This window comes from Mustela putorius, unplaced genomic scaffold (assembly GCF_011764305.1).
Source record: "Mustela putorius furo isolate JIRA1106 unplaced genomic scaffold, ASM1176430v1.1 tig00003988_pilon_pilon_pilon, whole genome shotgun sequence".
NCBI classification, from domain to species: domain Eukaryota; kingdom Metazoa; phylum Chordata; class Mammalia; order Carnivora; family Mustelidae; genus Mustela; species Mustela putorius.
In genome coordinates this window covers 12,207,182-12,278,801 of record NW_025422127.1, presented here as the reverse complement: position 1 = coordinate 12,278,801, position 71,620 = coordinate 12,207,182, and the positions used below count along the sequence as shown (strand labels likewise).

The 71,620-nt window shown below is 45.8% G+C and overlaps 1 protein-coding gene across 4 annotated transcripts; it reads left to right on the top strand.

The window, feature by feature from the left end:
- The first annotated feature begins 12,752 nt into the window (after nucleotides 1-12,752).
- On the top strand, nucleotides 12,753-55,447 carry KCNA6 (potassium voltage-gated channel subfamily A member 6). Of its 4 annotated transcripts, none has more exons than XM_004781510.3 (3): nucleotides 12,753-17,564; nucleotides 51,784-51,907; nucleotides 55,074-55,447. In XM_004781510.3, the coding sequence occupies exon 1, from the start codon at nucleotides 12,762-12,764 to the stop codon at nucleotides 14,346-14,348; it is 1,587 nt and encodes a 528-aa protein (XP_004781567.1). In that variant the 5' UTR covers nucleotides 12,753-12,761; the 3' UTR covers nucleotides 14,349-17,564; nucleotides 51,784-51,907; nucleotides 55,074-55,447. The 4 variants fall into 4 exon arrangements, with proteins under 4 accessions (XP_004781567.1, XP_004781568.1, XP_012905949.1 ...); XM_004781511.3 differs by lacking the exon at nucleotides 51,784-51,907 and adding an exon at nucleotides 38,780-38,848; XM_013050495.2 differs by lacking the exon at nucleotides 51,784-51,907 and adding an exon at nucleotides 34,129-34,700.
- Nucleotides 55,448-71,620: the final 16,173 nt, after the last annotated feature.

Below are 71,620 nucleotides of genomic sequence, written 5' to 3'. Positions count from 1 at the left end.
GAAATACTGTCCAATTCACATTAAAATAAGTGGAGAATTATATTTATTTTGTGGTTAATACAGCTTGGGGAGTTCAGGGATCCAGATTCTTACCTACACTATTGCCTGGGATAATAGAAAATGCCTGCATTAATTAATTTGGATTTTTCAGATTAAAAGTTTCCGGAACTAGATGGGAGACACGGAGTACTTTGAGATTTTTAGATGACAAATCTGTTAGAAATGTCCTTTACTGTAATTTTCACCTCTCTGTATTTCGGCTGTTAGTATAATATCCTTCAGCTTCTGCCATTCATCTTTCCCTTAGATGAACACTTCCCAATATAGAATGGTACAGGATTACTTGTGAATCTGAGGGAAAATGGCACCTGGAGGGGTGAGTGTCTGCAACCTCTCCCCCCCACCTAAGTCTGTGGCTGTAGATTCTGCAGCTGTAACACATGTCCTGACCTGTATCGCCTCTAAAAATCAAATCCTGGGCCTGCTGAGAGGGGTGCATAAAGCCCCCTGCTCCCCCAGTGAGAAGGGCCTGGTTGGTGATGTCTGGGGTCCCAGCGGAAGACCAGAACTGGGAGAGCACACGTCAAGGTGTTGTTGCTATTTGTTGTTCTTGAAGAGAATGTCGTTCTTTCTACCAGTCAGTGGGCAGAGACCCTCTGAAACAGTATAGACCTAGAATTGGGAGCACATTTTCAGAATCTGAGAGTTACAGAATTAAGATTATAATTTACCTTAGAATCCAGTCTTCCCGTGCAAGAGGGGAAACTGAGGCCCAGGAAAGTGTTAGGACATAGTCTGAATGGTGAGCGTGTGGACCCGGAAGTCAGAAGTCAGACTCTCTGACTTCAGCCTTAGGGTTCAAGGGTCTAGATGTGACTGTCCTTGGAAGAGGGTGAATCGCCATGAAAAAGTAAGGTCATTGTTAATGTTATGGTCACATGTCCTGTGGTTATCTGAAGGGAAGCATGAATGGAGTGGAGACAGAGTTCTCTCCAGAACAGTGATCACTTCCCCCATCTCTCTCTCTCGTACCCCTCCCACTCCATCCTCCACATGGTGGTCTTCCCGTTCTCTAGTCTCTGGTCCCCTGCTGTTGTCCTGGCCCCAGGCCTGGGTGGAAATAAGACGAATTTCAGGAAAAAAGGTGCAGAGAAGGAAAGGTGTGTGGGGGGGTGTGTGGTTGGAGGTGGGAGAGGCTTCAACCTGCTCAGGAGGCACGGATGGGGTGTGAGGGTTTCCCTGCCCTGCCCTCTCCTTATAGCCTCTCTGGCCCCTCATTCCGGGGGTCCTGACAGTCCAGATCTCTGGGAGAAGAATGCCGGAATCCTCTCTCAGCCCCATCAGGCACCTTCATACGCTGTGCTCAGAGCCTGGCTGGCCTCTGTAACTTGTGTCTGGGAGGAAATGAGATCCTCCTTATACTGGGCCATTTCCAGGCTTCTTGACCCACCAAACACTGTGAGGGAGAATGAATATTTTATAAAAGGCCATAAAACATAATCTGTTACTTTGAGTGAATTAGAGTCTGTAGTTAAAAAAAGAGAGAAGTTGCCGTCAGTGGACCAGGAGCTCTGCATTATTTAGCCCCCGCTATTCCATCACAGCAGCAAAGAAGGAGAACCAGAACATTAAAATCACACCCTTTGCTCCCGAGGAAGGGAAGCAGCATCCTGGAGCCCCACTCCCTACATCTTAGACTTACTTGGTAGGGGACAGTGTCTCTCTGCCTGGAGTGTGCTCGGGAGGAGGGGGCATAAATCCCCCTCCCCATATGGTATCTTGCAGAGAACATTTCTAAGATCGTGGTTTCCCACCTATTTTGGGGACCTGTCTTACTCAACAGACAGTCTTCTCTAATTTCTTCTCTTACAGCAGTAGACTTTTCCAAATTCCTGATCCTAGGGGAAAACCAAAAGTCATTTTGCTTTTGTTTGGATGCACAATGATTTAACACTCTTTGCCTTAAGTACTCCATCACAAAGTACAGCCTGGCTTCACCGTTCCTAACCATAAAATCCTCTAACCTGTTTTTAGAACTAATGGAACGAACGTGCTACCCCCGCGGACTCCACAGTCAGCAAAGTAAATCATAGACATACACTTTGGAACTTCAATTTCTTTAACTGCGTCAAAGATTCCAGATCGGCCTCTTCATGATCACATTCAAAGAATTTACACTTCACTCCAGTGGCAGACGAAGCAGGAAAATATTTTATGTAAATTTCCAGAACATACCCTGACAGTGATGGCTTTTTGTTATTGGTGGTGGTCTTTCATTACTGGGCTGCCTTTTGGTACTCCTTTCTCTCATGCTTGTCATTTCGGGTGTCTTAGTCAGCTCACCTACCCCCTGCCATGCGACCCCTTCCCTTCCACACACACATACACACCCTCATGTTCACATATGCAGTTATACAGGATCTGTGTTTATTCCATCAGTGCCCTGAGAAGGACAGTGTTAGTGCAGATGAAGGAAGGTGCCCTGGGCCTTGTTGCATTCCTTGTATTACCTGCTTAGCAACTAACCCTCTCTGCGAAGGTTGCATGCTCGCTTCATCTCTTCTTTCTGATTGTTTTCTCTTCCTTCTGTTCCTTATTATCGCTCATCAACTAACACGAGTATCACCTGCAACATAAAGGCTATTGTTCTAGGCCAGGGGCAAAAGATGACAGGGCTTTGTCCTTACAAGAATTGGAAACTGTGAGAACATATGTACCTCTCTGATCTTCTGCTTCATCCTAGAAGAGTTGTGATGTAAAACATGGGGTAGGGAAATCCCAATGAACCGGGAATTCAGAGATCTGGATTCCAACCATGGTAGCTGTAAGACCACAGAAAAGTCATGGAGTCCTTCTAAAGTTCGATTCTGTCATTAGTAAATGAAGGCTGTTGAGTGAGGTGAGGTTCACTGTCATTCCTAAGGCTTGGTCCCTATGATTTAATTTTCTCAAATCATGCTCTATAGTACACGAATCTCTCAAAATATAGGGTTTGGTAAAAAAAAAATGAGGTTCTATGGCTGAATCTATTTGAAACACACTAAATAATGTTAAGGAATGTATCAGAGGCTATAATATTCCATGTCTATTGTGAACCTCTCTGAGATGGTTAAAGTATCAGATTCCCAAACTCATTTAACTGGGATGTGTGAGTGTATGTAAATATCTATTAACATGATGCAAAAGTAGAATTGTACAGAACACAGCTTGGGAATGAAAAGTGGGATGCCTACAACATGAGCTCTGGACCCGAGGCCGCTTACACGCGCAGCCTGCTCTCGTACCCACAAGTCCTGCCACCTGGGGGATTATTTAACTTCTCCATGCTCCAGTTTTCTTGTTCGTCTAAGAACATTAGGGAAAGCTCCTACCTCATGGCCCTTAGAAAAGTGGTTGGAAAACAGTAAGCATTCAGCAAGTGCTTATAATTAGCTGTGGCTCTCTACTGAATCTTTTTTTTTTTTTTAAAGATTTTATTTATTTGTTTGACAGAGAGAAATCACAAGTAGGCAGAGAGGCAGGCAGAGAGAGAGGAAGGGAAGCAGGCCCCCCCGCCGAGCAGGGAGCCCGATGCGGGACTCGATCCCAGGACCCTGAGATCATGACCTGAGCCGAAGGCAGCGGCTTAACCCACTGAGCCACCCAGGCACCCTCTACTGAATCTTTATTAAAAAGCTGATCAGCAATGAGTGCTTATATTTCATTGTGAAGACTGACTCAGCCACGGTCTGTGGTCCTGTTTGAGATGTTGGCTAGGATGCCAGAACTAGACAGCATGCTGCTGCCTCAGGGATGGAGAGTGGGGTCAGGAAATGGGCAAGGAAAAGCAAAAATTCAGAAGAGCTCAATACAAACACTGGGGAAAATCCCTACAGAATGATATGGCAGGGGTAGAAGTAAGCAGCAATAAGAACAAAAAACGTTAGCCAGAGTGATGCTTTGGTAATGAACTTCATGATTCATGTTGGATTTTGTTTCTGTTAGCCATAGGAAAAAGAACATTGATTACCTTTCTTGTATGCATGTTCCAAGCAGGAAAGCACGGAGGTATATAGGTGAGGAGAGGTTATGCTGTGGTAACAAACATCTTGTAAGTCTCAGTGGGTTATGATAAAGGGTTACTTATTGCTCAGACTGGGATGCTTGAGATGTGCTCTACTCCTTTTGGGTCATGAGCTTGTGGAGCAGCTGCCTTCTCGTGTGCTCGGGATCCTCATGGCAAGGAGAGCCCCTCCGGCGAGTAAGTGCTGCAGGCAAGATGGAACACATCTCCTAAGTAAGTCATCGGCTGGACCTAGGCACATGACCCCAGCACCTCATTACATAAGCCAGGAAGGACACAATCCTACCATGCACCCAGGAGGTGGAGAGCTGGAAATATTTGGCAAACAGTAACAATGATGCCCATCAACAGCCCTTCTGATCATGAAATGTCTGGCTACCACAGACAAAATGGCTTACTCACTCCCTAAGGGAGGTGACCCAAAAGTCACCCCAAAGCCTTATCTATTCCCCTCATGAACCTGAAATTCTAAGATCTCTAGTGGCATGTAGTCCTCTTCATGTTAGGGAGTGACGTGTTCTGGTTTCTACATCAGTTAGCGTTGTGGCTCCTCCTAATTCAGAGACTTAGGGAACCCAAAAGACAAGTTATGTTTCCCTCTTTCACAATACAAGAGACAATAGTTAATCTGAAACAGGATAACTTGAATAAATAGTCCCACTCAGAAAGGGACAGATAGAAGAAGCTGAGCAATCTCTGCTTTGTAGTGATTCTGAAACCCTGCTAAGTACAATGGGGTCCTTGTTTGGCTGCTGTTCTCTGCCTCTGAGCTGCTTCTTGGGAACGTTCCTTGTTCTCTGTTATCTTTGTTGGTCATATCTGAGATGGCCATTGCTGCTGATACTTTCCTTGGGGACTCAGTAGTTTTGTTAGCCAGCTTCTTGACCATAAAAATTTAGGGGCAAAAGGTCGTTTCAGGCCTTGAACAGTAATGAATGGTTTAGTCCTGGTCATGGTGCCTTTGAGTATGGCTATCTTAAAATTATCTTGGGTTTTTCCCTATCTGTTCCAGGCAGCTCTGTCTGTCGATAGCCAATAACCACACCCATGGTTCTTCTTCTTCTTTTTTAAAATGTTTTATTTACTTTTTAAAAAAAGATTTTATTTATTTATATGATAGACAAATATCACAAGTAGGCAGAGAGGCAGGCAGAGAGAGAGGGGGAAGCAGGCTCCCTGCTGAGCAGAAAGCCCAATGCAGGGCTTGATCCCAGGATCCTGAGATCATAACCTGAGCTGAAGGCAGAGGCTTAACCTACTGAGCCACCCAGGTGCCCCACCCGTGGTTCTTCTTGAGAGTAACCTAACTGGATAATTTGAGTTTATCAGTTTTCTGTGGGGAAGTTACACTTCTAGTCTCTCTCTCTATCTCTCTCTCTCTGTCTCTGTCTCTGTCTCTCCTCTGCCCTCCCGTTCTAAGCCACTTTGTCCAATTAAAATGATTTTTTGTGGTGGCCGTAGGGAAGCCACAGCTATAATTAGTTTCCCTCTAAAACACCTTATTCCATTCAGAGGCATTAACAATGGGCATGACGGCCCTTTGCTTGATTTGTTCCATAAAGCAAACCTGAGCCCTAATGAGCCTTTTTTGCACAGAGGTCTTTCAAGTTTTGTTTACTTTCCTGGGGGAGATGAGAAGCAGTGCCCTCTGCCAGTCCTCAAAATCCCCACATTTCTGGATGGTCTCTGGTCCATTCTGCCTCTGCTTTCTAAAAGACCAATTCTTTTCTGAGCTCATCAGTACCTTGTGCTATGTTGTCGATGTAGCTTGCACTAGCCATTGTACAATATTAACAATCTGTTTTCAAATTTCCTCCCAGACAGGCAAATTTTTAGGTACTTTATCTGCCTTCTAAACTGTCGCAGGTAACAATTTTCTAATATTTTGCCATTTGTAACATGAATTGCCTGTGAAGTTTCTTTACTGCCCATCATCTGGCCCCAGTCCAATGCCACAAATTTCAGGTTTTTGGTTATAGCAACTCCTCATTTCTGGGTTGTATTGTTGAACTGGTTCGGATAAACTCGATTCTGCCATGGTAACAGATCAAACCCCATGTATCAGAGGATTTGAACAACAAAGGATTGTTCCTCACTCATACTACATTTCTATGGCTTTGGTGGACTCCATGTCCCCTCACTCTGGAGTCTGCATCAGTCTGTCAGAACAGCCACCATCTTGAGCACTGGCTATTATGGCTGAGGTAAAGAGGGTTCTGGAGACTTTCTTTACGTTCAATGCAATGTTTTAGTCTAGAAGTGACACATATCACTTCTGTATACAAATCCTTCCTCAAAACTATTGCCTGGTCTAACCACAAGGGAGCTGGAGAGCACGACCTCCCATTCCTGGAAGGTAGAGAACTGGAGACATCTGGGAAACAGCACTGGTGATTTATCTCAGTAGTGGACTGGCACAAAGAAGCAGGTTGCAAACGTGTGATCCTAACAAGCTCTCTTGGGATCCTCCCTGAACGATAAGGAGCTCTTTATAGATTTATTTCTTGGCATGGGTAGTCATTTCCTAAGGCTGTTGATTTGCATGGCACAGATGTCTAATGCATTCCTTTTCCCATATACAGCTTCACTCAAGCTAAAGCTGTTAGATTGTCCTCTAGTGGGTTCTGGAGTGTCATCATCACCATCACCATTTTGTAGTCGATATCACTATCACCCTAGTCATCATCGTCCTCAAAATTCTAAGTAGCTAAATATAAATGATGCTTGTCTGTAGAATCCGTATTTGTATTTGTCCTTCCCATAGTCCTCTCTGGTCCCAGAGAAAGCCTGGGAGGTGGAAAATGGCAATGGTGCTTCCAAAAACTAAATTAATGGAAGGGGACTTTAGGGCTAAGAGTTGATAAGTCTGTCAAGCGTGAAAAGGGGGCACAGAACAGTTTGGAAGACTAGTGGGTGCTACTGGCAGGAAATGAAGCTTCGAATATCAAGATAGTGACTCCTTCCTTCCTTCTTCCTCCCTCCCTCCTCTCTCTCTCTCTCTTTCTTTCTTTCTTTCTCTATCTCTCTCTTTCCTTCTTTCTTAGATTTTATTCATTTACCTGACAGAAAGAGAGAGCAGGAACACCAACAAGGGGAGTGGGAGGGGGAGCAACAGGCTTCCCACAGAGCCCAGAGCCCCATGTGGGGCTTGATTCCAGGACCCCGGGACCATGACCTGAGCTGAAGGGAGATGTTTAATGACTGAGCCACCCAGGCACCCAGTGATTCCTTTTTAAGTCTCAGATGACCAAATTTGTGTGTGCTTGTGTGTGTGTGTGTGTGTGTGTGTGTGTGTGCAGAGGGAAGGGAACAAAAGGAATGTAGCAAAGATTGTCTGCAAAGTATAGACTCATCCAATCATCTATTATTCTCCCCATTTCCCCTCAAATTCAAAGCTTCTTTCCTTCATCTTCCCAGCGGGAAAAGTTAAGAGGAGTAAAAATGATCCAGGAAGGAGGCAGTGTCATATGGGACACCGTTTTCTGGCCAGAGGCACTTCCACAATAGCCAGTTTGAGGAATGGAAGGATTGGGGCTGTGAGCCTTGTCCAGAGGTGAGAGAGTAAGATGAGAGACACCGTGTCTAATGCATCACACCCCTGCCCCCAACCGTCTCCATATGGTTTGTCTTCCACAGTGAAAATCCAATCTGATTTTTCTCAGAGAGGGTGTGTGTATACTTGTGCACTCAAGTAAGAACTGAGGGTGTTGGCCACTTACCATTCTTTCCTCCCACCGGAGCCTGTGGGTGATAAGGCAGGTAAAAAGACCCATCCTGAGATTATTCAGAGAAACAGGACCCAGTCTATGTTCCCTGTCCTTTCTCCAAAGGAACACTACCGCCAGGGTCCTGACAAGCGCACACATGCATATGCATGTGCACACACACATATCCAAAGTAAAAAATGTACTAAAGGAAGCCTGGAAAATAGAAGAGAATGCTAATTTACATACCAGGGATGAGTACATTTTAACTCCAGGCAGAGATAAAAATATAGATGGTTATCAAATTATGTGGCTTATTATCACGTACTCATCTTGGTTAGTACCTACACCCAGTTTCAGGTGGTTCCTCCCTACTGACCCTTTTCTTCCCACTCTGTGCTTCTAATCTACTGTAGATATTGTGCTCATTTGGAAGACAGCATGGCCCTGTGAAGGTGTGAGTCCTGAGGTCTCATCACAGTTGTTGGCTTCCGGAACAACCCTTTCTCCTGGTTCTCCTTTGACCCCACTGACTACCCTTTGGTCTTTGTGGGGTCCTCTTCCTCCTGAACTTGAACTGTGAATTGCACTGTGCAGGACTTGGTCTTGGTTGTGTTTCTCTTCATTGTCCCTATCGTATCTCTCTAGAAGATGTTAATGCTATGAGCTTACATATTTCTAAATATTTTACATTCACAAATCACTCATTTCTTTTCCATATTCCAGGCCTGAATAAATAATCACTTCCTCGATGTCTTTATTTGCATGTCTAATTTGCCTCTCCAATTTAACATTTCTAAACATGAGGTCTTGATTGATCCTAAACTGTTTATTCATTTTTTAAAAGATTTTATTTGAGAGAGAGCAAGCATGAGAAAGAGAGAGAGAGAGAAAGAGAGGGAGCACAAGTGGAGGGAGGAGCAGAGGGAGAGGGAGAGGCAGACTCCCCACTGAGCAGGAAGCCCAACATGGGGCTTGATCTAGGACTCTGGGATCATGACTGAGCAGAAGGAAGATGCTCAACCAAATGAGCAACCCAGGCACCTCTGAACCTAACCTGTGTAATTCCTTATATTCCCTTTCTTAATAAATGGCAACCCCCACCCCCCACCCCGTTGCTCAAATCCCAAACCTGGCATTCCTTGATTGTTTCTCATGCTCTATCCATCACCAGTTCATGCCGATTCTGTCTCCTAAATACTGCTCCCCTCGCCCCCACCTCATCCCCACACTATCCCTACTTGCTTTACCTTTGGTCCAGTCCCAGTTACTATCAACCTTTGGTCCAGTCCTTTGGTCCAGTCCCAGTCACTATCAACCTTTTCTCAGACTACTGCAATTTCCTGGCCCGTTTTCTTCCTGCCCCCTTGTAATGCATTCTCCTCACAGCCTCTGTACAAATCCCATCTCCTCTCTGCTTGAGAAGCATCCAAATATTATGTCTTCTGGGACATCTTTCCCAGCCACCCTGTTCAAAGTTGAACCCTCAGGTCGATTTCTGACATGGCATCCCATTTATTTTCCTCAAAGCATTTACTATAATATATAAATTTCTTCTTTATTGTTTATTTTTAAAATTTCCTGTCTAGAATGTAATGTATTTGCTACATGGACATGTAAACAGATATTTTGTCTGGATCACTTCTAAACCCCTAGCACCTGCCACTATGATGGGCATCCAGCTGCTTCTCCATAAACACTTGTTAATTACATGAATGGTCCCAACCATCATTGCAAATATCTGAATTTAGACACAGGAACAATCTGTGCTGTCATGAAGTCGGTGCTCAATGAATGCTGGGGGAAGGTTCACCTGTCACTGGAAGTAGTGTTACAGTGTACAGATGGGTTTGTGCCTTTTGTCTTTCTTTACCTGGGAACCGGCACTTCTGAAACTGCAATTTTACTCGCTTTTCATATATACTAGGGAAGAATGATCTAAGTATACGGCTTTTCTAAAGCTAAGAAATGAGTCTCTTTCACAAAAGAACTAAAAACAGAACTCTGATTCATGAATTTGCTAATGACTTTTCTCTCGGGGTAAACTCCTCGGTGCACAGTGAGACGTCTCCTGGGGCACAGCCTCATGCATGATGTGAAGGTAACCAGGAATGTCAGCTCTGATATAGGCTGGCAGGCAGCACCAGCTAGACTTAACCCAGGGGTACCCAAATGGTAGTTCCTTTCACCATGTTAGACTGTGCACCCTTCTGGCAGAATGCAGGGTTGTTTTTTTTTTTTTTTCCCCTCCTTGCTTCCTGAACATTTGTTTTGAAGAGTTACTGACCTAGTTGACAGCCTTATGAATAAAAACAGCAATGAAGAAAACAAACATGCATATGAATAATTCATTATAAATTTTGAAAACAAGGACAAAAAGAGTCACAAGTAAATCAATTTATAATCCAGAAAATAATTGCAGATAATTGGACAACGGTGAAAGACTATCTTCTATATTGTTTCTGTTGTTGTTTCCTTTTCTTCCTTTTTACTTTTTTTTTTTTTTTTTGGAACGGAGCAACCTATGTGAAGTCTAAATTGGCTTAATTACATAGCCTGTAAATAGGCACACTATGGACTGGGCACTGGGTGCACTAGCTTCCTCACTTTTCACTGAAACACGCAAGGTGAGGGAGGGAGTGGAAACCAACAGCACAGGCCGAGAGGAAGCAGAAGCTGTTGCCTGGTAAGACCTCCTGAGGCAACAGCCCAGACAATGAAGATGCAGTGAGATGCTAGCCTCTTTCCCGTGCTTTCACTCCCCGACCCCTACCCTACACGTCTAGAAGACTTCGTTTCTGCTCCCCCAACCCCTCTGGCAGTGAATGCTTCTGTGAACCACTGTGGTTTTAAAACACCCTGTGCAATACAAAGAATTCTTGCATGTATTTTGTGGTTTGAGATTAACTTTATGAATCATTCCTGACATTATCAGCAATGAATGCTTACCAATGAAATAAAATAAGTAAGAACCTACACAAAACAACTTGTTTTGTCAGCCAATTAATTAATTAATTGTCAGCCAATTAATTCTGGCCACAGACAACCAAGAAGGGAGGAACTGGGGCACACAGAAGCAAATGTCAACCCTACCTGGAACTGGCAGGCTGAAAAGATCAGAGCAATCTTCTTCCACCGAACTCTAACCTGTTTGATCTAATAAAGAAAAACTATATGGTTTCCAGTGGAAATGGATAGAAAACCATTCTTACCACTTCCCTCCTGGAGAGTTAGGGAAAGAGTCCCTAACAATAAACTTTGGTTCCGACCCAAATGTTGCAGGTGAGTCTTCACTGTAACATTACCTAGGGGGCAGAGGCCATCTTTCTCATAGGGTTATGAGATAAACAGCGCCGTGAGGGACACAACACAGGTGCAGCATCTGGAATGTGGTCAGCACATATTAGATGCTCAGTAAATGCAGCCATTATTTTTTTCCAACATTCTTACATACCACTTTCCACTCACCCCCTCTTCTCTTTTCTTGTCTGTGCAATCCTGATGAGTTCCCAGGAAGGCTGGGAGCAAAAGAACTCCAGGGTGTGTTTCCCTGCCCTATGATACCTCTGAGATACCACCATCTTCTGGTTCTTTCTTCACTGGAAGTACTGCCTAAGTTCCCAGAACTTCCCTGGAAAACTTCTGATGAGAAAGGCAATGGGAGAGTTCCCAAACCTTTCTCTGCTATCACTTTGGGGCTCTAGGACAGTTGTAGCCTTGCCCGCCCAGGTTCGGAAAGGGAGGTATGGATTATCTGGGGACTTACATTGGAATACTATCTAAATTGGAAGCTCTAAAAACTTCTCCAAACGTTTTCTGTATTTTTTTTTTTTTAAGTACATTAAGGAAGCCGACAAATGGGTCTTCATAAACACAGTCGGACAAAATATGATTCGATATTTTCATTAGATTTCGGGATGAGTGGAGGTACAGTGCTCCGCGTTATGGGTTCCACCGTGGGGCGGGGTGTGTTTTCTCGACGGTGAAATGCCCTGCGCTGAAAAGAGGAAAGCTGATTGCGGAGGTGGAGGGGGTGTGGTATTAGGGTGCTGGTGCTTGTTTAGGGGGCCACGATTGTGAATGCGAGCAAGGGAGAGGCGTGCCAGGCGAGCGCGGGAAAGATTACTGGTGAGACAAGTGTGTGTCTATTTCCACAGCGCCCTGGCTCGCGGCAGCCCCTGGCTGGGCGAGGGGTGTGATGTGAGAGTGGGGTGGGAGGGGGCAGCAGGCGGGGCCTGCCACGTCACTTGGAGAGTGAGTGTTGGGAAGGAAGGGCAGAGCGGAGAGCCGAGCGGCTGCAGCTGCAGCGGCTGCAGTGAAGGCTAGAGCGGTGGGGAGGTGGGTCCCCGCGCCCCAGCGCCGGGGCAGCCGCAGGGCCCTCTGCGAGGCCTGCGGCGCGACTCACAGGGAGGAGGTGGCGGCTGTGGCGGCGGGAACGGCGACCTTGGCCAGACGGAGCTCGCGGTGCACGTAGGGCGGAGGCCGAGCTCCGCCAGGAGTCTCTGCCGAGCCGGAGGGAGGCGCATCTGGCGCTTCGCTCCCAGCGGCAGCCGGCGGGGGGGGCTTGAGCGGCCGGAGAAACGCAGTGGGAGCTGGGAAGAGCTAGCCGGTCCGGAGGGCGGACCCCCGCGTCCTGGAGCCCAGTCTCAGACACGACAGGGGGCGAAGCCACGCGTCCTTTCGGGCAGCCCGTTTCACACGCGCCAGTTTGCGGTTCCAGGTATCCCAGTAAGCTGTGGCACCCAAGCGCGGATATCTGGAGGCGCGGAGCTAAATCCTCTGCGTCCGGGTCCCCTCCCCAGACCTAGCCTTGCAGAGGCTAGGGCTCCGGGGCTCCCAGACCCAGCGGCCAGGCCAGACCGCGAGCTCGGAGGAGCGCGAGCCCCACCCTGCACCGAGGGCGCCGCTGAGAGCCGGGAAGAGGTGCCGCGCTCCAGACAGAGGTTGTGTCGGGGGCGCCGTCCTAGTGGCAGGGAGCGCACCGCGGAGGGGACATGAGGTCGGAGAAATCCCTGACGCTGGCGGCGCCGGGGGAGGTCCGTGGGCCAGAGGGGGAGCAACAGGATGCGGGAGATTTCCCGGAGGCCGGCGGGGGCGGGGGCTGCTGTAGTAGCGAGCGCCTGGTGATCAATATCTCCGGGCTGCGCTTCGAGACGCAACTGCGCACCCTGTCGCTGTTTCCCGACACGCTGCTGGGAGACCCTGGTCGCAGAGTCCGCTTCTTCGACCCCCTGAGGAATGAGTACTTCTTCGACCGCAACCGGCCCAGCTTCGACGCCATTCTCTACTACTACCAGTCTGGGGGCCGCCTGCGGAGGCCGGTCAACGTGCCCCTGGACATCTTCCTAGAGGAGATCCGCTTCTACCAGCTGGGGGATGAGGCCCTGGCGGCCTTCCGGGAGGACGAGGGCTGCCTGCCCGAAGGTGGCGAGGACGAGAAGCCACTGCCCTCCCAGCCCTTTCAGCGCCAGGTCTGGCTTCTCTTCGAGTACCCTGAGAGCTCAGGCCCGGCCAGGGGCATCGCCATCGTCTCCGTGTTGGTCATTCTTATCTCCATCGTCATCTTTTGCTTGGAGACCTTGCCCCAGTTCCGTGCAGATGGTCGAGGTGGAAGCAATGGTGTGAGCAGAGACTCCCCAATTTCCAGGGGTAGTCAAGAGGAAGACGAGGATGAAGATGATTCCTATACCTTTCATCCTGGCATACCCCCAGGGGGCATGGTGGCAGGGGGCTCCTCCTCACTAAGTACTCTTGGGGGCTCCTTCTTTACTGACCCGTTCTTTCTGGTGGAGACCCTGTGTATAGTTTGGTTCACTTTTGAGCTCCTGGTTCGCTTTTCTGCCTGTCCCAGCAAGCCAGCCTTCTTCCGCAACATCATGAACATCATTGACTTGGTGGCCATCTTCCCCTACTTCATCACCCTGGGCACTGAGCTGGTGCAGCAGCAGGAGCAGCAGTCAGCCAGTGGAGGGGGCGGCCAGAATGGGCAGCAGGCCATGTCCCTGGCCATCCTCAGAGTGATCCGCCTGGTCCGGGTGTTCCGCATCTTCAAGCTGTCCCGCCACTCCAAGGGGCTGCAGATCCTGGGCAAGACCTTGCAGGCCTCCATGCGGGAGCTGGGGCTGCTCATCTTCTTCCTCTTCATCGGAGTCATCCTCTTCTCCAGTGCCGTCTACTTTGCAGAGGCTGATGATGATGATTCACTCTTTCCCAGCATCCCAGATGCCTTCTGGTGGGCAGTGGTTACAATGACCACGGTAGGTTATGGAGACATGTACCCCATGACGGTGGGGGGCAAGATCGTGGGCTCGCTGTGTGCCATCGCTGGGGTCCTCACCATCGCCCTGCCTGTGCCCGTCATTGTCTCCAACTTCAACTACTTCTACCACAGGGAGACAGAGCAGGAGGAGCAAGGCCAGTATACCCATGTCACTTGTGGGCAGCCTACACCAGACCTGAAGGCAGCCGACAGTGGACTTGGCAAGCCTGAATTCTCCGAGACCACTCGGGAACGGAGACCCAGTTACCTTCCCCCTCCACATCGGGCATATGCAGAGAAAAGGATGCTCACTGAGGTCTGACTGATGCAGTCAGGGTGTGAATGGAAAGGAGGACACTGAGCAGTCTCAGGCTTCCTTCTCATTCTCCACCCCCTCACCTGAGCTCCAGCCGAATTCCTGACTCCCTCCCCTGCACCGGGTCCAGATACCTGGACTGTCAACCTTGTTGCTTGATCTCTATAGCATTCAAGGTTTAACCATCTAAATGTCATTCTTGAAATTCTAACGGTGCCACCCATTCATGCCCATCTTCTGTCAAGTGGATGAGATTTCCGTCTGACCTTCCCTCCTGACTCTAAACTTTCATGTCTGGGGCTGGTAATATCTCTAGGAACAGAGATGTCAACAGGATGGAAGCCAGGCTTACCTGGGTCCTATTTCTCTCCTTGGTGTCCTTTGCTTTGGGGCATGCACCTGTCAGCTTTGGGCTACATGGTAACTAGCAGAAGCTGGAGTGTTCATCTTTCTGTTTTATTCCTGTGCCCTGTAACACCTGCTGCTTATCCTGCAGAGGACCCTTGGTAAAGCCTTTAGCTGCACAGCCTCCAAATTTGTTTTTTGTCTCGAAAATTGGAAGGAATTAGAGAAACTGCAATTAAAATTGGCCATTTGGAGGACATTAGAGTCCGTCTCAGACCAAAGGGGCCAGTGGATTCCTCCAGGTGTGTCCTGGCACAGTGGGTATGTCAGCCTTGGGTCTACATTCAGTTCTTCCCTCCCTGACTGTCTAGCTTCCAGGAAGGTTCCTTCTCAGAGCCAAATACTCTTTTTGTGCAAGTGCCTTCCTGTGCAGAGGAACTGGAAAGAGGGAACCACAAAGCCAAGAGAAGTGGCTGAACAGAGTCAAGCAACTTGCCTGACCACATTATCTAAAGAGAGGTATCACTTGAGCAGACATTGTCATCCGGGAGGCGTGCAAAGAAAAACCTTGTTGCAGATGGGAAATTTCTCCCCCATGCTTTCCCCCAACCCTCTCGGGCCCCCCACCCTGCTTCCTGGGAATTTGACTTAGGATTGCAGTTGAAGGTATTCCAAAGCAAACTCTAGCTTAAACCTCCAGACAGGTAGCGTGCCACCCATTCATGCCCATCTTCTGTCAAGTGGGTGGCTAGCATTGGATGCTAGCGTGGGGTTCTTCCCATTTTAGGGGCAATGAAATAGGTTCAGAGTCAAGAAGAAACGTCATTCCTTTGTTGACAGTCTTACTGTTAGAGGTTTTGTTTTGTTTTGTTTTGTTTTGTTTTCTGAGTCAAGCAAACATTCACCTGCTCTGCCCCTTGGAGCTGCAGCTGACCTGCTCTAACTGGTAAGGTAATGTGGCCGTGTCACCACTAGATAAGTCACCCTCTTCCAGCGTGAAACTGCTGTCTTCATCCCACCTTCCCACTTCCCTTCATTTCTCTCCTGGTAACGTTGTCATTTGTTTGTTGCCTTGAAAAACTGTGATGTACTACTGTTCTGAGCTCTTCTGGGTGCAGTTCAGAAACCGAAAGGACTGTTAACATGTTTTTAATTTTATATCTATGCTTTAAGACTCTTTGATGAAAAATTTTTTTAAATCATTTTCTCAAAGAGCAACTTAATGAGGGATGGCCTTTTGAGGGTTTTCTTGAGAGGCACCGTGGCTCCTGTGCGTGCTAGATCTAAATCTGGACTTTGCCACAACCTGACAGGGTAACTTGGGTGCCACAGTTCCTCTTTGTGCCTCAATTTCCCAACCCATTAAATGGGAACATTAATGTCTTCCCCTCCCTACCTCATGGGGAATGTTGATGAACTCATCTGGGAAGCTGGGGATGATGCTATGCAAATGTATGAATTTTAGTAAAGGACTTGAGTTTTTAGTTCATTAGCCAGTTTTCCCGTCACCCAGAGGCAAAACCTCCCTGCAGAGTTCCTGTCTTGGATCCAAAGCCCAAGAGTAGGCTATCGTGGGTTATTAGCTCCCTAAATCCCTGCTTAGCCTCTTGACCTGGGCCTCAGTCTCTCTTCTTACCCATCAGCAAGGAGAATGCTCTTTAGACAGGTTCAGTGGGATCCTTCCAGGGCCAGAGGCAGCCTTGACTGGGAGCTTGGCTTCTCCAAACCTGAAATACAGATAAGAGGAGTTCCTGATTCGGAAATCCGTTCCGAGGCCATGAAGTTCTGGTTTTCCAAATTCCTTCCGTTACTTCTGGCTTAGGGGGCGAAAGGAGAAGGGCCCACTCCAGAGGCAGCGGGTTGCTTTCTGCGAGGGTTAATGTTGGAACATGTACGCATGTTCATCTCTATATGTGTGTATGTGTTCATCCTCATCACCATCCCTAATAAAACATTTCCTTTTCAAGTCAGAGCATGCCTGAAAGTAAAGGGTTTGTGGAGAGCTGGGCTCTCCAGGGACTCTGGTTGCCATAGCAACCTTCCAGACTGTTCTCTCTATCTTCTGATTTGGGCATCAAGGGAGAACAGGAGACTACATATTCCCAGCTTCTGAAATGGGAACACCTCCTACATAGTGCTTGAGGGGCTGGTGATGACCAGCCGGCTGTGTGACCTTCGGAAAATGAGGGGGAAGCAGTTCCTCAAACTTTCTCCCTAGACCTCTCTTCCCGGTTTCCCCATCCAGTCATCGAAGCTGCCTCATCTCACCCCCGAGTCTTCAGAAATTTGAATGCTAAGCAACTGCCAGTTAAACCAATGTCAGTATTATCTTTTGCAAAATGACAAGGGGAGACTTGGAGGGGACAGGCTCCTCAAGGGGCGGCCAGGCGGGGCCCTCCGAGAGTCTGACAGTCACAGTCCATGAGAGGATCATGGAACTGCCATCTCCTCAGAGAGGCTCCTCCCTGCTCTCAGAGAGACTGAAAGAAATGACACTTCTTCCTCCTGGGGATTATCTAGCTCTGTTCCCAGCAGTCTCATAGGTGGCTCTTCTCAAGACATCGAAGAAACACGGAGAGGCTGTGACCTGACCTAGTTTCTGTGAAGGATTTTGCCAAGCAGTCCCTCTGACTCTGAGCCTCTTTGTGTGGAATCTGTGCCCCGAGCGTGGAGCACCCTGTGCCGCTGAGACAGCTGGAGTGGTGATTTCCCAGCTGCCAGCAAAGGCAAGGGTCAGGCCTCTGTTACACCTGATCGCCAGCAGGAGCTCCCAAATGCCTTCCTGGATCTGTCAGGCTCAGCTGAGACGTGGGATAGTCCTCCTGCCGGATCATCCCTAAGGAGAGAGGGGGACAGCTGGCCGCCTTTGCATCAGAGGTAGGTTCTGTTGTTGGGAAACTATGATCCTGGCTCCGTGCTCCGGGCCAGATTACAAGTCGGGGAGTGGAGCACATGCATCCCGGAGACCCAGGGCTTTGACGTCCTGGTCCTCAGGGACCACCTTCCTCTCCTGCGTATTTTCTGTGACTCCATGTACTTTAGTCTCCTTCCTCCGTTTCTGCTCCCTCACTGCTGGCTCCCCCACCCTTTCTAGTCACCTCCTTTTCTCTGCACGCCCCTCCCCTTCTCCGAGGTTTACTCATTTTCACTGCGTTTCCCCCCCTTAACTGTCACATTTCTGGTGTTTGCCCTTCCGTTGTTTAAATCTCTTCCTCCTTCTCTATGTGTCTTTCTTTCTATCTTTCTCCCTCACTCCACCTTTTTAGTGGCAGGGAGCAGCTGTAGCACTTCTGTTGCTATCACAACTTGAACCCTAGGACAGCAGTGATCTCAAGTGTTTGTTAGGAAGGCTGTTCTCCGGCTGGAGGACACCCCTACCCCCCAACACTTCCCTGCCAGTACAGTGTCCTGTCCTTTCTTGCCAAGCTTGACCCTGTGACCACAAGTTCTGAGCTTACAGAGCAAGATGAGATTGCACCGCCTTTAGAAAAGCATCTCTGCAGAAATTTCCTAATCTTCAAAAATAGAAAATAGAAGGAAACAGAAAAGTGGGGGAAGGAGGAAGGGAGAGAAAGAGAGAGAGAAAACCTCTAAGTTCCCCAACTTAAAGCTTACACAAAGGTTCAAAACAAAACAAAAGAACAATAGGAACAGGAACAGTAAGCTAAACACAAAGACAAGGACTTAGGAGGGAGTGGAATTAGGACTGGAATTAGCCTGGAAAAAGCCTTAAGTCAGAAGTGGCCCTCAAGCTGCCCTTGTTTCACTTGAAGGCCCTCACGGCCTCCAGCTGTCTCTCTTGCACACCGAAGGCAGGACAAAGCAAGGGCATGTCTCTCAGGGGTGCAAGGTGCCAGGACACTCCTTGACCTGATGGATTAAAATTCTCCACCCAGTTCTTCAGGGGAATTGTGCACTCCCCTTGCTAGCGGTAGTCCCACCAGCATCAGGACAGGGGGGGGGTGGGGTGGAGGGTAATGGACATTTTCTAACACATTGTGGTGATAGTTGTATGACTCTATAAATTAACCAAAAAAGTCCCTGGATTTTGGGAGGGGGAGAAGTGGCATGGGGTTGATAACCTAAGTTTCATACCTCGGCTGGGAGAACAGTTTGGTTTTATGAATCTAAAAGGTCAGCATCTCTAAAGACGGGCCAGTCTAAGTATCCAGGACGGGATGACAGTTCTTTCCTTCTGCCACTTGGGGACACTAGAGCTTTCATGCACTCGCTCCTTGCTACTCAAATACGGTGCCAAGAACTGCCTTTTTTTTTTTTTAAATTTTGACAATCAAATCATTGTGGGATTTTTCCTCTTTGCTCAAGCACAAGAAAGGTCAAAGCCATTTTTGGTAACTGCAGAGCGTGATTAGCATGTATTGCGCTGGGGTGAGTATGCGGGACGCTATTCATTACGTAGGACGAAGGCAGTGAACTTGCCCGAGGGGTTCAGACTTTGCTGGCAAAACAAAAACAAAGAGGAAAAATGTCAAAATCCCCACAAACCAACCAAAAAACTGTACCTAGGCTCTGCACCTGTAAACTCAGAATTCCTAAAGAAATTGTGCTGGAGTCAAGGTTTTATTCTGCTTTCCTCCTTCCCACTTCCTCCCTGCAGTAACCATTAACCCTTTACAGCCTCTGTGGGGTCCGCTGTCTTTGGTGCTTTGGGCAAACAGAAGTCAGCTCACCTGGCTCAGGGTCTGTTCATCAGATAATGCTCTTTTACTCTCACTTGCCTTTTGCTCATTGGGACCCATGCTTCCCTCCCTTTGGTACTTCTCCTCACATGACACTTTCCAGCGCCGCTGCTTATCATTCCTTCTCTCCCCTGGCTGAGACCTTGCTTTTGGCAGTATTTCTGTCACCCGGCATCTCCACACAAATGCCAAGATAGATTCCCAGAGAATATTGTCCTCCTGGGACAATCTGGCTGCCATGCCAGCTCTGATCGTTTTTGACTGTGTGTTACTGCCCTGGGAAGCAAAGTGGGGTCTGATTCTAGCTTGTCAAGGTCACTTAGGGAAGAAAAAGAAACCTTTCATTCTTTAAACCGTAGGATTTCCTCTCTCCATTCTGCTTTATATGGGGCTGCCGCCAGTGGCACAGATGAGCTTCTAGCAGACCAAGGCCTAGGGCTTGGGGCTTTAGTGGGAGAGGGAACTTGTCAGATGTAGGCCACTGGGAATACAAGACAGATGGGCTCTCAGTTCTCATGTTACTGTGTCTCCCAATGAAACCCTTTCCTGCTTTGGGCTTGAGGTCCCTGTGGGATTGGAGATTGTCATGTCATGTCCCTTTGCTCTGAACCCCTAGAGAGAGGAGCTCACCCTGCCTCCCCTGCCCCTTCTCCATTCTCATCCCCTTGGCACCCTAAAGAGGGGGTGAAAATCTATTTGTGACCACTTCTGAAGGACAAACAAGGTGCTGACTCCCTCATTCCCAGGACAGAGCAAAAGGGACTGTAAATATCCTTAATAGTACTGGTCTCATCTTGGCTGTCAACTTAACCTACTTAGGACCCAGCCTGGGTGAGGGTTTGTAACAATTTTTTTTTTTTAATACAACTCTAATGTTATCGTTGTTACTATGAAGAGGCTTTCCCCTGCGTCTGCCTTGGGCCTCCGCAGACGTGCTTTGCTCGCCCCTGGAAAACATCTCGGATCCTCAAGCAGCCCCCGCTGCAGGTTGCAGGGAGCACAGACAGACCCCCACTCTTCGGTGAGCACAAAACCAACATTTCAAAAGGAAATCACAGCCACGCAGTCTGCTTGTGCTGCTATTTTTGACATGCTCACTGTTCTCTCCGGGCTTGACAACCTCTGTCTCCAGGAGACAGACAAACCAGCTCTTGGCAGCCGAGACGCTTTGCTTTGAAAAAGAACATAGGAAGATAGTCGCGCGGCTGGGAGGGGCCAGGAACAGGAGCCATTCTTTCCCTCTCTTCCAGGAGGCTCAGCTGGCGGGTCCGCATGTCTAAGGCTAGGGCACTGTCCTTGCGCAGTGAATCCTTCCTCTGCTTTGGTCCTCCCCCATGGGAGTGGTCCTAGCAAGAATGAGGACGGTACCATTCATTTAAAAAAGCCTTTAAAATGCCTTCAATGCTGTCAAACATCATGTCATATAACAAAAAGGCTAGGAGCAACAAAAAAGACTCTGGAGCTAAGTTTCCAGGGTTCAAATCTCACCTTGGTCACTTGCCTGCTAGGTGACATGGAGCAAGTTCTGACACTGCTCTGTGCCTCAGTTTCCCTTTCTGTAAAGGGGAGGATAATAATAGTACCAATGTCAGGGAGCTGTTTTGAGGATTACATGAACTAATATATGTACAGTGTTTATGTAACATGTAATAATAGACACGTGGTATAATATGTAACAATATATAAAAGCACTATACAAAGATTGGCTGTTATTACTATTATCCTACAACAACCAAATGAGGTTGGTGGGCTAGGCATTGTTTTCCCCTGACAGATAGGATGGTTGAGGCTCAGAGGGCATATTCAAGGGCACACAACTGATGTGTGACCCATCATCCTCAGGGGAGACGTAATTTATAGAACTCGAGGGTCCGATTAATACTAAACAAGAAGAGAGAGTGGATTTGTGGTTCCTAGATGTGTATAAGGGCTTTTATTTATATGCCAATTTGTCTCTTCGAGGGAAAACCAGCAGGTGCCCTGTCTCTCCCCACCCTGCCCACCCTGTATATTGTGATGAATCTCACAAGGCTATAATCTCACATAGCTATAATCTGACATAGCCACACACATACACACACACACACACACACACACACACACACACACACACAGGTTTCCCCAGCTATCCAAAAGTAGAACATTCCTGTGAAAACTTTCATAAACCAAATGAAGTAAAGCAAAGAATTACCATTTCACAAAAGCAAAAATCCTCTTCGGATTTCTCTCGTTATTGAGAGCAGGTACTAACACAGGTCTTTAGTAAAAGCAAAGTGGCATTAAAAAAAAATGTGTGTGGGGGGCACCTGGGTGCCTCAGTCACTGAGCACCTGGCTCTTAATTTTAGCTCAGGTCATGATCTCGGGGTTGTGGGATCAAGCCCTGTGTGGGATCCCGTGCTCAGCGGATTTTCTCTCTCCCTCTGTCCCCCCCCCCCACGCGCTCTCTCTCTCCCCGCCGAGAGAAATAAATAAGCTTTTTCAAAAAGTGGTGTAAAGAGAAAACCTGTACATCTTTCTATAGACCCCTCCTTCCTACCATCACTGTTCTCTTCCCTCCACATTTTAACGTTCCCAGGGGGATGGCACTCCTCCAGAACCTTCCTCTCCTACTTCCTCCGGTCTTCCTCCTTGGGACAAATGCAGGGTCCCATGTTAGCCCTGAGGATAGAACACCTAAGTCAGACTCTAGGTCCGTTTCCTTATACTGCTCCAGTAGCCTTCAAAATCCCACCTCCCCTGGTTCTCATCCTCAGCACTCCCTCTGTTCCTGGGCCATCTTCACGACCCACTGCCCCCATCCCCTCCCTTTGCAGATGGTGACATCTCCCCTCACTTTGCAGGTGGTGACACCCTGTCATACATAGGAGAGCTCCAGCTTCCCTTTGCTCTTTTCAGGGGGAGGAGCCAGGAGGTCCCGGAGCTGGAAGAAGCTAGCCCCTCCTACTCCTGTGGGTCCCCACTGGCTTCCACTGCAGCTCTCACTGGAGGTCCCAATTTGGCCCCAACATTCTACTCACCCTGTGCTCATTCCCACAACCACTCCAGCGTGCACAGAAGACCTGGCGCAGGGCAGGGCAATGGGACTGCCTCCCCCTTCTGACTCCTTGGCTTGCTTTCCTTTGGAGGTAGCAGACTTGCATCGGAATCCCCGTTCTTAGCTGCACCTCATTCAGTCTCTCCAGTTTTGTCGTCTGCAAAGTAGGGGAGCTAATTCTGCTCGCCTCACACAGTTGTTGGGAGGCTCAAACAAACAGACACATTAAAGAGGTTAGCAGAAAGTAAACTCTCAGCAGAGCAGGGCCCAGGGAGCCTCAGTGACGCTGAACAGCCAGCCACCGTGGAGTGGGGCTGGAAACACCTGTCCTCTCAGAGAGAGGCAGGATCCCCACTGACTTCAGTTCCGTTCTCTGAAATAAACATTTACATGAAATATGATATAAAAAATAGACTCATGGTAGCTAGCTATTTTATCCAGGAGGTTCTTTGCCTGAAGGATTCACAGCAGAATCTGTTTAAATAATGGCACCTAAGATGTGATTTAATATATAGACACGTAATCTGAATGTATCTTGTGAAAATAAAATGGATATACTGGTGATATTTTTTTCAACCAAGATAGAAAACTCCTCCCAGGAGCACCAGAGCATTGGGAAGGACAGTACTGAGGGTCACAGGGACAGAATGGGTAGGGGGGCTGGGAGGGGCCCTAAATGCTGCTCTTTATGAAGGAGAAGGTTGGTGCAGACAAGTGGAAAGATTAGCCTGTGATTCCAGTTAATTCAGAGCAAAGCTGGATCTAGGACTCACATTTTCTAACTTCACCACTTGTATATATATATTTTTATGGAAAACAGAAACCTAAGGATTAAACTTACCAATTTTATTCATTTCCTATCCAGCCAAACTCATTAGCACAGCTGTCGATAGGAAGTGGAATTCAGTGCTTTGTAATTTCATCTCTCTCTTCCCCGACTTTCGAAGGTACAGAGACAGCAGGCCTAGCTAGAGAAATTCTTCATCAGATAGCCAGCTGCTGGATTTGTAAGGAACGACTAAAAATTGTTATTCTAGTAAGTACCAAAGCTATTTTCACACTGGACAAAGACAGGCTCATGTACAGGCTCTGGCCTGGGAGGCCAAGCCCTTTGCTTTTAATCTTACCAACTAAGATGTTCTCTAACCTTTCGGGACTATAGTTTTTCCGGTAAATTTAGTGACTGGGCTACAGGAAACTGTCACAAATTGGAAGTCAGGAAAGCAGGTTATTTGAGACTTCTGTATTTTGAAAAGGATAGGAGGGATGCTGAGAGGTAGCATCTTAACTCAGGACTGCTGATTTCTGACACCCTGAGAAACAGAAATCAGCTTCTAGATTCTTCTCTGTACTTTGTTGTCCTAGGAGAGAAAGAGAAATCGCTGTTGGTTACAGATTCCTTTTATAAACCACAGGGCTAGTGTCAGGAAGAAAAAAGTTTCTAAAAGCCACGGTGGCTGAACCGTAAATCAGGCAGTCTTCAGCTGCTTTAAGGCAAGTTGGCATTGCTGTGAAGAGGGAGAAGTCTGGCATGATGGGGAAAAAAGTTTGTGTCTCCTGTAGGACTGCTCTCAGTGTTTCGGGGAGGGGGTCACATTTACCCAGGAGCAGTGCACAGGACTGCACATGGGGACCCCAGGCTCTCACCCACCCATACCCAGCCACAAAAAACTGTGCAGGTTATTCCTGATAATAGGTCCTAAATCAGTGACTTGTAGGTCAGCTACGATGCCGTGTTAAGAAATATTGTATTATGAAAATTTTATCTCAACAAAACTGGGGAAAGATATGAGAAATACTGGGAGATTTCACATGCAGAACTTGAGTTTTGTTTTCTTTTGAAAAATGGAAGAGCTGGTCTTCTTGATCCTACGTTTTGGCTTTTCGTCTTCAGTCGGCAGTAGCTGAGGGAGCTGTCCCCTTCCCAAGGTGTAGTGGGCTCTCTTTTGCCCAGTGTCCACTGAGGCTGGGGCTGTCATTTTTCTTGTACCCCCAGCATTGTTTTCCTCCTAGGTGGGAAATATGCCCTACGTGTGCGTTTCTACCAAAGGCACTGTGCCCAGACCACTTCATCTGGTGACTCCGTGGACACTGGTGCATGGGCCCTCCCTCAGAGCCTTCCTTGAATGATCTCGCTGAACCTCAGTGGACTGTTGGATGGGACGGCGGTAGGTGTGGTTGTTAGGAACAGAGTGAAAGCAGAAGCGAGGACTGGCAGCCCGTGCAGGAGGCAGTCACAACTGGAGACAGAACTGGGCTGCTGCTTGGAGGGAAGGGACCTTGTAGGAATCAAGAACAGGCTAAGTTATGTTCTCTGTCCAATTAAGTGGGCAAGGAAATGTGTGATGCAGTTAAGGATTTCCATCTAAAATCATTAAAATGCAAAAAAAAAAAAAAAAAAAAAAAAGCAAACCTCGGTGTTTGGGTATTTCTGACTCGAGGCCAGCTGCCTACTTCTGTGATGTCAGATAATGAGACATCACTTTGTTCGTGCCGGCTGGGACTCAGCGTTGTGAGTCGGGGATCGCTGTGGGATCCTGTAGCTCTCCTGGGGAATGGCTGGCTACCAGCCAGGGGCTCTGCATCTGTGCAACACTCGAAGCCCATGGTCGTCCCCACACTCTTTCTTCCCTCTCTTCCTAGATTCTTCCCTGTCAGTTTCAGCCCTCAATCAGACTCTGCTGTTGACGGGCTTATTGGCCAAAAGTGAGCTGACCGCAGAGCTGGAAGTGTGTCCAACATTATTGTGTTGGGAGAGAGATAAGAAAGGTTCTCCTCTTTTCCTTGCTTTATCTGTTATTTTATCAGGATATTTTGGGGCCAGAGTCTAATAGCAATTTGGGCTAGAGGCAACTCCAGGGTCCCAAGAGAAGAGCAGATTTCATGTTGGTCATCTCTTACTAGGGACGCCTTTCCCTTCTGAAAACCCAAATTTAAAAGGATTCCATGACCCTTCCCCTACTCACCCCACTGACCCCCATACTTGATCTTTCTAGGAGCGCAGAAAATATTAAATCAGGTTGGGTTAAAGGAAATCCATCACGGGTCTTCCATCTTAATGACCATCTGCTTCACTTTTCCCCATAGATGTTCTGGAAAATTCTGAAAAGGTGTTTTTGACATGTGTGCATGTGTATAAAAGTAAGAAAATCATTTTTCTGTTAAAAAAAACAGGTGATTTTTAACAGGCAGGGACCCTTTCGCGTTTAAATGAAATCACAGGATGTAGCTAAACTTAAAAGAAAGCATATAGTCTGTAGAAAAATGAACTTAAGTTCATTTATGGCATACTTCATACAATTGTAATTCCTTTGTCCAGTGGGAGGAGAAGGTATTATGAACCAGATTGCAGGATTACCTACCAGATTTGAGAAAGAGCCTTTTTATTCACTGGAAGAACTAGTGGATATTTTTCAAATGTGTATTCAAAAGTGGGAACTCTAACGAACTCTATTGCAATTTTCTCTTTTTCTTACTGTATTCAGACTGTCTCGATCATGAATTCCCACGGGGGTAGCATGGTATCTCCCACGCCTATAGCCATGTCAGGTGAGGCAGGATGGGAGAAATGAGGTCCCGGTCCTAAGTCCCTTGTGTCTCACTATGAACTGTGCAAGAAGGGGTGATGTGCTAACCCAGGAGTCAGAACCCAGTGCTACCACCCTGTCTGTGTAACTATGTGGCCTTGGGAACACTGGGAACCTCTCTGAGCCGTGGTTCTCTCCTCTGTAAAACTATATCATTGATAGAACATCCCTCATGGGGACAGGTGGGGTTAAAGGAGGCAAAGCTCGCAGGTCCTGACACACAGTAAGGATTCAATAAAAATGGGTTATTTTTTCCCGTGATCTCTTTTGTTGGCCCATTCTAGCAGGGCACTGAGACATAGGCAGGGCCTCTAAAAATTGCCCAACCTTTAGAAACAATTAGAACCACTCAAAGCTCATTTAAACCAAGGCCTTTAGGAAATATATGTGCGATAGTTTCTCTTTCTTTGTAGATCTGGGTTTCCTAGCTTACCCCTGGTCATGGTTCAGTGATGTAATTACCCAACACTTGGTAGGATGACAGGTGACTCATAGAAAGGGTCTTAATACCCTCTTAGGCAGAAAACCACCTCCCTGTTAAAACAGGCCGCAGAAGGGAACACCCAGCAGTTCTCATAATCCATTTAGAAAGAGCATAAGCAAAGAAGTGACTTATCCATGCAAAATTCTGGGAAGCAGTGACAATTTCTAACACACTTAGGAATTAACTGGGATATCGAATAATTGAGTGTGGACAGCCAGCATTTACTTGCCTGGCTTCTGGGTTTGCCTTGAGTGGGAGAAGTTGTTGCATCTCATTTACAAAGGACCCAGGAAGAAGCCGAACAGGCTCAGAAATGTCATGATATATTTGGGGTCAACATTCTTCGGAATTATAACACAAGCCAGTGGAAAATAAGGTTCAGTTTATAGAGAGTATATTTCTTAAATACAGCATCTCAGGAATATATTTCATCTGTAAGGAAGTCTGCTGAACTCAATGATGTATAAGTAAGTAGAGAATAAGACAAAATGACATACAAAAATTGAGCAGGCAGTGGCTTCCAAAAGACGAAAAATCCATTCCTCTGCCCTGCATTCGGAAAAGTCCCTCATTAGCCCAGGCTTGTTCTGAGACGTCCCCATAACCAGGGGATGAGAGGGAGAGATATTTCAAAATGCAGTCTCCCTGCTATTTGTGTGGTAGGCATGTCTTCCTCCTACCTCAGTTATACAACTTCCTTTCTGCCATTTTGTACCAACTGAGTTGGATATTCAACTGACCATATTACCTAGAATAACTCCTTATGCCAGAGGTCCTCAAATATGATCTGTGGGGCCCTAGTTCTACACGGCATTCCTATGGAAATGTTCCCAGCCACTACATTTCTGCTTCTTGGAGATACATGATGCATGGCAACATGAAATTAAAGGCCCTGAGAAGTCCTGCACAAAATAAACCTATTTCACTTCTTAAACTTGTTGTTAAAATTATTTTTACCATAATATCTCCACCCCATTTGAGGGGTAACTTCTAATTACATCCCACAAAAAGTATAACCCAAGGAATAAATTTTAAGAAACTCAAAGACCTCTGAAATTCCTTATGATGAATTTGAGTCCATGGAACCTCAGTCCTTAAAGATTTTCTCCAATGGACCATTTTGTGGCCTCTTATCATCCTTCTGAAAAATAACTGTAAATTGGGTCTTATTGGTTGGATTTAGAGTTTCTATTCTATTCTATTGATTGCAAACATCCACCCTTGAGATGTACTTCTCTGGGCTGATAGCCTCCCGATGGCATTCCCTTGTGGTATAACAGACCAGTTCGGTGCATCTCATTTACAAAGTCAAAGATTACAATGTGCATCTCTATTTACTTTTATAACTAAAATAGACCTTTTTGGAGCCAACATGGGGTTTGAACTCATGACCCTGAGGATCAAGACCTGAGTTGAGATCAAGAGTCAGACACCTACCCCAACTAGACCTTTTAATGTAAATGTTCAAGCATGCCTTTACTAAATACCATATTTTAAAAATCTTATTCACAAGACTCAAAGAAATACTAGCAGTGAGCTCTAAGTAACCAGGATCTTCAGGCTTCTTTCCCATGCTCCTAAATATTGTTTTCAAGGTATTCTCCAATGGTACCTCCCAGTTGGACCCAGTTCCTCCAGTGCTGGGACTTAAGTTCGCTGGGTAGCTCTTTCTGCTAGGTGTTCTTTGTGCTACTAAGGGCTCTTACCTTTGACTCTGCTCACCCTAGGAAAGGCATGATGCTCATTGTCTATTCCTCCGCCCCAGCTGGCCCAGAACTAGGTTCTTTCTTCCATGGTTTCCTTTCTGTGTTTAGAGGTAAAAGGAGAGAGGATGTGGTGACTCTTAACCTGCCGTTGCCTTTGTACCTGTTGCTCCTTTTCAGGACATCTTGGGCTGTGGGGAGTTCCTGATAGCCAGTTCTTTCTTTCACCTTTAAATCTTTAAATTCAAACCAGAAATTTGAATAAATGGACTGTGGAGATGGTGGGCATCACACCTAATTCTGGGTCTATCACTGACTTGCTGTGCGACCCTGAGCAAGTCACCAGTCCGGTGCTCACCAGATGGTAGCTCTTGGTATTATTCTCCGGCCCAGTGTTTCCATCTGTAACATGAGATGGTTGGACTAGACAATTTTTGAGTTTCTGCTTGAAAATTCTATGGATGCTTCGCTTACTCATTGAATGTACAGCTGGTTCCCTTGATAACTTGGCAAACTTTATTGCTTGGCTTTTGCCACCAGAATGATCTTTTAAAAAGAGAGCCAGAGTTACTAAATTTCAACTTAATATAGAATCATTGGATTTCCGGGCTCACCCACTCTAGTCTCTTATTTTACAGACAAAGATCAGAACTTACCACTTACAAAAAAATGGAGCAGGTTATAGCAAAATTTTGAAAGAGATATAATAATTTTTATGTAATACCAAGGGGGATAAATTGCCTCTCTCTGTTTTTCTCTTGCTTTTCCTCCTTCCCTCCTTCCTTCCTATTTTTCTTAGATGAGCTTTTAGTTATTAAGTGCTTCCAGATCTTTTTTATTTCACAGTTGCAAAATAAACATTTCTCGGTTTTGGCTGTGTCAAGTACCTTGGCATTATGATTGGAAAAATGTTGGGCATGGAAAGGCACTTCTATATTAAGGAGAAGCAGGAGAATGCAGACTAGCAGGGGTGTTAACTAGAATGTTCTGGGTCTCTGGATCCCCATTTGCAGAGGGAACCTGTATAAAAGACAGAGGAAAGAAAAGGGGGTACAATTCTTTGATATCCTCAGACCAAATAGAAGATGATTTTTTCCATTTCTGCGAAAGTGGTAGTGACCCCAAGGGCAGGTGTAGGGTTCTATGTTGGCCCCACTGTGCTATGCGGTGACTGTGGATAGAAGGGTCTTGGTTGGATAGAAAGTGTTCAGCTCTGCTCTTCCAGCCCAGTCTGAAAGCTGGAGCTGCATGTCCAGACCAGGGTTCCCACTGTGCTGGATCCCAGTCCTATATGGCTGTGCTGGTTCCCAGTCCTGCATGGCTATACTGGTCTTGGTGCTTTTTGGTGTCTGTTCATCATCCTTATCCCATTTAGCTTTCCTCCCTATTGTTAGTGTGCCTGATGAAGCAGCAGAACCCTGGACAGGGATAGAAAGCTTATGTGGGCTCCTAATGCACTGTCTGACTTTGAGCAGATTGCTTGAAACATTTTATTTTCTGGCTTTTCTGCTTACTAAGGAAAATCGTACAACTCAGAAAAATATAAGGAAAAAAAAATAAAAGACCCCATAATCCCACAGCCAGAGACATTCAGTGTTGGTCTATTTTGGGTTTTTCTTTTAGACTAGCTCTGTCTGTGTATCTATATCTCTATAGATGTCATAATTGCATTTCATTTAAAAAACTCCATGTACCTCTAATATTCTCATGCTATTATTACATAACCACCATTACATACACCATGATTTGCTACCCCCTACTGTTGGACATTCAGGTTTCTGTTCTTCTGAATGATGCTACGGTGACTATTTTTATTAAGGATATCTGTCCATATTTATAAGTATTCCCTTAGGCTTTATTCCTGCAAGAGTCAAGAAGTATGATCAAACGAGCAGCTTATGTTCTAGACTCCAACTTTCTCACCTACAACAAAGTCCAGCAGAAACCCCAATATAGCAGCAAACACTTCCCCAGTGTCCCATGTGCCGGCCCTGTCTCTAAGAGCTTTCCATGTCCTAACTCATTTAATCTCACTGGTGGCCCTGTGGGTAGCTTCCTGTCAGATAAGTAGCTTGCCCAAAGTGGCGCAGCCGGTAGGACTCAATCCAGGGGGTCTGGCTCACAGTCCTTGCTCTGAACTCCTCTGCTCATACGGCCTCCAAGGAAAGGACTAAACCCAGGGATCGCTAGGTCTCCTTTCCTCCTCACATTAACTGCACTATTTTATCCTACACTAGCCATGTGCCCCGGTAACTTGGCTGCCTGGTAGGAGTTCCCCAGTTCCTTGAATCTTCTTCATCTGCCCATTTGTGTTCCTGATGAGGTGGGGGGTCTCTCTGTGTGTGAGTGGGTGTGAGTGGGTACGTGTGTATTGTATGTGCCTATAGAGTTTTGGGAATGGAACGGAGCCAGCAGAGAAGTGTGTGAAATGGGAAAGCATGAACAATCTATTGACAAAACAATAAAACGCAGGCTATCTCTGCTATCAGTTATAGATAACATCATGGTTTCCTTTTTATCTTAAGGTTCTCAGGCCCTTTGGCTGGGAAATTTGTCATTTTATAATGGGATTGTTGCCTCGGCGCAGCAGGGATGGGACTGGCTGTGGCTGTCTAGCACAAGCTCCATCCCAGGAGCACATGTCTGCACCTATTATCTGAAGAGTCCCTCCTCTTCCTGAGCTGCCACGCCTGCACTGTCCAGAGCATTGCTGTGTATGGCCATCCATCCCATAGGGAAAGAGATCATCGACAGACTCATTCCTGGAATAACATGTCCACACTGCTTCTAGTGCTTGCTCAAGAGAAAGACTGCTGAGCCTCCTTGGGATTCTGACCTAGAAGATCTGGGAGAAGCCAGGAATCTGCCTTTATAAGATGTGTGCTCCAAGCAGTTACCTTGAGGAAGTTTGTGAAACCTTAGGCAGTGGGTCTCAACCTTCATAGGGCATCAGAACCACAGAGAAGTTTAAAAAAAAAAAAATACCACTTCCTGCCCCCTTGGCTGTCTTGTCCAGTCTCCCTCCCCAATTTGAATAATTGCTCTAAGATGGGGTCCAGGTGCAGCATTTTTTTTTTTTTAAAGCTTCTCAAGAGACTTTCATGTGCAGCTGGTGTTGGGAACTACTAGTCTAAGAAATTCTGGTGAGAATAACTTCACACTTTTACATTTAAGTGCACTTCACATTATAGATCTCTTTCACAATTGCACATCACAACAATCCACTAATGTCAGGAGAGCAGGCATTTTTATGATTGACCCTGGCCCAGAGATGTTGACCGAATGGCCTAGGGTTGCACAGCTTCTCCCTAAGTCAGCAGCAGTGCCCAGGCCAGTCCTGCCAAGCCCTCTGGGAAGAGGCAACCTTCCTCCCCTCTTAAGATCTTCTAGGATCAGGTCATCTTAGCTTCCATCAGCCGCCCCCTGTAGTGTGGATGATGGGCTCTTTCTGTTCCTTCTCACCCACATCCCTCCTCTTGCAGCCGCTGCTCCATCTCTGAGAGCATCCTTGTGAAATGTGCAGTTACGCTTTCCTCCCCTCCCAAGCTGCGACCCGCTTTACGGTTAGATAACGGCTCTGAGGGACAGAAGCCCGAGGAACCTGGACAGGGCACATCACCCACAGCAGTCTGACCTCAGCCTCCAATCTAGCCCTTCCCTGCTGGTCCTCTGCAGTGAGTGCGGTGCAGGACAGGAGCAGGGAAGTCACATCCCCCAGCAGCTGCCTGGGTGTCAGTGGGATACACTCCCTTCTCCCCAGCTGGAACCTCACGTCCTGAATTCTCACAGTCACCCCCAAAGCTTCTCTCCCCTGCACCTATCCACCCTTCCATTCCACCTTCCCACCCCACCCCGACAGCGTTAAAGCCCACCTGGGTCCTTCCCGTGAGGCTGCTTTGGGGGCCGGAGGCCCTTGCAGTGTTGAGTCCCCACTCCGGACATCAGGCTGGTTGAACAAGGTGGAGCAGGGAGAGAGGCACCTAACCAGGTAACTGCAGGCTCCCCTCCGCCGACCTCCACCCCGCAGCCATCTCTAGGCTCAAACTCTCCCGACTCAAACCAACCGCTCTGGCTGCCCTTTCCTCTCCCTCTCCTTATTCAAACCTTTACTCAGCACGGGCTGTGTCCTGGAGCGGCTCCCAGCGACTGCGGGCTCTCGGTGTCAGGCTCCTGCAGCCTCCTTCCCCCGGAGGCTGGGGGCGGGGGCGGGGAGGAGGCGCGGCCTTGCCTCCGCGGCAGTGCGGGCCTCAGAACTGCGTGTCCATGCCCTGGGCAGGATTCCCCTTCACCTGCCTATTCAGCAGCCTTGTGACTGAGAGGCTGCCATAGTCCGCAGATTCCTGCAGCAGTCTCGTCTTTCCCACGGTTCGGGCCTGCCCACTGTCGGTTGCTGGCTGATTTGGGGGGTTGGTGTGGAAGGTCAGTCAGGGTCCTCAATGACGTTTGATACCCCGGGACAGAATTTCAGGAAAAGCACATGCTTTGCTGGCAGGGCTGGCCCCCTCCTCTTAGTCAACAACCCTATGTGGCTTTTCTGCCCCATCGGAGGGTTTGGAAGGAGGGGAGGTGGGATTGGATGGACAAGCCCTCCTTGCTTTCTCAAAGCAAGGGAAGCAGTGAAGTTTCCCATGTGAATCATCACTGTTCCTGTTGGATGTCATCAGATAGACCGGTTCTAAGAGGGTCCAAGAACCTTTCACAGTTGCCCCTGCTACCCGCAAGGCTTGAACTGCTCGGTCATCCACAAGGCTGAACCTCCAACAGCTAAGTCAGGACCTTGGACCCCCGGCTTTGGTGGATTGGAGGAGGGTTGAATCTGAACCAATCTGAGCCTCTTTCCCAGAAACTCTCAGTTGGGACAGATCAGTCTGGGCTAGTCTCTCTTGGAAGAGATGGAAAACCTCCCAGCCTCAGGAGCTGGAGGGGGTGTCATCTATTATACAGATTCACTTCCTTATTTTATAAATAGAAAAAATTGAGGTCCCAAGAAATCACACGATTGGGCCAAGGCCACATGGCTGTTATGGTTACTTTACTACAGAGCTGGTTTGAAGGCCAAAGTGTTAACTCACTTACTCTCTTGACTAAGTGATGCCTTTACAACTAATCTCCCATGAAAATCTGTGTTCCATTCAGATTTTGAAGAAATCCTAGTAGCCAGGCCCTGCAGGAGAGCCTTATGGGGTGCCCTCAGACTTCAGCATCAGATTAACCTAGGTTCGAATCCTGACTTTCCCACTCACTAACACTGGGTCTGTGGGCACAGTTCTTATTCTCTCTTTTTAAATAATTTTTCTTTTAGAATTTATTTATTTATATATTTGAGAAAGACAGAGAGAAAGAATGAGCAGGGGAAGGGGCAGAGGAACAGGGAGAAGCAGATTCCTTGTTGAATAGGGAGACCCTGGCAAGGCTCTATCCCAGAACCCTGGGATCATGATCTCAGCTGACGGCAGCCACTTAATTGAGTCACCTAGGTGTCCCCATTTCTCACTCTCCTGAGGCTGGTATTCCTCAACTGTAAAATGGGAATCATTATACTTATTTCAGAGAAATGTCACGAAAGTTTTCTCATGTGGATAAGATGTGCTTAGCACGTAATCATTGTTCAATAAAAGAAAGAAGGCTTCTTGGCCAAAATACATAATAGTTCTCCCTTTCACTATGCTCTAAATTCTGTAACTGGCTTGTTTTCAGAATTATTTAGCACCTTCCCACTTGTAGTTGGGAGAACAGGGGGCTTCCTTGTGCCTTTTCTCCAGACTCCAAGGGAGGTGACTCTGCACAGAACCTGCGTATCAACCTGCTAGGCCTTGATCATTCCTCTCAGACTTGGGGCAGCTTAGATGTAGAGAGAGAGAGAGATGGTAGACCCTGGTGATTTGAAAGAAACAGGTTCCTCTCTGTTACATTTTTTTTTTTTTTTTTTAGGTTTGTGAAATCCATTCAACCTGTGGTCTGATCTTTATTAAAGGACTACTCTGTGACCCCCTCCCCCACCCCAGGCTGGCAGGTGGCTCGCTGAGTAAGAGCATATGAAGAGTACAGGGCATAACTAGTAGAAAGAGACTCTTCACACCCGGTCATTTCTGAGGCCAGGGGCACTGGCCTGTGGACCTCTGAGACAATGTGCCTTTTGAAACTCTTTTGAGAGTGGCTAGGGTGAACACTGGCTTGTACCTCCTGACAGCTGTGCCTTGTGGCCTCACAGAAGGAACTTTTACTGGACTTGCAATGAGAAAGCCGTTCTTTCCTCCTTGTGTCATTTAAACCTTAAATCACCACATCTGAGCTTGACTCCTAGTCATCACCTCTTCCTAGAACAAATCCCCATGGAACGTCCATCTCCCCAGGGCCAGAGAGGATCCCACCTCCCTCCACCTCCTCTTGGATTCCCATCTCTCTGAATCCTGAATCTCCTTCAAACACCACCCAGCTCATATCCAGCTTCCTTCATGAAGTCTTCATATGGACTGACCTGCTCATTTTGTACTTAATGGAAGGTACCTTGTGTTGATATGTACATTTTCAGATTCTAATCCTTTCTACAGATACTTACAACACCAGTCCTCAGCCCTGAAAGGGTTGACAGCCTCCTTAAAAAATATGTGTCTTGGAGCACCTAGGTGGCTCAGTTGTTTAAGCATCTGACCCTTGATTTTGGCTCAGGTTATGATCTCAGAGTTATGAGATTGAGTCCCAGATTGGGCTTCACACTGGGCAAGGAGCCTGCTTAAGATTCTCTCTGCCCCTCCCCCCAATTATTCTCTCTCACTCTCTCTCTCTCTCTATATATATATAGATAGATATAGATAGATATGTCTATCTATATATCTGTGTGTGTGTGTGTGTCTGTCTGTCTGTCTCTGTCTATCTTAAGTGCAGTTGGACTATCATTTCCTTGAAGGCAGGAGATTGCTCTCATCTTTTCTTAACTCAGCAACTCCGTGTCAGGGAGATATTGACTGCATCTAACCATAGTGTTTAAAAACAAAGAACAAAATACCAAAAGAAAATTTATTATCTCTTATAACTTGGAGTCTTGAGGAGGGACAGGACAGTTCCAGAATTTTTAAGTGATTTAAGTATTGCTATGTAACAAACCACTTCAAAACTTAGGGGTTTGAAGCACCCATTATTTCTTAGCTCCCAATTCAGCAGATCAGAAATTTGAGCTGAGCTTAGCCTGGCAGTTCTTTTGGTCTCATCTGACCGATGCTTCCTTATGCCTCTGTGAATAGCTTTGTGTTGATCAGATGGTAGTCCTTCTGGGGATTGGCTGGCTGTTGGCCAGGAAGCCTTAGCTCTGGTCAGTGGAGCTGACAGCCCTCTAGCAGGTGGCCTGGGGTCTTTCTTATGGTGGGTGCAGGAGCCCAAGAGCAAGCAGACGTGTCAAAGCCACTTGAGATTAAGAGTTAGAATGGGTGCAGACATTTCTGCTGTATACTATTGGCTAAAACAATTCACCAGGCGAGTCCAGACTCAAGTAATGAAGAAATAGACTTTGCCTTTTGGTGGGAGTAGCTGCAAAATCATATTGCAAAGGGAACATGAAGAGTTTGAACCATTGTTGCAATGTCGGCCATAGCCATAGTTAGGGCTCAGAGGATTCTGTTCCTTGGAACTCGCTTGTCTTTCATGTCTTTCTTACAAATGGCAGCATTTCCAAGTACCATCCCTTCACATCACAAAGTCCTAAAGCAGGAAAGGACAAGCTTTTCTAGACATGAGGAAACCTCCATGTGTCTCCCACCAACCTCTCTTAGGCCACGCTTAGGACCCAAGCCCATCCTAACCAGTTTCATTAGTGGTGGGTAAGATTACTGTTCAACATATTGTTGGGAGGACCCAACGTCTTTGAGGTGCTTCCCTTCCAGACTCCTGAACAAAATAGGGGTTCCGAGAGCAAAGAAGCAGGGGAGAGGGGTGGCAGCTAGGCCAGGAATCAGTAGGGGATGGAGGAAGCAACTTACACAGTATCTTGTGCCATAGATGTTTTTCTTTCTTTCTTATTTTGGGATCTAGTTTCTTTAAACCAGCAGACCAAAACACACCCAGGACCCAGTTTTTGTTTTGTTTCTGTTGTTGTTGTTGTTGTTGTTGTTATTTTTTCTTTTTCTTTCTTCTTTTCTTTTCTGGACAAATGGCAAGATGGAGAAACTCACCCCGAAATAAGGAATAGGAGGAAGTACTCACACCCAGGGATTGGATTTAATCAATATGTTTATAAATAAAATGTCTGAACTAGAAATTTATTTTATTTTATTTTAAAGATTTTATTTATTTATTTGACAGACAGGCAGATCACAAACAGGCAGAGAGGCAGGCGGTGGGGTGGGGGTGGGGGGAGAAGGCTCCCCGCTGAGCAGAGAGCCTGATGTGGGGCTCAATCGATCCCAGGACCCTGAGACCATGACCTGAGCCGAAGGCAGAGGCTTAACCCACTGAGCCACCTAGGTGCCCCCAAACTAGAATTTTAAAAGAATGACAATAAAGATACCAGCTGGGCTTGGGGGGGAGGAATGCATAGAAGAAATTACAGAATCCCTTATAGTAGAGATTTTAAAAAAAAAAAAAACTCTAAAATTTAGTTAGCCTGAAATAAAAATGCCATTACCGAGATGCAGTCCAGAGTGGAGGCTATAAAAAAGTGGATGAACAAGTCAGAAGAGAGAATCAGTGATATAGAAGATAAAATGATGGAAAACACGGAAGCTGAAAAGAAGAGGGAAAGAAGACGATTAGATCATGAAGGTAGACTTAGGGAACTCAGTAATATCCATATTATAGGAGTCCCAGAAGATGAAGAGTGGGGGAAAAGGACAGAAAGTTTATTTGAACAAATTATAGCTGAGAACTTTGCTAATCTGGAGAAGGAAACACGCATTCAAGTCCAGAAGGCACAGAGAACTCCCCTCAAAAAAAAAAAATAGGTCAACACCTCAACATATTATAGTGAAACTTGCAAATTACAAAGATAAAGAGAAAATCTTGAAAGCAGCATCAGATAACAGGTCCTTAATCTATAAGAGTAGACACATACAGCTGGCAGCAGACCTGTCCGCAGAGACCTGGCAGGACAGAAAGGGCTGGCATGACGTATTCAACATGTTAAGTGGGACAAATATGCAGCCAAGAATTCTTTATCCAGCAAGGCTGTCATTCTTATGTACATTGGTATTAAGCCCGCATGTGTCAGGCCCTGGAGAATCAAAGATGGGCAGCACGTTAATGTTTTTAAAAAGGAAGGAGATTGTAAGAGATGGCAGACACATGTAAGCAACTGACTGTGATAGTATGGTGAGTGACAGACACTGGGGGACAGGCTTTCTTGGTGTCCCTTACTCAACACACTGCTTTCTGACTGAGGGAGTGAAGTATAAAGACGAGTGTAGGAATCAAGGCACAACTTTATTATGTATCCAAAGTAGCACCCAGTTGTGTGCAAAACTCAGGGTTCTGGAGTAGCAGGCTGAATGAAAACATAGCTGAAAAAAAAAATAAAGCACAACTGAAACTGCAGACAAATGATGTGGGGGAGGGTGCTCTTTATTCCTATCTACCTTATAATCTGTGGCCAGCTCTCTTGGCAGGGACTTGCAGGAGGGAGGGAGAGAGCAAGACACCAAGGTGGCCATAAACCCACTTTCCCAGCTGCTTTCACAGAGTGAAGGTCACATGGGTGGAGAGGAAAGTAGCCTGCTGTGACCCAAGGAGTCAGGAAGTGAAAGGTGGGCTGGTTATGAAGACTGATTTAAGTCACAGCAACTCTGTTAACTAGTAAAATGCAGCCCAACACATGTTTTGGGCTCTAGTCTTGTAATGAGGAATGTAACCTTTCTGGGAAGCCATATGGGGAAAATCATAGAGGTGCTGCTGTAGAGTCATGTAGCAGGTACTCAGGGTAAGGCAGGAAGAGTAATGAATTCTTCCTGGGGAAGGTGTCCCAGGGAAGTGGACACGTCAGCGAGCCTTATAGGAGGAGTCGGCGTTTTCGAGATCAAAGAGAAAATTCTTAATGGAAGGAATGCCTTCCTAGAGGCACAGACTCTGAGAAAGGGACGATGTGTTCAAGGAACTGGGAGTGTGGGTCACGTGGGGTAAAAGGGCCCAGGGGAGGCTGGAAGATAGGTTGGACTCAGACTGTGAAGAACCACGAACCTGCTAGAAGTTGGATTCATTCTGAAGGGAACGAAGGGGAGCAAGCAAGAGTTTTAAATCAGAAGCGTGGCACTCTCAGATCCCATTTTGAAGGGATCCCTTTGGCTGAACTGGAGGCACAAGCAGGAAAGAGACTAGGGGTGGGGACCCAAGTCCACTCTAGCCACGACAGCCTGACACAGGTGAAATAAAAAGCAGTCGGTAAAGTGTTTGTGGCATGGAAGAGAATGTGATAAACTTTGCTCTGAAAGTGCTACTGGTAATACAAACCTAATTTTGGGGGAATACATGGACGCTTTTGCAGGGTTTCATAGCAGAGATGCCATAACTAAAATCTGATTTTACAAATGAAAACAAAACAGAAAAAAGCAGGTTGACTTTTGGTCGATTTTATGACTGCTTTTAAATCCTCTGCCTTTAGGGGGCGGCAAACCTCTCTAAGGACCAAACTTTGGTGTACCTTGGATGGAAGGCTCCTACAGGAATCCAGGTAGAAGAGATTATAGTCGCTTGCTGAGCATGTGTCAGGAACTCATGGATGGATGGCGGAGTGTGGGCTCTGCAGTTCAGAGGTGGATTTGAAAAGAACCTTTGTATTTGGGGTTTTGCTGTGCGAGGCTTCAGAAAATTGTCCTCTGAGTTTCTTACTAGTGGAAAATGTGCACACATACTGGGACGGCAAGGAACAGAAGTGGGATGGGAGTGGTTGTCATCATCCCACTGACCTCATGGGGCAGAATGTCACAAATTCCATCTCTTCTGGGCCACTGCTCTCCGCCTGACCCACTCCAGGAGCCTGAGAAGCTCTCTCCAGCCTGCTGGGAGGGGGTGGTAAGGAACAGAGTCTCTTTTGTTCCTGAAACTTCCCCCATAAAATAGTCAAGCCTGCTGGGAACTAGTCAAGGGGAGATGTTTGAAAAATAGGCGTTTCCCACTTTTCAGAGTCACTTGGACCATAATTATCATATTTATTGGGGCTGTACTTGAAAAGCCATCAGAGGTCCAGGAAGGAATGCAGCTGTCCTCACTTTCTGCCTCCCAAGGCTAGCACCTACAATGCTCATTGGCAAACTTGCTGTGTGATTGCCACAATGCTACTGCTTTCCCTGGGCAGCAAAGGCAGGGGCAGAGGCTCCTATGGAAGTCTGGAGGAGTGGAAGCTAGCAGACAAAGAGTTTTGGTTTGTTTCTAGTTAAACCTATTTGTCAAAAGCTTTGCTAATTCTATAACCTTAAAAGTCTGAAGCAAGGGGTCCAGGCGTAGATTCAGGAATTCCTTACCCGAAGTCATAGACATGTTCCTCATCGTATTTTAGTGTTGAGTTATCTAAGCTATGACATCCTTCTCTTGCTAAAAGAGCCAGAGAAACACCTGGATATAGTAGATACTTGCGATTTTTCTTCATTTGTTTGTTTGGGGTCTTATCTGTTTGCTGTTGACCTGCTGCTCCACTTTGGACAGAGCACATCATCTCTGTTCTACCTTCATTTCAGAATTACTATGAAAGTCACAAAACCATGATGAATTACACATAGAATGTCACATCACAGGTAAAAGTGCAGGAGTCATTTTATTTTTATGTATTTTTCTGTATTTTCAGGAAACTAAAATGAGGTTTTGGAAACCTGCCTTTACGTAGTTCACGTCCAGCTTATACAGTTTTAGGCACTGTCCATAAACAGTGGAAAATTTTGCAGATATTTGGTTAATTTCAACAATGGGACTGACCTTGATTAACTTGACATGACTCAAGTGAGCCAAAAACTTGCTTTCAGATCATAATCCTTGCTTGGAAATTGGAGAAAACAGTAGTAAGGCGGAGGCTTCCTGTACTCTCTTTAAACTGAGGCTCTGTTTGGGCACTTTTTATATGCTTGGCTTCAAATCAGAGCTATTTGTGGGAAGTTAGGCTTTCTGGTGGTTATTTTACTCCAACCGGTAGTGAACCAATGGAAGAATTCTCTCTGTGGCATGAAACTGGAACTGAGAATTCCAAGTGAGCACTGAAAGCTGTAGTGGAAGGACGCAGACTCAGTGTCTCAGTATACTGGCCCCATGCACCTAGCTGTGTGATTTGGGGTGCATTACTTAACCTCATGACGACTCGGTTCCCTCATCTGTGAAATATAGAAAAGACTGTCCATCTCCAAGGATGGCTAGTCTTATTCGTGAGATAATGTATTTAGCTTGTCCTCAACATACTCAGTGATTAATGTAAAATATAGCAATTAGTATAATTAGGCTGTAGAGCTTAGGTGCTGGTGGTTCTGCAATTAATTGGGTTCAGATAGTTTTCTTTTGGTTACAAGAGACCAAAAATCTGGCTCAAACCATTTTAATAATAAAAAAAAAAAAAAAGAAGAAGAAGAAAAAAAAATAGTTCGGGACCCCTGGTTCCCTGGTTGGCTCAGTTGGTTTAGCATCTGTCTGCAACTCAGGTCATGGTCCTGGGGTCCTTGGATGGAAATCCTACATTGAGCTCCTTGCTCAGGGGGGAGCCCGAGCTTCTTTTGTTTGGGGTTTTATCCTTCTTCCTCTTTCTTCTACTCCCCGGCTTGTGAGCTCGCTCTCTCTCTCTCTCTCTCTCCCTGACAAATAAATGAATAAAATCTTAAGAAAAAATTCATCAACTCTTATAACTTCAGCTAAAATTGGGTATCAGTAGGTAGAGCGATGATAGAGCAGGTGAAACATGGCAGGGTGTAGGGGGGTGAATGATCCCTCAGTAGGACCACCAAATTTAGCAAATAAAAATATCCACATCCAGGTAAATTTCATAAAAACTTCAACTGCTGAATTTTTGTAATTCATTGAAAAATGCTGAATACAGGCCATTTAGGATGCCCTGAGAAAGTCAATACAGGAAGCAGGACAAAAATAATTAAATATGGGACATATTCCTCTACAGGATGCCTGGCAACCCTTCTCTTGGGATATTAACACCAATGAAATTCTACTCAGACCTGTAAACTGTGCCAGTAGATTCAATTAATTTCATCCTCATATCAATCAAATTAACCAGACCTTTTGCTGGAAAATGCACAATAAATCTAAGGTCCATACTATGTTACTTGAAAAATGATCAAATTCTTCTAAAAATTTTGGCTTAAAAAATAATAAAACTGAACTTTAGGTACCATATAACCCAAGAGTTAAGCTTTTAATCTTTCTTGATGTAATTTTGCTGTCCATATTGGTTTCAGATGGCAGTAAGATGACTAGTAACCCCAGGCACATATTCTTCTGGGTTCTAATCCAATAAAAAGAGTATTTCTCTTGACCTGACAAAATCCTATAATCTGATTTTCATTGGTCAGAATTCTATCTCATTCCCTTATCTGGGCAAATTATTAGGCCAAGGGAATGGCATACTCTGATTGGACATATAAATGGATCACAAGCACACCCTTGGAGCCAAGGTTGGAGTCAATTTTATCCAAAGCATGTGGACTGAGCCTGGGGGCTGGAGATGATTCTCTGAAGGAAAACTGCTGCTCTGTAGCAAGAAGAAGGGATAAAATGATGTTACGTAGAGAAAAAAAGTAACTCCTTTAACCCCAAACAAAATGAACAAAAATAGCAAATATCTACCATATCCAGGTATTACTGTGGTTCTTTTAGCAAGAGAAAGATGTCATAGCTTAGATAAATTGACACTAAAATATGACAAGCTTCACGCCCATGACTTCAGGTAAGGAATTACTGAATCCGCACATGAATTCTCTGCTTCAGCTTTTAAGATCATATAATTATCAGTGCTTTTGCGTACTTCTTTTTAAGAAAGCTACAAGTACATTTTAAATATTGTAATAGAATCATTGTATCATTCTGATTATTAAGATAATGTAACATGAAGGCATACAGAACAAAGTAAATTTAACCAGTAACCCCACAATCCAGAGGTAACTCCCATCAATATTTTGGTATAATTATTCCAGATGTTTTTCATGTATGTGTGGGTGAGGGATGGTGTCTTGGACAAATATTGAAAAATAAAATCAAACTTAGAATTACTTCATTACCCTTTTAAATTTAACAATATGTCAGGACATCTTTTCATACTGCTACAGATTTAAAAAATTACAACTTTAAGGACACATACATTTGAACAAAAATACAACTGTTTAACCACCCTTACCTTAATTCCATTTTTTGTGATTATGAGTAATACACTGGAGAAATATCCTTACCTGTTATATTTATTATCTAGTAATTTCTTGTGACTAAATTCCTAGAAGTGGAGTTGCTGTGCCGATAATTAGGTTTAAAGATTTGACATAAATTAGTAAAATACCCTCCAGAAAATCATGCCTGTACTGGTTAGGGTTGTCAGATAAAATAATTGATTTGCCCAATTAATAAAATAAATAAAATAATTTATTTGCCTAATTAATTTGAATTTAAAATTAGCAGTGAATTTTTTAAAAAGATTTAATTTATTTATTTGACAGAGAGAAAGAGAGATCACAAGAAGGCAGAGAGGCAGGCAGAGAGAGAAGGGGAAGCAGGCTCCCTGCTGAGTAGAGAGCCCAGTGCAGAGCTTGATCCCAGGACCCTGAGATCATGACCTGAGCTGGAGGCAGAGGCTTAACCCACCGAGCTACCCAGGCGCCCCATCAGTGAATAATTTTTTATATAAGAATGTCCCCAGTGGGTAAACTGGGTTTTTTGCTTTTTGGTTTGTTTTCTTTTTAGCTTAAAAATAAAAAAAAAGAAGAAGAAGAATGTCCCAAATATTGCAAAATCATGTGAAATTTAAATTTAACTGTGGATCCTGTAAATTTTTTTTTTTAACATTCGGGTGCTATTTTAATTAAACAGCATTGCTGAGTCTACTAAAGTTATATGCAGTATATTAAACACTGGTAATACAAAGAGAAGCATTATAGATTTCCTTTCCTTGGAGGAGGAAAGGAGCCTGTATTTTTATTTGCTCAATCTGTCAACTCTAAGATTGGGTATAAATCTCAGTTAACAAATCCATTAGTGGCTCTGCAACCTCATTGGCAGGCTAGGAGTCCCGGGCCTCAGGTCTGGCCTTGGTGCACTCAACAGCCATTCCCTGCAAGGTATGGTCATCTCCACGGATGCAACTATCTAGTCGTGTGTGGGTCCCTGCTTTCATTGTCAACCTCTGAGCTCTGACTTGGATGTTAAGGAGGGATCTCTGCTTCTCATATTGAATTGGCTGCTAGGGATACTGTAAGGAAATGTCACATGCTGGGTGGCTCAAACAACAGGAATTCATTTTCTTACAGTTCTGGAGGCTAGAATTCCATGATCAGGTGCCAGCAGGTTTGTTTGTGGGGAGATCTCTCTTCTGGTTTGGAGACCATGGCTTTCACACTGTGCTCTCATATGACCTTTCCTCTGTTCACACACACACAGAGGGTCAGTGTCTACTCCTTTTTCTAGGACACCAATCCTATGGGACCTGGGTCCCACCACTATGACCTCATTTAAGCTTACATTAATTACTTCCTTAGGAAGCCCCCTCTCCAAATATAGCTATACTGGGCATTAGGGCTTCAGCGTATGGGTACTGGGAGGATACAAATAATCAGTCCATAGTATGTATCCTTAAAGGTGTTCTCCTCTTACTATTGCTTTCAAAGACTCTTGAGGAATTCAGACTTTTGAAAAACAAAACAGGCAACTTCTGCTTATAAATAGAATAACAAAATTTGTCATTTGGATTAAAAAACTTGAGAAGAACTCCATTGAAAGATGTGTAACCTTTATAAATTGAATATAATTTGTCAAAGCAGCGTAACTTCTTCTTCATTTTTTAAAAAAGATTTTATTTATTTATTTGACAGAGACAGAGAGCACAAGCAGGCAGAGAGGCAGGCAGAAAGAGAGGGGAAGCAGAAGCAGGTTCCCTGCTGAGCAGAGAGCCCAATGCAGGGCTCTATCCCAGGACCCTGAGATCATGACCTGAGCCGAAGGCAGCGGCTTAGCCCACTGAGTCACCCAGGCACCCCAGCAACATATCTTCTAAATACTGTTTTTTTTTTTTTTTGGCACACAAAGCCATCTTGTAGAAACATAAAAAGTGCACTCTCTCTTTATCTATCTCTGTATCTATCTATCTATCTATCTCCTGGAAATATATTGACAACAGTAATAGCCTTAGCTTCCAGCTACTAGTTACTATGCCTTATACAACAATACTATCTTAAATCCTCATGACATGAGGCAGCTTCAATCCGTGTTTTCAATTATTAGATGAACAAGAGTAACTGGGCTTAGGTCAGCTCTGTGGCACTCCAAAAGCAGTGTGTGGGTGTGTGTGCGTGCGTGCGCACGCGTGTTTTCTGTGTAGAAGGGATATGTGTGATTTTCAGTTTCTCTTTTATAGTTTTCTGCAGGCCCTTATTGCTGGAACAAGGTGAATGAGTGTCTATTTTCTAGGATCAGAGAGTTATTTCTATTTTGAAAAACGATAAGGGGTGGTTATTGAAATTAAGAGAGAAACAGAAGAAATCATCAGCTCTGTATGGGATGTTCATGGCATCCAAACAGCTCTGAATATTCTAGGTGGGCTGTTGACATGATGGGTATTAAATGGTACCTTGTTTGTTTGTTTGTTTGTTTGTTCATGTATTTATTTTAAGATTTGATTTATTTATTTGACAGACAGAGATCACAAGTAGGCAGAGAGGCAGGCAGAGAAAGAGAGAGGAGGAAGCAGACTCCCTGCTGAGCAGAGAGCCTGATGCAAGGCTCGATCCCAGAACCCTGAGATCATGAACCAAGCTGAAGACAGAGGCTTAACCCACTGAGCCACCAGGCGCCCCTTAAATGGTTCCTTGTTTCATCGGCATTTCATTGGTGATTAAAATGGACGCACATGCTGTTAAAGGTAATGTGAACACCAAGCTGTGAGAGTGTCCCGACAGTGCCACTATCGTCTGAAGCACAAACCCCAGCCCTCAACTCACTGCATGCTACTTTTCCACCTTTCTAGGAAGGTGTAGGGTTTGGTGATACACCCAGGGGAGCAAGAAATTTTATCAAGCTCAAGTTTTCAAGGAATGCCAAATTCTACATCACTCACAGAAATGGCAAAAAACTTGGGGAAGAGCTGTTGAGCCTAACTTTGAAAACAGTGATGAAGGAAGCGAGTGTGGATACAAGACTGACACAGTCAGTGGTTCACACTGGGTCCACCAAGAGGCAGGATCATCCAGATTTCTGGTCCCAGCCTTCTCCTTCTTATGTGACATGGCCCCACCCTGGGGAAGGCAGTCCATTTGGAGAGTGACCCCTGCTAGCTATTTCCAGAGACTGATTTTGGGGGCAAAGGAAGGTGTCCTTAAAAGTACCTGCATGGGGGGAGCACCTGGGTGGCTCAGTTGGTTAAGCACTTAACTCTTGGTTTCGGCTCAGGTCATGATCTTGTGGTCGTGGACTCAAGCCCCACACGAGGCTCTATGCTCAGTGCAGAGTGTGCTTCAGATTCTCTCTCCCTCTCCCCCCCACTCTCTCTCTCCCTCATAAATAAATAAAATCTTAAAAATAAAAAGAAAAAAATACCTGCATGGGGAATTCTTGAGTTTAGTATTGTTCAATGATATTACATTGTAGACATGAGAAATTTAGGATTCACTATGACTATTTTAGCTTGTGTCTGATAGGGAGTCTTATTCTCTAGAAGGAAATTTAAAGAATATTTGGCTTCTCATTCAATTCTGAATATGTCAAAAGAAAACAGTTGATTAATTTATTCTTGTTTTAGTCAGCAAAGGGTTAAGTTAATGTCAGGTTAGCAGATAGTCTCTACTTGCGCAGGAATCATAAACAAGAGGTGTTCAACATTAGATGTTCAAATTTAGACCCCCCTCCAAGTGCCCTGTCTTATGCTGGACTTGGAGTTTTGTGCACTAGCTAACAATTGGTCATTTTCATGGGCCCTATCAACTGGTCAGTGTCCCCTGTCGTCCCTGTACAGTAAAGAACGTGTAATAATTTGGCTAAAGCACAAAATGTAAGTGTTAAACTTCACTGAACTGAAACAAGATAAAAATCATTAGTTTTGCCTAAAGTGCTGAATCTTTAGCTTTAATCAGGTGCTTACTAGAATTCAGACAACTGAATGTGTATTGAACTGTGAAGGAAGAGAATGCATTTACAGATCATATGTGAAGTGCTAGAAATGTATTATGGATGACAATATCTAAAAACTAGGTATAAGAAAAGATTTTATAATATATAAGCTCTCCAGATAGACACTCCATACAACACATAATCTTCTGCTCATATTACATCAATGCACATTTCTAGAAATTATATGTGCAGATGAGAACTGGAAGTATAGAGAAGAGTGAGTAGCAGGACTTCAAGAAAAAGTAAAAAGTATGCAGTCTCCAAGTCCTAGTATTTTAGGATAGCGATGAGACTGATGAATAACTCTTATTCAAACCCAAGCAAAGTGGTGTTTTCAGTAGTAAGAGGTGATGTATCTATAGATCAGTACATAGGTATTGAATTCCTACCATATTCTGGAGAGTGGGGATATAATGATAAAAAAATGATTTCCTGCTTTAGTGACGAGATTGTAAGTATGTGTGCATGCATATGTGTGTGTGTGTTTATGTGTGTGCGTGTGTTGATGGTGAGGGTGGATACAGATACTAATTCAGTCAGCCCACATGTAAAACTGCAACTGTGACAAATGTGACCAAGTACAGATATCCACATGCCTGTGCTCTAAGAGCTTAAAATAGGGAGATTTGATTTAATGTTACTGTAGCTGATATTTGAATGATGAGCAGAATGGAAGTAGGCAAATGTTCTAGAAACAGCATTCCAGGCAGGGATAACAGCATGTGCAAAAGTCCTGTGGTGGAAAAAAGAAGATGAGCATGGGAGACTGGGGTGGCAAGGGAAAGGGCAAGCAAGTAAGGCAGAGGATTAAGAGCTTCATCTTAGTGGACGAGCAGTATGACACCATGAGCATATTTAAAGCAAGTTCCAGTGGAGTGATGTGGTCAGATTTGTACTTGAAAGTATCAGTCTGGCCATGGTATAATAGGCTGGTGGCCTGAATGGATATAGGGGACTATTAAAAAACTTATGCAACATCTGGGAGGAAGATGGAGCTAGGGCAGTAGTGTTGGAGGTAGAAGGTGAATGAATTGGAGGGCCATGAAGGAGATGAGGGCTTCGGGACATGGGGATGGATTAGAGACATTTATTAGAGAGAAAGAGGTGGAGGAGAGGAAGAGGATGGCTTCTAGGATTAATAATATAAAAGTGTAGGGAATCCCATAGTCACTTCCTTTTGGTATCAAAATTAAATATGATTCAGGAGTGTGTAGGGGGTGAAAACAGCGAGCATATTTAGAAATCATTTGATTTTTATTCAAGTAATACATGTACATGGTTTAAAAAGCCAGATAATACTAAAAGGCTTCTGAGGAAAACCAGCAGGCCCTGAGTCCTCAGAGGTAATCACATTCAATAATTTTAACAGTTTGTTTCTGGTATTTACTTTTATTTTTCTCTGTAAATGCTTATATTGCTCTGTCTTGAATTCTTTTTTTTTTTTTTTATTTAACAAATATTTGTAAAGCTCCTGCTATGTGCCAGTCACTGTTCCAGGCATGGATACATTAGTGAACAAATCATGGACAGGCGTAGTGAACAAAACACCCTGCTTTTGTAGGGCTTTCACTGCAATGGAGAGAATAAGCAGACGTTTAAATAAAATACCAGTCTAACTATCTCGTTATTTAGAGGTGGTGCTTTACATAGAAGCGTTATGAATAATATGGAGAAAAATAAGGATCCATGGGGGTGATGTTGGGAATGCTGAGGAAGGGAGTGTTAAATGCGAGTGGAGGCAGGGAGGACCTTGCAGAGAAGACAGCGTCTGAGCAAAGACCTGAGGGACGGGAAGGAGAAGCCCTGAGGACTTTCAGGAAGAGGATGGTCCCAGCAAAGGAAAAACAAATGCGAAGGCCCTGAAGTAGAAGGACATACAGTGTACCTGAGGATTAGAATGGCAAAGACACCCTTTTTGCTGGAGGAAGGGGAATGAGGGGAGAACAATAGGGGTAAGATTAGAGAGGTAACTTGGGCCACAGATTGGGTAGGGCCATGTAGGCCACTCTCAGGACTTTGATTTTTTTTTTTTTTTTATTCTCAGAGTGATAGGACATTTCCTCTTGCCTTTTGACACCATATGCCCACTTTCTCTGCCTCCAGCATAATTTTTTGGTTAAAGCAGTGTTTTGCATTTACCTCATTATCACTCTCAAGTATTATTTTCTGCATTGCCAAGCTGTATACGATGATAATGTTCGTTTAATCTCCTGTAAGCATTTTGTTAATAGCATTTTCTTCACCTGCTTAATTTTCTGTGCATCTATTTATAATTCTCTCCAAACTCTCCAACAGACGTGGAAAAACCTGCCCACTGACCATTTTCCATGTAACCAAACACATCCGGCTCTCCATCAGTTCCCTTTTTAACCCTGGAGTCTTCCATTCCAGAGCCTTCCATTCTCCCATTCCAATCTTGCCTGCGGTCTCTCTGCCCAGCACAGTTTTTGTCCTGGGAATTCATTTCCCTTCTCTCTTACCATTGGGTCTCCATCTTCCTGTAGTGCATACTTTCTTCTTTCTTGCCTTGTTTCTTTTTTGTGGGGCAAATCCTCTTATAGTGGTAGGCAGAGTTTTGAACATTTGCATACCTAGAAATGCCTTTATTCAACTCTGAGACTTGGTTAATGATCGTGTGGGTATAAGATTTCAGGATGGACATTATTTTTCTTCAGAATTTTGAAGACGTTGTTCCACGGTTTCAACTTTCCCATCTTGCCGTGAGAAGTCAGTGCTTTTCTGATGTCTTTGCATGTGACATTTTTTCCCTCTGGAAGTTGTTAACATCTCCCTTTTATCCCTAGTGCTTTTTAGTGTCATGCCATGTACATTCATATGTGTAATTTGGGCCTCTGGTTCCTGAATAAAATAGAGGACACATTACATTTGAATTTTAGATAAGTTATGAGTTAATGTTGCAATATTTGAGGCATACTTTTGCTAAAAGTTTACTCACTGTTTATCTGAAATTCAAATTTAACTGAGTGTCCATCTTTTTTGTTTGTTTTTGTTATATCTGACAAAACTGGAACTTGGGTTTTTCAATCTAGAAACCTGTGTCTTTCAGGTTAAGGAAATTTTCATGAATTATTTATTTTTCTCTAAATTAAAATATTAGTCTAGGCTTAAAAGGGTAAGCTATTTCAACAAGTCTTAAAATCAAGATTAACGGTCTCTGCCCCCACTCCTCGCCATCCCTATGCTTTACTTTCCAGAAAAAAAAATCTTTTTTTCTTTCTTTTTAGCTCTTTATTCTAGATTTGCATCTGTAGACTATATTTCTCAATAATGCGCTTACATTCCTTCCCTCCTTCACGCCCCCAATTTTTTAAGTCTTGGAAAAACTCACTTCCTATTATGGATGATAAGGATTTTTCTTTATTACACCATCTGTAGTACTCTACACAATGTAGACACATACCTTCTCAGCCTAATATGGGCATGATGTTTATCAGCTGAGTGTGCTCTTTTACTTTATTATAACAGTAAATATTATTTCTTGTTGAGCCGAGTGGGGTACTATGGTATTTCCTTTCTTGTGATTTTTATTTTGCTCCAGAGCTACTAAATATCTTCTTTTTTCTTGCTTAATTTTCTATATACCTGTCCACTATTTGATGGATACCGGTCACTATTCTCCCAAAAGAAGAATGGGCTTACCAAAGTTCTCACCAGCAATACAGACATCCTCCTATCCTCATTGAATAATATAGCATTTTGGGTTGAAAATCATCTCCATTGTCTTCTGGCTTCTAGTGTTGCTTTTGGTAGAATCTGATGCTGTCCCAGTTCCTAAATTTCATCATGCTGTGCCTTGATGTCGGTATATTTTTATCCCTTTTCATGAGTGTTTAGTGGATATTCTTGGTTTGGAAATGCCCATTTTTCAGTTCTTGAACGATTTCTCGAATTATTTCTTTGGTTATTTTCTTCTATTCTGGTTTTGTCTAGTCCCTTTTTTTCAGAATTCCTATTAACTGATTTTGGATCTCCTGGCTGGTTCTTAAATGTCTTTATTCTAAGGAATAATCATTCCTGTGTGTCCTCTACTCTTATACTATACTCATAGCACTAGTGGCCACAAAATGTGTGTGTGTTTGTTTGGGCGGGGGTGGTTTAAAACCAAGCAATTTCCAGATTCTGTGGTCACCCACTGAGTGTTCTGCAATTCAACTCAATTCTGACTCTATCTACTTGGACACAGATCAGATCCGACATGTAAAGTTCCAGTCCCACAAGACCGCCCTCTTCCCCACTTTACACATCAAAAGAAAGTCCAGGTTGTCACCTGTGCTTCTAAGACTTGCTATAACTTGGAGAGTCCTATAATCCCCTCTTCTGGTTCAATTACCTTGGTAGAGCAGCTCACAGGAAAACCCTTTACTTACTAGATTACTAGCTTATTATAAAAAGATGTAACTCAGGATAGTCAGATGGAAGAGATGCACAAGGCAAGGTTGGGGAAAGGGCACAGAGCTTCATCATCCTCTCTGAGGGTGCCATTTTCCCAGCACCTCTACATGTTCGCCAATCTGCAGGTTCTCTGGACCATGTCCTTTTGGGGTTTTGTGGAGGCTTCTTTGCATAGGCTGTGATGGATTGGCGATTGATGACCCATTTAACCTCCAGCCATTCTCTCTCCCAGGAGGTCTGTGGGTGGTGTAGAGGGAGGGGGAGTTTGGATGGAAAGTTCCAAGTCTCTAATCCTGGTTGGTTCCCTTGGCAACCTGCCCCCATCCTTAGGGGCTTCCCAAAAGTTGCTGTATTCACTTAAACTCAGGTGTGGTTCAAAGGGGCTTGCTTGTAAAGGAAACCCCATTTCACCTCTATCGTTCTGAAGCTATATCAGAAACTGAGAACAAAATGCAAATATAACAATATGCCCTTCTTGCTCTAATCATTAAGGAAATTACATGGGATTTGGCAGCTGTAAACCAGAGCCATTGGCAAAGACCAAAATATATATTTCTTTTTTTTTCCTTTTTAAAGATTTTTACTTATTCATTTGAGAGAGAGCGAGAGCGCATAAGCAGGGGGAAAGACAGAGGGAGAGGTAGACTTGCTGAGCTAGGACCGCCCCCCCCGCCCCCACAACATGGATCTCCATCCCAGGACCTGGAAATCTACGACCTGAGCTGAAGGAAGATGCTTAGTCATCTTAGCCAACCAGGCACCCCCAGAATATATATTTCTTATAAATCACAGTATCACACTTACTTTACTCTCTGTCTTTGTACTTTTTTTCTACTTTCTGAGACATTTCCTCAACTTTATTTTCTAGACCTATTTAAGTTTTATTTTGGTTATGTTAAAAAGAAATTCAGGTCAGAGGTGGAGTCACTTGCCCTTGGAACAACCTCTCCAAGAGTGGAATGCTAAACCAATCAATCTGGAGGCAATTTGTCGCCTGGGTCCTCTCCATCTCCCAAAGGAAGATAAGGTAATCTGCATGAAAAGACCCCCAGCCCTTCTCTCCAGGGAAGGGACCTTGCCTGAAACAATCCTCCTCTCCTCTCCTTTCCTCTTCTTCTCTTCTCTTTCTTCCTCCCTTCTTCCCTCCCTCCCTCTCTCCTTTCCTTCCTTCCTTTTTTTTTTTTTTTTCCTGGTAACGTTCTTACCCCACCCCTTCATTATAAGACCTTCGATTTTGTACTACTCAGAGCTCCCCTTTCCTGCTAGGTGGGATGGTGTCTGATTCATGAATCACTTAACAAAGCCAATTAGATCTTTACATTTACTGTTTTGAATTTTTTTAAACAGCTATTATACTTTCAATTTCCTAGAATTATTTTCTCTTCTTGGATGGTTCCTCCTTTATAGCAACCTGTTCTTGTTTGGCAGATAAAATATTTATCTGAGGATTTCCAAAAATTTTTAAAAATTTTTTCTCTTTTGATTCTGGCATTTTCTGTTTTCTCTGAATTTGTCTATTTTGGCCTGTTCAAGTCTTCCCTCAGGTACTTGTAATTTGAGGATAACTTTATTTTCAAGAGTGAGGTGGTAAAGGGCTAGGGAGGCTCTGTGTCTTTGGGGCTTGTTGAGTGGAGAGCTCATGGCTCAGTGATATAGTGGAGACTAAGCCATTTTGTTGGGTGCTTCTAGATGTCTAGAGGCATTTCCTCTTGGATTCCTTGGTTTCTCCAGGAAGAAGTTCTCCAGTTGCCTTCCTGATTTTCTGGGAACAAGGTGGGGGAGGTGGCAGACTTCACAATGAGCATGTAGACGCTCATGCCACATGTACCTCCTCCTACTTTCAGTGTATGCCTTCTGCCTTACTTGGTACCAGCTGACCTTAAATCCCGGCCTTTCTGGTTTAGTTCCTTCTCGAACTTCTCTTTGATGAGCATCAGGTGGGTAAGTGGCTTCATGGAACTGAGGAGGAGACCTAGATAGGTATGCCCAACTGCAACCAATTTTTAGACCTCTGCCTTGATTCTGTTTCTAAGGTATTGGTGTTGCCAGGTCCAGAGCCTCCATGGGTTCCCCGAGAGCAAATCTCCACATTTCCTTGACTCTTATCTTCAGGCACCCTCGTTTCAAATCTTGTCCCTCTCCTAAGTCCAGTGTTCTTCCTCCAGCGGTTTCCTGTCACTATGCATTGGCTTTCACTTAGATTTGATCTGCTATTCTGACTTACTTGGCTTTGTAACTTTACCTCCCTGCCCCTTGAAAATTTCCCTCACAGTTATTTTAGTAGGGTTTCAGAAGGGGAAAAAAAATCCCATGTTTTTAATCTGCCACTTCTAACTCAAGGTCAGATGCTTTCTCAGTGATTTTTTAAAAATATATTATATATATTAAAGCATCTTATATATATATATATTAAAGCATCTTATGTATAAGATGCTTAGTCATCTTAGCCAATCTCAGGAACCCCCATTTTATATATATTTCTTATAAATCAAAGTATATTTCTTTTAAATCACAGTATCATACTCACTTTACTCTCTGTCTTTGTACTTTCCTACTTTCTGAGACATTTCTTCAACTTCATTTTCTAGACCTATTTAAGTTTTATTTCAGTTATGTTAAAAAGAAATTCAGGTCAGAGGTGGAGTCACTTGCCCTTGGGACAACCTCTCCAAGAGTGAAATGTGTGTGTGTGTATATATATACATATATATATATATATATATATATATATATGTATATATATACTTTATTTATTTATTTGTGTGTGTATATACATATATATGTGTGTGTGTATATATATATATATATATATATACTTTATTTATTTATTTATTTACTATTTTTACCACTTATTAGACTGTTTCTTTCACTTGATGGCCATTCGAATTTCACAAAGAAACAAACTGTTGACAGAGGTTTCCACACAGGTGGCACCGCTGGAAAGCATGTGGGTGTTGGTTTTGTGAGTCTGATGCCATGAGGTCAGTGACACTTAGTCATGAGATGAGTTGCTGCCCCCAGATCATCAGGCTTTCAGTATCCTTTTGCATCACATTTGAGCTTTACTAAAATTACAGTAACTCTGTGTTACGAATCTTTGGGCTTGTTCCCAAATAATTGAAATTTTAAATTTTAAATCTTTTCCTTCTGAAGAAGGCTACTACACAGGCCCCATAATACCTACTGGCATGTTGGTAAGGCTTACCTTTTCCAAAACAGTTTCACCAGGTCCCTGCAGTAGCTCTAAAGCAGCTTGGGGCTTACTTGTCTGGTCGTAGTCTGTCCATGGTCACCCTTGTTTTATACATGCAGAGATAGACGTTGCAAGAAGTTGTTAGTTTGCTGGTGTTTAGCCAAAGTCTGGCCTGCTCTTGACGTGATCACAAAGATCACAGACACGTGCACCTCACATTGGGAGTAGTCAGGGGTCTAGTTTTCTTTGTCCAGGGCCTGGTAGAGGCAGGCCTTGAACATAGGACTGTGGGCCCTGGATCTCACACTTTCCAATTAGAAAACTACGTGCATGTGTGGTATAGGGCAGGCCACAAAGGCAGCAGGAAATCAGGGAAGAGAGTGATCAATCACGTTAGGATGGCCAGAGAAGCTCATGAAGATGGTGGAGCTGGGCTGGGAAGGTGGGACTGAAGAATGTGGGCAGGAGACGCAAGAGCATCCCATGGGCCAGGCAAGGGAGGAGGGAAGCAGAGGCCAGAACTCTTTCATGGAGGGAGGGCTTTGCCTGGTATAAACTGAGGATCCAAGATGGGCCTCTGGGACCAAGGTAGATGGTGAGGGCATTAGATAGAGAGAAGGAAGCCCAGCTAAACAGATTATATGAAGCTTCACTTTACAGGGCCTCTGAGTTGAGCATGTTGCTTGGACTTGATTCCATTCAAGGTAGAGAATTAGTGACACAATATTTAAAGACAACTGTTGCAGGAGTAGCTTCAGGGTGGTATGCTCAGCAGTGGCTGATGCGTGGGAGGGACCCTTGTTGGGTCTCTGGGGTAGAAGGTATAGTCTGAGTGAACCAGAGAGCCCAGAAGTAGGGACCAGGTCAGGGACCACCACTGCTGTATCAGAGGTGCTGACAAAAGACTAGAGAGCCGTTCCAGGTTTCTTGATGTCATGGCTCATGCAGCTCACTCTCATATAGCTAACTGCACTTCCTTTTGTTCTGATTCTCCTGGCAGGGAAAACGCTGGCACAGCAAGGAGACTTGCACATATATTTCTGGTAGCAGCTGGACACAGAGGGCCTGGACCCCCAACTTCTCAGGAAGAGGAGACCCTTCCTTGGATCATGCGGCCTGACATCTCTCCAGTGGCCTCCCACAAGCAGTCACCAGACTAAAAAAAGCTGAGACCAGACCTGTCAACATTAAAGATGGGGCCCAGGATGTTGGGGTGAGGCTGTGGGGTGAAGTTGAAAGGTGAGGGTGTGCACAAAAGAGACCAGGTATGGGGAGGTCAAGGTCAGGGGATGCCAGAAAGTGCATGGCTGGGCTACAGACCCACCCAGGAAAAGGGTGGCCATGAAGACTAACCAATAAATATATGGCAAAGTCCCAGAGGCTGTGTGTTTTGCTGAGTGGAGAAATCAACAGCTAAGTTAAGAAGACAAGTCAGGTACTCATAACAAAAGCAGGTGGGTGTCCAGGATGCCAGAGCACCTGGGCAGCTTCCTGGGCACCACCCGCAGATGGTCAGAGAAGGTGCTCAATTACCTTCTGCATTGACCTCACTGTGGACAGGGGATGTTCTCCAAGAAGGCAACCTGTGCTCCAGGAATTGTTAGCCTCTTCTATATACATGCCTGTGGGCAAATGTCATGGTCAGAGTTCTATTTCCCATGGTTTTCCCAGGACCCAGATGATGCTGTGTGCAGGGTCTCCTGGGAGCCAGAAAGACTTCTTCCTGGTGTGTGACCCACCTTGCTCTTGTCATGGACAGTTCTTTGCTCCTGGCCTTTCTCTGAGGAAGGAGAGTAAGATTACTTTGTGGAGGTGCCTCCTTTCTGCCCACTTACCTCTCTCCAGCTTCCTTCCATGTGCTCTAGAATGGGAAATTCTACCTGGTTGTCACTCTTCCAAGTGATGAGGCTGATTTTCCCCCCTGACTGCTTTCCTAATTAAGTGTGTCTGGGGGGTTACAGTTTGCTGTAATGCCTGGACCCTCCCATATATGTGCTGACTGTGGGGCTTTGTTCACACTGTGGAAGTCCCTATGTCAGGGACCATATTCTTAGCCATGTGCCCCCTGAATATCTAGCAGAACACATGACACAGCATTGTCACTAGTAAGATGTCTGCTGAATGAGTGAGTGAGGACATGAATGAATGAGGTATTGACTCTGGTTAATGTATAACATTAAAACACTTACATACGAGTCATCAAGAACTCACACATTGTTTATTACAAGTGAAGAGATTCTCGAGCTGTCTTGCAGCACACACACACACACACACACACACACACACGCAAACACATGCACACATGTACACGTATACATCCTTTTCCTTCCTAAGCATCTCTTCTTACTAGAGGAGCCCCATAACTCTGACATTTCCTAGGAAGGTCTATTTACTAACTTGTGTCTAACATTTGTTCCTTCAACCAGCAAGTGTTCCTTGAGTATCTATGTGCCAGGACAATGAATAAAATGAGCAAGAATCCATGTCCTTATGGAGGTTAGGTTCTGGTGCAGGGACGCAGGCAATGAGTATGATAAATAATTAAAGTATATTGTTTGCTAGATGAGTGTAAAGGTGATGGAGGAAAATAAAGAAAGGAGACTATGGAATACAGCGGGGGGTGGGGGTGGAGATCAGCTTAAAGTAGGGGAGATGGGGAAAGCCTGGCCTAGAAAGTAATGTTAAGTAAAGAGTGGAGGACGTCAAGCAGTAAACCATGAGGGTACATGGGGGAAATATTCTAGATAGAGGGGACAGCAAGTACAAAGACTCTGAGGTCAGAGCATCCCTGGCATGCTCTAGGAACATTAGGGAGGACAATGTGTCTTTCACTATGGCTGGAGGACAATGAGCAAACAAGAGAGGAGTAGGACAAGAAACCTGAAATCGATGGGTGGCCAACTAGTCAGGCAGGACCTCTGAGGCTCCTGGAAAGACTTTGCTTATACTTTGAGTTGGAAGGAAGTCCTTCCTCCAGGGTTCTGAGTAGAGAAGTAATAAAATTTAATAGAGTTTACCAGTTAGGAGATTGTTGGTATAGTCTGGGGGAGACCTGGTAGCAGGTTGGACCAATGTCAGTAGTGGGGGTGATGACAGAAGGAATTGGGGAGGGGGTGGGTGTGAGAGGAAGAGAGAATCATGGATGACTTTAGCATTGGGGGTTTGAAGGTGTGTGGAAGAAAGGGAAAATGTGGAGGCTATACTGCCCTTTTTGGCTGTGGCTGGAGGCCCAGTGGCCCCTTCCCAGAAACTGGCTGGTAGGATGACCCTCATCTATGGAAGCAGGCTGTACACCTGCCCCCACTTTAGCTCTTCTCCAGGAAGCCAGTGGGAGAGTTGCAGCTGTTGTCATTCCTGCCAGGCTCTCTTCCTGAACCCATGTCTGGGATGAGCTGTATCTGAGCTTCCGTGAGACATTCTCAGTCTTTCAGTCCCCCCACTCCACACACCCACCCCCTGATTTTATTCACTACTTTCTGCACGTTCCTCACTCTCCCCCACTCAAACAAGAGTAGAACAGCCTACTTCTCAGAGAAATCACAGAATACTCATAGCAGACTGCCCTGGGACCAGGAGACTGCCTTGAAGTCTATGGCCACAGAGCAGTAAAGAGAGGTTGCCTACAAGGTTCTCTTTCAACTCAGACCACTCCTTGGAAAGTTGGGGACATGACTGACACTAGTCCCAGCCGAGAAATGACAGGCAAGGTGTGGTCACATCCTTGTGGAAGTCAAACTTAAATAAGAAGCAAGAGATCAAAATTCCCTGAGGCAGAGATAATGGGGAAGGAAAAGTTGGGGTGCATAAGATAGACTAGCAGAACCCCAAATCAGTCTGAAAAAAGAAGAAAAGTCATCAGGAGGCTGAGAAGACCACTATCATGGCTCCTAAGGAGGACTCATGGAGGCCTTGCCCAGAGTAGACGGATGAAGGACAATGGGCTCCCCTTATGTCATGAACAGGAGGCCTAATCTCAGAGGCTACCCTCAGACTGTCCCTGTTCTCTGCCATCTGACTGTCTGTGAAGCAATCCATTCTAGGGTGACCATTGTTTTTGTTTTAGGTGAGTTACTAGGCACTTTTGGGTGCCTTTGGCCACTCTCAGAAGGATTTTGCTTGAGCTCAGAATGGCTAGCTATCGATAAGGGACCTTGGTGGGCCACAGAAGGAATGGGGTTGGATGGATCTCTACTCATCTGCTCAAGTGCATGATGGTCACAAGATAGTAGAGTGGAAAGAGTTTTGGACTGAGACTCCGGGGCCCTGGGGCCAGTCCCGGTCCTGCCACTAAACTCACTATGTGATGTACATTAAGACCTTTCACCTGTTTATCCCTGAGTCCTCCATTTCATCTGAAAAATGGAGAACTGGACCAAATAATCTCCAATATCTCATTCCACTTTGTAATTCTGAGATCTTTAACTCCATCATGTGCATGATTCTGATTCCATTTACAATGTGTGGAGATTTTTCCCATATCACCAAGCAATTCTTCGACATCAGTGGGGTATCCTACAATTCAACTCATTCTGACACTGTCTACCTTGGAGGTGGCCTCATATCCCTCAAAGCTGAGGGCTCAGTCCCACATGACTGCTGCCTCTACCTCACTTGAGACCCCAGGCACAAGTCCAGGTAGTGCTTCTGACTGACCAGTTCCCACAACCCCTGCCTTGGGTTCCAGTAATTTGCTAGAGCATCGTAGGGAAGTTAGGGAAACATTTTATTTACCAAATCATTGGATTATTATGAAGGGATTTAATTCAGGAACAGCCAGATGAAGAGCTGTATTAGGCAAGATATGGGGTGAGGGGCATGGAGCTTCCATGCTTGCTATGGGTGGGCTGCTCTGCCTAATCTCATGTGTTCGCCAACCCAGAAGCTGACTGTACCCTGTCCTTTGGGGGTTTTATGGAGGCTTTATTCCATAGGCACAATTAATTAAATCATTGGCCAATGGCAGTTGATTGTACCTGCAGCTCCTCTCTTCTCCCCAGAGGTTAGAGGGGAGGGACTAGAAGTTCCAACTTTCTAATAACATGGTTGGTTCTCCTGGCTGATAACCTCTCTCCTTAGGTAAGGTCCAGAAGTTGCCTCATTAACAAAGCAGGAGACACCTTGATGCACGAGAAACAGGACGAAGATCACATATATATTTCTTATTGGAAATCACCATATGACAATGTGGACAATTGAAGGCAAACTAATTTCCAGGTACATGATGAAAAATGAAAACCCTCTCCCCTTGCTTAGGGAGATTCATGTTGATTCAATTCTTATTAAGCATCTATACTCAGTGGCAGTCAGTTATAATAGCCAGGCGACTTTGACTCTTAGTAAAATTATTCTGGTATCTGCAAGAATGGTAGGCTTATGGATCACCTATGGCATAGGGTGTTGTGAGGATGGAGTGAATTAAGATTTAAGCAGTGCCTAGAACTGTGCCTGGCCCACAGGATGCATGTCAAAATGTTCACCATCATCATTATTATCATTCCTACTATGGGATTGGTCACACAGACATTCTTCTCCTGCTAAAGAAGAATGCGACTTGCCAATCTCATTTTCATAGAGCTCCAAACTCAAGCCAGCAAGCCTGATGGAACTCTTGGCCAGGAATCTGGTTCTGTGGGCTACATGAGGATCCTCCATCTCTCAGCTCAGTCTCAGAACTCCCAGCCAGCCTGGGAGTAAGTGAGATCAGGATAAGGTGTGTCAGGTGGCTGTTCTGAGAGCACAATGAGTGATGTTCATGAAAGTGCTTTGTGATCATCAGTGTCCCTCCAAACATAGGAGGTTATGAGCAATCCTGTGTCTTCCTCCTGGATGAACAATAGCCTATGAGCTCAACTCAGTCATAGAGCATCAAAGAGATGGAGATCAGCTAGCTGACCTGCACCCCACAACCCCCAGAAAGCCCCCAGAGAAGTGAAAGGGGTTTGTCAATGGTGTGGCAGTGGTTGGTAGAACTTCCTGGCACTCTGGCTTCTGGAATGTTGCTGACCCTGAGGCCAATAAGCCAGAGATCAAGAGTGCTTGTCCCTGAAGCCACAGTCTCCCATGCTGGAGGTGATTAAAAACAACAATAACAAAAATAACTTCCTCCAAAAACTGTATTTAAATAGAGTTGACATACCTGATAATCTGGCCCACACTCATCAGCTGTGAATCTCCTGCAGGTGACTTCCCCAGTTAAGATTCACCGCCAATTTCCATTTCTGACAACTCCACTAGAGGGAGCCACCACCACTTGTATTTCTCCCACAGGCTGAACGGGGGGAATGGGGGGTGGGGTAAAGACACCCAGAGCTGTTCTTGGGTACTCATGGCACCTCCTGGTTGGAAGAGTTCATGAGGCAATAGTTAGGTCATTCCACAGGGTCCCTGCATGATTAACCAAACCTGCTGTGTGAATCTGTGTAGGGCTGAGAGTCTGCATTGCCTTTCCTTGGGAGCTGCCTGGCTCTCCTTCCAGCAGTTCTGAGGAGCTCATAGTCCAGTGAAATGGGTGATGACCTGCCCCCCCTCACCCCTCATGCTTGAGCAAGAGGAGGTGCTATGTGCAATGGTAACCATAGCTGCTCAGAGATCCTGGGCCTATGTGGTTGGAACCAGGGCTTCAAAGGCTCTCTGATCCTATGGCCTTCGAAATCAAGTGGGCCTCTTCAGGGGTCCTTCGCTGGGGGTAGGAGGGGGGGATTTAAACCTCCTGGAAAAGGCAACAGAGCAATGGGAGCAGCAGGAAATTGCTCTGGAAACTCCACACAGAGGCCTGGCATCCTGGGGACTTCTGTCCAATTTGTTCTCTTTGGAGGGAAATTAGACATAGGGGTTAGGCAATAACATTGCAAAGAAATCAAGTGTCTTTTGAAAAAAATGATTTTCCAGTTCAAATACCACTTGGTTGCAGAGATTTTTCTCGAATCTCACCAGGTCAGGAATCAGGCTGAGTTATTTTGAGCTCCTACCCAGATAGGGGACAATCTGGGCACAACCTTCCTCTTTTAGAGTCAGTTTTCAGTTCTGACCCTTAGTTCCCTCCTCTGCCAAGCAGGGGCTTGATGATATTCAAGATCTCCCATGCAACAGACAAATGCTCAGTTTGTCTTCCTTTTAAAAAAAATATATTTATTAATTATATAATGTATTATTTGCCCCAGGGATACAGGTCTGGGAATCATCAGACTTACACATTTCACAGCACTCACCATAGCACATATCCTCCCCAATGTCCATAACCAAACCACCCTATCCCTCCCCCGCCACCCTCCAGCAACCCTGTTTTGTGAGATTAAGTGTTTCTTAGGGTTTGTCTCGCTCCCAATCCCATCTTGATTCATTATTTCCTTCCCTATCTCCCACAACCCCTTACCCTGCCTCTCAAATTCCTCATATCAGAGAGATCATATGATAGTTGTCTTTCTCTGATTGACTTATTTCACTCAGCGTAATACCCTCTAGTTCGATCCACCAAATGGTAAGAGTTACCATCCAAATGGTAAGAGTTCATTTCTTTTTGATGGCTGCATAGTATTCCTGTGTGTGTGTGTGTGTGTGTGTGTGTGTGTGTGTTTACCACCTCTTCTTTATCCATTCATCTGTTGATGGACATCTAGGTTCTTTCCATAGTTTGGCTATTGTGGTCATTGCTGCTAGAAACATTCGGGTGCACGTGCTCAGTTTGTCCAACTCTCTGCTCTCTGTAGCTTAAACGGTGTTAAAAGTGGTTTTCCTCTTCCACAGAAGCATCTTTTATTTATTTTTATTTATTTAACTATTTTTTAGAGGGAGAGAGAGCATGCACATGTAAGCAGAGATGGAGTTGGGGTGAGGGGCAGAGGGAGAAGGAGAAAGAGAATCTTAAGCAGGCTCCAGGCTGAGTGCAGAGCTGGGCACAGGGCTGCATCTCACGACTCTGAGATCATGACCCTGAGCAGAAATCAAGAGTCTGATGCTCGACTGAGCCACCCAGGTGCCCCTACATAAGCATCTTTATCAGTAACAATAACATTAGGTTGACCTCTTGGAACTAGCCAACTCATCAAAAGTGATTCTGAGGGCGTGGGTGGCTCAGTGGCTTAAGCCGCTGCCTTTGGCTCAGGTCATGATCTCAGGGTCCTGGGATCGAGCCCCGCATCGGGCTCTCTGCTCAGCAGGGAGCCTGCTTCCCTCTCTCTCTCTCTGCCTGCCTCTCCGTCTACTTGTGATCTCTCTCTGTCAAATAGATAAATAAAATCTTTAAAAAAAAAAAGTGATTCTGAGCTCCTCTGTGCTTAGCAGGATCACAGCAGTAGGCTGGAGAAGTGGAAAAGCAGGGCTCAGGTTTGCATTCCCTATGTCAACAATGACTTGCTTATTGTCTGGTTTGTTTTGGTTCACCTGACTTTTAACAGGCTAGTGTCAGTTCCTCAGGGGCTCTGTGAGGTTGCCCCACATCCTAGGGCTGGGGTCCTCATTCCTCTTAATTTCCAAGCACTAGTTAGTCTCTCAAAGCTGCCTCAATGGTACAGACTTGGTCCCAAGTTGGGTTTTGATGAAAAAGGAAGTCGATGATGGGGGGGGGGGTCTTAGAGGCAAACCTGGGAAGGGGCATTCTTTATGCCAATCAATACATCATTTCAGTCAATACAGTGTTGGAATAAGAAAAAAGTACTTTTCAGGTTTGCTCTTGCCCAGTGCCTTAATAGTCAAGAAAGTTTTCTGGACATTAATAGGAGCAGAATACTAGGGCACGTTTGGTCTAGGTCAGTCCTCATTCTTCACTGTGGATCAGCATCACCTGGAGAACTTTTTAAAATGCGATTTCTGGGCTGCAACCCCAGGAATTCCTGATTCAGGTCTGAGAAGGGTCCCAGGCATGCACATTTCTATTAAGCTCCCATTAATGCCAATTCTGCAGGTCTGGACACCACACTTCGAGTATCATTGGCCGTGAGCTCAGTGAGGACTCTCATTGTCATCTACATCTAGCGCGGAGAGCACAGTGCAAATAATAAGCTGGGGGCTGCCGAGCTTATAGGGAGCAGTCCACGAAATAGAAGCGCGAGTAGCTCCATCTCCAAGGAAACCAGGACAGTCCCTTCTCCCACTGTTAGTCAATGAGCTGCCTACTGGCTAATTACCGTGTTTGAGGGAAGTATCCAGGTTCCTGCAGGGAGCTTCTGGCCAGCAGGGGGCGCACGAACCGCTTCTTCCCTCGCCTGAGCGTCTGAGAAGAGGAAAAGTACTGAGGAGAGGGAGCAAAACCGCAGGCGAGGCACAACGATCTCATTGTGCGCGGACACCAAAGGGGACTGGGCTTGGCGGGAGGGGATGGGGGCGGGGATTGTTTGCTTTTCAAGTTGTTTGTTTTGCCTCCCGTTGTCTCAAAGCGCACTCACGGTGACCCCGGTAGGCAAGAGGGGGCAGGTGACAGGAGATGATCACTACCCCTATTTTGTAGCCAGAGAAGAGAAGAGACTGGAAGGCGCTTGAGCAAGGTGACAGTGGGGGAGCACCGGGCTGACTGGAGCAAAACATCTCCCGCCCAGGTGTGCTGTGGAAGGGGTGCAGGTCTGAGGTGGGCTGGCCAGCTCTGAGGTCCCTGTCTACCGCAGCCAAGAGCCATGGTGCTGATCAGACTGCTCATTGGGGTGGGGAGGGCAAAGGAATTCTTTAGGGGGAAAGAGACCAAGTAAGGCAGTCCTCAAGATGAACACACAGAATGACACATAGGGTATCTTCCTGCCCCGCTCTTGCAAAGACATGTGTCCAGGAGCTCTCATATGCCCCCTCTTTGTGCCCTGCGAACCAGTGTCATCTGGGGACTCCTGGGCTCTGAGCAGCACCGCAGGCAGGCAGGCAGCAAAGCAGACACAGTGCTCGCTGTCCAGGAGCTTGCCACAGGACGTTTCCATGGCATCCTGCCTCTGCCTCACTCAGGAAACCCTTTTCTCCCCACTGGGTGGGTGACATTGGAGAGAGCTGAATCTCCCACAGATTATTTGGAAGGGATTGTATTTCAGCCACCAAGAGCCCCTTCTTTCCTTTCTTGGCATGAGAATGGTTGTGCTGTGACTTTGGAGAAAGATACGAGGCCAGGTAATATCAAAACACGTAGGATCATTGGTGTACTGCATATGTATTCTGAACCCTAATTCATTTGAGGTACAAGTTTCGGTATGTGTGTAAGTGTGTACCTTTGTGTGCACATGGGGCTACAAACTCTATGGCAAATTATGGTATCAAAACATGGGCAGTAAAATTTTAGTTTGGGGAGTTGGTGCATTATCTCCTGGATCCACCCATACTTCTCCTAAGCGATCCTTCCCTTGCCTTCAGTAATTCTCTAATTAGTTTATGAACCTTCTCCTGTCCCTGTGACCAAAACATGCAAATCCTATGTTCAGATGGAGCCCCTATACCTAGAGCTAAATGGAGGGACCAGAAACCTTTCTCCTCAGGCTGTTGCCTGATTTTTCTCCAGCTCACTGTGATGGCTTTTGGCATGATCAAAGGAGCGGAGTCCTTCTTTTATAGGTCTAAATGAAAAGCGGCGTGCATGTGTGTGCGTGTGTGTAGTTCCCACCTTGACCGCACTTCCTAAAGTGTTTTTAGTAAGCAAAACCATGTCTCCATGCTGTTCTGTCCCACACGGCTCTCTTTCCTGCCAGACACCGAAAGGGATCTTAAACAAGAGCCTATGGAGATCCTCCTCTCCCCTCCCCCGCCAAATGATGTCCTGATATAAATTCTGACTTTTCTAGTGAAAATTTCCAGAAAGGCTTTGTCCCTTGTTGGGTGCAAAAGCAGTAGCTCTTCAAGACAGAGCATCTGCCCTCAACCTTTAGCCATTCTGCAGCTCTTTGGAGGGCAGGAATTTTCAACATCAGATCCTAGCCTGATGTACTTCTCTCCTTGAACTCGTGGGGCAAGGCCTGCCCCCAAGTCCTCTGCGCTACTCTGCACAGCCCCACTGCCAACTGCAGCTTCCTTCTGCTGTCTTGAATGCTGCCTGGTTGCTGGGACCAGGAAGGAGTCCAAGAACCAAAGGTCAGGGGCTGCAGAGCGGCGTGTGCTGTAGATTGGCATGCTCATCCTTTCCCTGTCCTTGTAGGACCCCCATCTTCCTTGCCTCCCTCCCTCCCAGCCTTCTCTACTGCTGTAACTGACCTGGAACATCAGAGGCAGGAAAGTCACTGCTCCAGTTGAATTTTGCTGCAGTTTCTTTTTTTCCTCCCCTAGATGCTGAGAGCTATTTTTAGCCAGGAATTTTTTTTTCTTTTTTCTTTTCTTTTCTTTTCTTTTTTTTTTTTTCCAGGGGATCCACAGTCTATTTTTAAAGCCCTTACGGAGGCCAAATCATTGTGTGTCTCATAGGGACTTTGGTGTTAGGTGGGAGAGGCCATAGCAATGGGGGCCAGGGGTCTTCTTGAAGAGAAGAGGGTGATCAGGAAAGGCCCAAGGAATGTTGGCAAAAGCTGGACCCCAGACAAGGGGAGAAGGGCTACATTTTTGTGCTGGGGACCCACCTATGAAGACCCACTCTGCTCCTCCCTCCAATAACCCAGGGCTTTGGGCCAGAGCAGCCTGACTTGCATCCCAGCAGCTGCAATGACATTGCCCTCAAATGTGGTGTCAGTTGGTTTAATTTACCACATTTTTTTCTCTTCTTTTGCCACATTTCTACACTCAGATCTCTCCCCCACCTCCCCTCTGGCGGCACCACCTTGTAGAGAAGAGCTGCATTGTGGGGGATTTTGGATAGTGGATTGGGCACAATGTCATCCTTGGTGGGGGGCGGTATGTCACAGACAGTGGCCAGGGGTGGATGGGCTCTGCATGTGGCAGGAAGGCAGGCGGGCAGAGCCCTGGGGGTCTCAGGCTCTGCAGGAGGGAGAGAAGAAGGAGGTAACTGAGGACTCGCAGGTCAGAGCTGCTTCTGGGAAAGCATGAGTGTTGGTTGGTGTTGACTTGGGCAGAGATGCTAACGAGACGACATACTTGGTGTCCTTCAGAGGCTCCTATAGACCATGTCTTTCCTCCTTGCATTCCTGGCACTTAGCCATTTGCTCCAGGGCCCCCAGGCCCCAGGTGAAGGGGCCAGAGCTCTGAGTGCCCCTGAGAAGACCCCCATGTTCCCCACCCTCATATCTTCCCACCACTGCCTGACTGAGACAGCCGATCCCAAGGGGATCTCTTTGCTTGTTATATCAGGCTCCATGTGAGCTTGGGGTTCTGGGATCCCCTCTTTCTGGACTCTCATTCCATGACACTCAGGAGGCCTTTCCCTGCCACTCTATCTAAAATTGGCATCTCCCCTCCTGGTACTCTTCAGTGCACCCTTCCCCGACTTGCTTAGTTTGCAGTTTTTCACTGTGTGACTGTATATTATTGTCTCTGGTTTATTATCCATTGCCTAAGTTCCATAGGGATAGGGATATCACACTTCCTTTGTTCACAAAAAATTCTTCGGTCCCTAGACCAGTGTTGGCATATTTTAAGCACTGAACATATATTTGCTGAATGAATTAATAAGAAGAGCAAAATGTGCTGTGGGAAAATCATCCATGGGAGGGTTTCTCTTAGACCCTCCCAGTGTGCTCTCCAGATCAGTAGAGTGTATAAGGAGGGGATGAAGAAAAATAGTGGTTCCCACCCCCAAAATACACACACACACACACACACACACACCAGTGCAGGCCCCAGAATAATAAGCCATTCAGAGCCTTAGCAGGAAGAGGCCAAAGACATCATTAGATCTAAACCTCTTATTTGTGCAGAAGAGTTAATTAACTAAAACCCAGAGAGGTGCAGTAACCTGCCTAGAGTCACACAGCCAACTAGTGGCAGAGAGTGGAACCTGGGTTCCCTATTCCCAGGGTAGAATTTCAGCAGTTTCTGTGGCTACTGACCACTCTTCACCTAGAAATGTGGGGTAAAATTTCATTCCTTCCCAGACCAAGCAAGTAAGTGCTCTTCTGATCCATGGGGAAGAATTTCCCTCAAACTTGGGGCAAACCAATCAGCAAACCAGAGTCCACGGGCTCTCAGCCAGCTGGAGGGCTCAGGCAGGCTGTGGAAAAATCTGCCTGGGATGTCGTTGCTCTCAGCAGGACCCAAACTATGAGCTTTAAAGAAACCACGTCAGCAAAGACAGATACTGTGCTTCTAGGAGGTGATCAAGAGCTGTGTCAGCCTTGTCCCCAGTGGAGTCTGAGTCCCCACCAAGGGGAGTTTGTGGGGCATCAGGTAGGGGCCTGCAAAATCCGTGCTTTTCACACCTGCAGTGGCCGATGTGGATGTCACCAAGCCATCAGCAGAGCAGCTGTGAGGACAAGTCAGTGAAGTACCTCTGATTCCGGGACAACAGTCTGTCAGTCAGCCCACTCATCAGTAACACTGATTCCCTCCTGGCCTGAAATCCCACTACCATGGAGAGACAGAGGTGTATCCCTGAGCTCAAAAACTCTGTGTCTTATGGAGAGGCAGGAAATATTTCTTCTTGTCCAACCCTCAAACCCAGGAACTATGATAACATATGCAAATCTGCAGGTACAGATTGAAATGATGACAACCATGTAACCAGGAAATGAGGAAACCAGGTCATAAAGCAATGGTATTAATCAGAAATACAAGTGAGTTTGTGTGTGTGTATGTGTGAGCTCTGAATATTTGCCAATACAAGTTACACCAAAACAGACTTAGGGCAACTGAATTCATTATGTTATCATGTTTACAATGTGCCACCCTTTATGTTGCATGTCTTCATAATATGCCTCTGAGACCAGCAGGTCAAGGATTTATTGTCTGTCTATGGTTAAGAAAACAGAGGGGCAGAGAAGTTAAGTCCCAGGTCCAAAGTCTCTCCCATAGGGAAGTAGCAGAGCTGGAACTTGAAACCAACACTACCAGATGACAAATGCCGGGCATGGGGGGGGGTGGGGGCTGGCTTCAGGGAGGTGGCTCCAAGCCCAGTTTAGAGGGAGGGAACTGCCTTTCTGGCCATGGAGCATGCCAGCCTGGCCAGGGCCCACCTTCGAGGCTGGTAAGAACCCTGACACTCCAAGGAGAGCCTGACAGTTGTCCCATGAGGTGCTTGGCCGCCAGGGGTAGGAGACCTCTGCATGACGACCAGACTGAACACCAGCTCTTAGTTTGGACCCTGGACCCTTGAATCCCTGGCACAGCTCTGAGGCATGGATGTCAGGATTGCCCTCACTCAGAGAAGCGGGAACAGAAACATGTTCCCCAGAGGTTTGCCACTAATAAGAGGGAAGGGTCTGGAATGCCGACCCTCACAATCTGGGTCCAGGACTACTATGCCATTCTGTTTCCTCGGGGTGAAGATGACGGTAGTGGTGGTGGTAGAGAGGCGGCAACACTTACAGAGCCCATTCGGTGTGCCAGATGCTACTCAAAGCACTCCGCATGTAGGGACTGGATCAATCCTCATAACTGCCCTAGTGGTGGGTTCTATTGTCAAGGAGGAAACAGGGGTGCATATCATGCAGGGGAAGAGCTCAGGCAAACTGCCTTCTGTTCGTAAGTGGTGGGGTAGGTTATGGGAATAAGCACAGTCCTACTTTCCAAGGGCTGGAGACCACCTTCCATATACATTAGGTCATGGTTGGAGTCAAAAGCTTGCATTTCCTGGCCCTGCCTCCATGGATTCTAGGAGGAAACTCAGGTCCACCAAGATTCCTCCCATGTGGTTGAGCATATCCAAAGTACCTCCTGTTCTACAGAATTTGTCCTGGCAGCAAGTGCTTCGTTCCCATGGGTTTCCATTCTTGCTATCAGTGCCCCTGATCATGAGGGTCCCTCCTGATGATTTCTTCATCCTTCTCCAGTTTCTGGTGCAGCTTCCATCCCTTGCCTTTAGTGTTGCCAAAATGACCTGCATAGCAGAGAAGACTTCACCAGCCCAGGGTGCTCTGTGCTGCCCTGCCACGGAGATTTTACTGAAACAGCTTCCACTCTTCTCCTCCTTCTCAGTCCTTTTCCTACCCCCAACCCCCACTCCCCACCCCCTAGCTCCGACCCCCCGCCAGCCAGGATCCAGTGCTGGTCCCAGGCCTGGGTGATTTGAGGGACACACAGGACTGTCTACTCCCTGCTCCCCCTGGTGGAAAGTGTCCATCAGATGGAAAGTGCCCAGTCTGTGGAGTCCCCTTATTCCCAGCACGCACGGGTTTCTTAGGACAATTGCCTGCTCTGTTAGATTCTCTTCAATAGTCCTTCAGATATGTACACATGGGTCTGAATATATGATGAACAAGTTTCTGTTCTCTAGCTGATGTTTTGAGATGAGTCATATGGGGAGGGACCAGCAAGCTCAGGAGTTTGAACACTATGTGCCAGGCCACAGGGGTCATTAAAGGCTATAGCACCATCACATTAGAACACAGAGAGCATTTTCTAACTGTTCCAAGACATTCACTCTTCCTGGGTCATCCTCATCCCCTTCAAGTCTCCAGTGACAAACCGCCAGATCTCCAAGGTGCTTTTGCTGCTTTGGCGAGTTCTGGAGTGAAACTGCCCCAGTGCCCAGCTTCTGGGGGGAAGATGCACCAGCTTCCAGAAGGAGGTGCTGTCAACAGAATGCTCTGTCTGGGCTGATAGGAGCTGTGCGGGGTGGAGAGCCCAGGCCAAGTCTCCTTTGTAAGAAACGACGCACCCTGTCTCTGTGGGTTTTCTTCTTTGTCTGCGAGGTTGTTTATCTGACCATAGGGTTGGGTTTTAAACAGCACTGGGAAAATCAGGACTGTTAACTCAGTCCTACGAGTTTTCAGCGCCTGTCCCTGTCAGTATGGCAGAGATGGGGTGAAGGGCACCGACTTGTGTCCTGAGATTCTCTTGGTCCAAAGAACGTCCAACTAAGGACAGAAGAACACAGAGGAATGCATGGGCAGAGACTTACTTGAAGTCCAAGATGTTGCCTGTGGGGTTAATAATGGTGATAAAGGTGATCTGATGATGATGTGTGGTGACAGTGATGATGATGATGCTATCAACTAATGCTCCCTGAACGTGAACTCTGTATCTGACACTGAGCTCAGCCTTTGATATGCAACAGCTCATTTAATCCTCACAGTGACCCTATGACATAGGTACTGCTATTATTCTCATTTTGCAGATGAGGAAGCTAAGTCTCAGCTTAGTTAAGTAACTTGCTTGAGGTCATGCAGCAGGTTAGTGGTGGAATCGAGCTTCCTGTGCAGGAAAGCCTGCCTCCAGAGCCCCGTCCTTGAGGTAATGTCTTCTATCATGTCTTTTTAGTCCCTGGTTGCCCCTCGTGCGTTCCAGACCTTTAACCCATGTAATGGGCTCCACTCTCCCCCCAAAGGTGAAGGTGCTTTTACTCAATAAAGGGGCATAGTAGAGAGTAACCTGCAGAAAACAGCCAGAGTTTGTAGCCGGGGGTGGGGATGTGGGCTGGAGTGGGAGGAAAGGAACCCAGAGAGGTAGATTGGATAAGATAATCAAGGTTTTGACTATTTCTGAGAGGCAACAGGGAATCATCAAAGTTTTTGAACAGAGAAACGGCAAGATCAAATTTGAATTTTGCAGTGATTGGGGTTTGGGTGGGGCCATCTTATCCATATTCCTACAAACAGGAAGGCCCTTGGTTCCACCCACTTTGAGCCTGCGCCTGCCAAGAAGGTAGGAAGCAAGGGTCTTTTGCTCCATTTTGTGGAGAAAGAAGCTGAGGGCTGTAAATTCTGTACCCTTTTGGCTACTCTTAGGGCTCAGAGGTGAGGGAACATGCCATGCAACCAGTGGGTGTGGGTAAGTTTTCAACAACTGACCCTTTAAGGGGAAAACACCCTTATTTGGAGCGTGTAAGTTCCCTTGGTATAAATACCCCACTGTAACTGACTTCAGCCTACCTAGCAGTGTGTTATTAAGTGGGTTGCAGAATTCCTGAAAATGCAACAATTGGTTCTAGCAAGCTAACAGAAGCTGACTCCAACATACCTCTCATGCAACCCAATGCCCTCCCCTGGCCCGTATTTATGGAGGCAACGAGGGAGGGGAGCTCCATGCCAGGGCTGATAAGAGAGGCAAAGTAACTCGGCCAGGCCAACTTGGAGACTCAGGAATACAGCGAGGGATAGACACTGGCATCTGAGCTCCCAGGCCACGTGTTTGTGCAGACTCTGTTTAGGAGGACAAGATTTGATCTCTGCCTGGATCCCTTTCAGAAGAGATTTTACATGCAGTGGTGGCAGTGTTCCTCTGTCTTCCAGGACATGTATCACAACCTCCTACCGGAACTGGAAAAATAATGTCATGGAGTATTTTTAACAGTGAGTACATATCCCCTACAGTGAGAGATGACGTTTGAGAACTCAAGTCCATAAATTGTTTTCCAGTTTCCTTAGGGCCTCTGTAGTCCTAGCATTCATCTGATCATTTGTTTGTCTGATATAAACTGAGGGCTCAAGCATGAAAGCGTGTAAAAGTGAAAACAGACAAGAAGTGTTGCCGGTGGGGTCTTGATAAGACAGAGGTCAGAGATCAGAGGCAGGAGCAGGCGTCAGATCATGAGTCCTGGCATCCAAG

Bases quoted from the DNA above. Each gene is read 5' to 3' on its own strand.
- KCNA6 (XM_004781508.3), top strand. From the start codon at position 12,762: ATGAGGTCGGAGAAATCCCTGACGCTGGCGGCGCCGGGGGAGGTCCGT.